We start from the raw sequence: 72,089 nt of genomic DNA on the forward strand, positions 1-72,089 counted from the left end.
GCTGCATCTCCGCTTTTTTAGCTTACAAAGCCAAAAAAGCGGAGATAAAACCAGCGCCCTATTTACAAGGGGGTGCTAACATGCATAATCGCATGTTAGCACCCTTTTTCCCAACGCCTCACTTTGCATCTCCAATGAGATGCAAAGTGGGCATTACTGGGCGTACCCAAGATGGACTACCTTGCAAATATCGCTGATGTTTACATCGCGATATATACAAGGCAGCCCACATGATTTTAGCACACATTAGATTTTGGTGAAAACGGCCGTTTTCGCCAAAACCTAACGTCTGCTAAAATCCTGACTTAGCCATCCCTAACATAGGGGGTGGATTATGCTGATACGACCTTGTGGGTCGTATCAGCAAGGTCATCGCCCTTTTGCAGGGAACATCGCTGGAAAACCAGTGATGTTCCCTGCAAAAGGGCGATAACCTCGCTGGAATTTGTATCGCCCTGAAGTAACGCATTGTTAATAACGCGCTATCAGGGCGATAAATACCAGAGATAGCCTGCGATAAAATAATTATCGCTAAGCACGGCCAGCGATAATTATCGCTGGCCGTTGTTAATATGACCCTCAGTATCTCGGGGTCCAAGCAGGTATTACCCATTTTGGTAGAAAAAAACCTCAAAACAGCTGTAATTTATTGCAAGGATGCTAGCCATAATCGTAGACTCTGCCCTTTCAGTACCACCACACCAAAGCTTTAGCTATCTGTACTGCGGCTCACGCCTTCGGATTGCTCATGTCCTGCCCTGATCTATTTCTTGATCTGCTCTATGTGTAACCAGCACTTTCATTAATGGTTGCTCTCAGTTGCCCGCCTTTGTTGGGGTAGCTTCCTTGGGCTCAGCTAGTGAGGGCGTCTACTAGCTGTTCGCAGTGGTCTTACTATCCCCATCCAGTGATGAACTTCACTTGCTGGTCACAATGGGCTCACTGTCCTCAACGTCAGTGCCTTCGTACCAGTTCTAATGCAGCATTTGTCCCCATTGCCTCAAACATGGCTCATCGGCACGCTGCATCCACCACTTCTGTGGGTCTGTCCTTTCCTCTCAGTTCAGGTCATTCACTGCTGCAGGTTTTTCTAAGGGGATAGGTCTCGAGCACTCTCCATGCTCTCTACATTTTAGGTGGTACCCAGAAGAAAGCCCACCCTCCATCACTCACAACAGAGGCACAGCTACCCCTAGCCACCTCCCTCTCAGACCTACCATGTACAGAAGGGAGGGGCGGAGGGGACACAATAGAGTAATCTACGAGGTTAGCATTGAGTCAGATGTAACTTCTACAACTGAGCCAGAACAAGTTTCATGCAACAGGGGGTAAAAGCCTGAAAGCCTGCATGGGCTGGCCTTGATTCCCTGCTTTTGATGGAAGATTGGCAGCAGTAAGGTGTTGAGGCTGTAGACCTAGACTAGAGGGAGGTTCCCTTGGAGCAGCAACCAACATTTTCTCATGAAGTCTGAGCGAGAAACCATTGTAGGGAACCTGAGAGTGAACCCGAGGAAGTTATAATTTAGGACACTTAGCACTGTACAGATTTGTTGATCTTGTTGCATGTTTTTACTATTAAAGAGAATAGCACACTTACATTGCTGTTACTGCTTTTCATTTCAGAACCGCCGGTAAGTTGCCTGTCACTTTCGTCATGCAGTAAGTAGCGCTCTGAAAATTGGGGGCCTTTGTTAAGTACTGTGTTTTGCAGACGAGCCATTCTCCGGATTGATTTCGCCTCTGATGGCCACTGGGGTACTCTCAGTAACTGGCAGGAGGGCGATGGGACATAGGTGCAGAAAAGCCTACCGCGGTCCATGGGGGGTTGACGGGCACACGGTTTTGATATCTTTAGTTTGTTCCAAACTGATAACTCAAACAGACTAGATACATAATTTTACAAAAGCATGCTGTTACCAATGTCTCGTTATTTCTGGTTGTGAGCCATTCTCCAGATTAGAAAATGTAAATCTGAAGCAAATAACTCAGGGGCAGATTTATAAGCCCTTTGCGCCACTTTTGCGTCACTTTTCCCATGGTAAACGTGACGCAAAAGTGGCGCAGGGGGCTTGAAAATCTGCCACTCAGTATATACATACTTTAAAGGCAACAAAAGCTTTTAAATTGATAGTGGGGGTGGGGACGCGACAAATCTGCATGGGTAGGATACTGATCTGGGAGATGGAACCACAGGTGTATGCAGAAACATTCCTTTAGAATCGATAATGGTCTGCAATCAGAAAGAGGCTTAGTATTGCTAGGGGAGATGAGGGCAAGGGTCAGGTGGGCGGGCCTGCCAGTATCCTGGGAGACATCCTGATTCTAAGTGATTTTACAGAGGGGCCAGAAGGAATTATTTTTTATTTAAACATTATATCGTACAGGTTTAGCTCCAAAACGCAGATAACATATTTAGAGTGAACATTTTAATTGTAGCAGGGGTAGCTCAAATAGGAGGGGCTCTACACAGAACAGTATGGTATGTGGGGGCAGTTTAAAGCCGGATCACAGAAAGCACGGTGTGATGAGAGGGCAAGGGGTGAAAAAGTGTAATTGAAATTGTACTAAACGATGAGATTTTGCTGTCGATTTCCCTATTCACAATACATACTCTCACATGAAATTACGCAGTGATTTGATAATCCTCATGAGTGGGATAAAACTTACAGGAGAAGCGTGTTTGCAAGATGAACAGTATTCCATGCTTTGTCCAATACGATAGCAATATTGTTTCCTCCTTAGTATTCCTTTTATGAGTGCAGATAAATGCAGTTATTTGCTTGTGTAATGTTGCTCATGTCATAAGCAGACCTATTATGTAAGCTGACTGCTTTAAAAACAAGCATTGGCATAGCCAATAGGTCTCGCCTTTGGGACCTTATAAGTGTTTAGCTATGCAATAGTTGCATAACTAAATACTTATAAGGTCCCAAAAGCAAGACCTATTGGCTATGCAAAGCGGCCGTGCGGCCGCGAAAGTGACCGCGATCAAACATCAAAGCGGCCGTGCGGCCGCTAAAGTGAAAGTAATCATTTCGCGGCCGCTTTGATGTTCTCAGTGGCCGCGCGGCTCACTGAGAACATCAAAGCGGCCGCGAAATGATCACGCAGGCTGCCAAATGGTGCGCGCACCCGGCGCACATGCACTGTAGTTGGCGGCCTGAAAACACTAGTTTGCACTTTCAAATACCCCATTTACAAAATCTCTCGCGAGAGTCATCATATTCAGCCTCACTGGGTATATTGATGAAAATATTCTTCGGTTCGTATGGGAAGGAGATTGAAGATCAGAAGATCACCAGATCACCAAGAGTGAAAGAATTTAGGAATATCGTGTAGAAATGCTGCGGGGTGTGTATGTTGGGAGGAAAAAAATGTTCGTTGAGAACCACAACAAAGCTATCTTTCTCCATCAATAGTCCTTTCTCTGAACAATATCTACAGAAAGATCCCGATAGTCGGGATTCATGTTGAACTCATGGAAAGAAGATGGCTTATGGCCATAAAAAGAGGCAAGAATATTTAAATTGGTGTACACTAGTGGAACGAGGGATGAAGGCATATTATTGCAGGTACATGCAAACACCTCCAAAAATAAATCAAGAAAAGGAGGCAAGCCTTTTCCATTGTGAGAATAATTCTACAAGTTAAGGTCATAACATGAGAGTGTTGGTCATGGAGACCCAGATCCCCACTGGCAAAGAAAATAAGTCTCAAGGTTCAACACTCCCCACAGGGATGTTCAAAGGTTTGGAACCAAACATAATGGTTAGATTCAGCAACTGTCACTGACGAATTGCTGCAATGGTGCAGCTGATACAGCTTCTATTCTGCTCCAGCTCGCTTCATTCTCAATGAATGTCTCACACCAGTGGGGCTCCACTGCCTCCCTTCACTCTTCTCCTCTGAGGAGGATGTACACAGGTTGCCCCAGCCTGCATTCCAGAACACACACTTTTAATTTCACTTCTGTTGCTTGAAGTGTTCTTCTCATCCCACTAGTACATCTCTTCCTGTGGGTCTAACTCGCGATACGGAAAAGCAGCTTTGACGATTGCTGGATCTTTGTTCTTTAAATATTTGTTTCAAACCCTTAAATGTACCTCTTGCTCCAGTGATCAGCTTCACACATGTGGCTTCAGCGCATCTCTGTGAGGTCTGACTGTCAAGCTGCAGATGCAGCATTAGGTTATGTAAGATAATTTTTTGCAACCTGTATCCACAGGTGCAATTGCACAGCACTGGTCCTGTATGCTTGACATCACGCCTGATAAATCAAGCTCACTGCCTTGAAGGACAGAGCACTCATAAATTCATGTGACCAAACGCAGAGCTCTGTAGTAGCCAAAATAAATAAAGAGGTAGCTTTTTCAAAACATGTAGTGATTATGTTCTTCCACCTGTAGCTGGACATGGGGTTGCAGTGTTCCTGTCACTTGTTCTTGCCCAAGTTCTTCCTCCAGATTTATCACACACTGTGGTCAACATCTGATGGTGGGATCCAGACCTCAGGGACGGATAGCTTTGGAAGGTGCTCTTCAGGCTTAGCACTGATAGAAATCTCGAAATGACTGCTTGGTTTAAAGCCGGCCAGCCTGAAACAAGGTCTCACCAATGAACCCTTCTTGATAATTTGACCTGGTGACATACCCCAACTTGAGCTATCAAAGCCTTACTATTCCTTCTCTCTTCCCTGTCACACAATGCCCCAGTACCATATTCATTGTTGGTACCGAGAACGCAGGCAGTCAGCTATCGGCCATCATGTGAGACCTTCATACTGTGCAGATGACATTCAGATCTTTCAATGCTGGCGACATGCACCAGGCACAAAACATGGATGCAAAGCTACCGCTGTCACCTCAGTCATATTTAGCACTGGTGCTGGATCTTAGAAGAAGCTCCAACACTAGTCAGGAACCAATTGACTTAGCCTTGAACACCTACCCAGAACACTGTTTAACATTCCTGGTGACACAGTGATGGAATGCATGTCACATTCTATCACTGAAACTACGACACAGCCACACAAGGGATGTTTCTAATTAGAAGGACTAATTAGCAGATCGCTCTAAGCTGTCGCTGGTAAGATGCCATAAAGCTATACACAGCTTAGACAGGCTACACAAACCAATTGGGATATAGAGACTTGAAGTTCACTGTCCCTCAAAAGATCCAATAACTAAAACTCTCAAACACCAACACGTTTCTCACGAACCAAAAGAGGACCCATGCCCCCACCACATTTTCAACAGAGCAGCCGACACCATTGCACCCATGCTCTGCCACACCATCAACCGCTCCCTGGCAACCGCCTTGTTCCCCGACGACTGGAAACACGTCAAGATCAACCCCTCCTGATGAAACCCTCGGCGGACCCCACCGACCTCAAAAACTACAGTCCCTGGTCCCATTCCCAGCGAAAGTCATTGAGAAAGCCATCAACAGCCAACTCGCCACATTCATCGACGAGCACAACATCCTCGACTCCTCCAAATCTGGCTTCAGAAAAAAACACAGTATGGAAACCTGCCTCCTCACCGCAACAGACGGCATCCGCACCCTAGTGGACAAAGGAGAAACAGCAGCCCTCATCCTCCTCGACCTGTCAGGGGCATTCAACACAGTCTCTCACCACACCTAATACACAGATTACACAACGCAGGGATCCAAGACAAGGCCCTCGACTGGATCCGCTCCTTCCTCTCTGGCAGAATGCAACGGGTCAGACTCCCCCCTTGCCTCTTGGACCCCATACCAACCACCTGCGGAGTCCCCCAGGGATCCTCTCTCAGCCCTACGCTCTTCGTCGTCTACATGGATCCGCTCGCTCCCATCGTCAGAACCTACAGACTCAACATTGTGTCATACGCAGACGACACCCATCTCATCCTCCCCCTATCCAACGAACCCAACACCGCCAGACACAACTTTCGAGAAGGCATGGAAGCCGTCACCAAAAGGATGAAAAACAGCTGCCTACAACTAAACACCAACAAAACGGAAGTACTCATCATGGCCCAAATCCCGACGCTTGGAACGACACCTTGTGGCCCCCTGCCCTCGGAAGCCCGCCCACCCCTATGGACTACGCACACAACCTGGGAATCATCCTGGACTCAGAGCTCAAAATGGACCGCCAGATCAACTCCGTCTCGTCCTACTGCTTCCACACACTCCGCCTCCTAAGTAAGACCTACAAATGGATCCCCCTCGAACACAGAAAGACCGTCACTCACGCCCTGGTCACCAGCAGACTCGACTACGGCAACGCACTCTATGCCGGAATAAACAAAAACCTCACCTGCAAGCTACAGAACATCCAAAACGACGTCGCAAGACTGGTCCTCAACCTGCCAAGACACTGCCACATCTCCCAGCACCTGCGCACACTCCAATGGCTCCCCATCGAAGCTAGAATCACCTTCAAGATGCTCGCCCACGCTCACAAGGCCCTCCACAACACCGTATCAGCATACCTGAACAGCCGACTCAAATTCCACGCACCCCAAAGGACCCTACGATCAGCCCAGCTCTCCTACGCCGCAGTCCCCTGCACTAGAAAGACCAGATCGGGAGGCCACTCCTTCTCCTTCCTCGCGGCCAGAGCCTGGAACGACCTTCCGCTCCACCTCAGACAGACAACATCGCTCCCCATCTTTGCAAGAAACCTCAAAACCTGGCTCTTCGACAGATCCCCTCCTTGATGGACTGGAACCTGCGAACCCCCCAGCACCTAGAGACCCTTACGGGTGAGTAGTTGCGCTTAACAAACACCTTGATTGATATATTGAACTGTCATACATGCTCTTTCACAGCATCATACCATTTCTCATGTGCGTGTCGAGAATCGTGTGCCTTGTGCGTATAGGTAGTGTCTCCTGTCAGGCTAGGTGAAACTCCTATTTTTTTCACTCTTGGAATCAAAAGAAGGAGCTGCAGTGCTCATACTTAGGACCTGATTTAGAGTTTCACAGTGTACCATGTCTGCCAAACTGACGGTCCACCGCTTTATTTAGAGTCATGCGGATAATCATGTTTTTACCGATGGAACCCCCGCAGATTCCACCAGCGGAAACCTTATATCGACAGCCACATGGACTCGAAAACACCAGTTTAAGTTCATCAGATCATCTGCTCTAGTTAGAGTGGAAAGTCTGATGTACTTTGTTTTCTGTTTTTGGCCCCTGGATTAAAACTCTGTGTGTCGGGGTCATTTTGTTTTAGAAAAAATATCCCACTTTGGGACTTTTTTTGTAAAGCACAAGAGTTTGCTGAGCAGCCACATGAAACATGGGGGCTCTCAGCAAACTTGCATTGCCATAAGAGGAGCCGCCGTGGCGGCAGCACCTTTGAAGGCACAGATATCTCTGACAGATTGGAGATCCCTAAATATGTGGGGCAATGGTCTGCCATATTGGTGGAGATGCCAAGCCAACTACTTCCCACAATGTAGATTGGTAAACCAAACCTGAAAGTGGGCAAACCGAGCACATTTTTCCAAGGTGATCATTATACATAATCTGAAAAGAGAATGATGTACACTGAAAGTGTCCTACACAGGACATCAGTCGAAACGCAGTAACAGACGTAGGCCAATATGAGTATCTACCACACCACAGATGTGGCCTGGATTCCAGCAAACCTCAGTTTAGCTCACCTAGCCCATTATCCCAGCTGTTTTAACCTCTCGCTATGTCTTCCTAATCCAACTTTCTGGAGATGGACTGATATTTTCAAAGGAGGTACTTATATCACACCTCATAAAGAGCAATCTCTGCACGGATTGTACAAACACTGTGGAAACTGTACCGTATATAACAATCTAAATAGATAATATTCTATGATGTCTTCTCGTTGCTGGCCCAATTGGACTGAGAAGTGCAGTCACAGAAATACACTAACTGAATCCTATTTCCAACACGAAGTTGTCCCCTTGGTACATCAGGTATTTAAAACCATGGTAAAACAGGAGGATGCCTTGCATGGGTGAATGACGACCCTTGCTAGCTGAGGGGCCCTGTAAAGAAACCCCCAAACATGCTAAAGGTTCTGCAGTTTGCTTCTTGATCAAGAGATCAAGGTCTCACTCAGACCTGACAAACAGTCAAAGAGACTGTCCTTCACATATGGCAGCCTGGATCTAGGTAGGGAAGTCTCCAAGGTGTGCTGAGCTCACTGGGTTCTTTTGTGTGACCCCTTTGATTAAGGGCACAGCCCCTATGGTAGGAAAGCATGCCCACCCGGTTAAGAATGCTGCATGATCTATGGACTCCCACTACACACGTCAATCAGAGTAATATTGCAAGCAGCTGTTAGGGGTATGCCCCATAGTGTGATTGAGGCATATGCTATGAATATGAGCTGAAGAGCTGGAGCCCAGCTTCTCATGGTAATTTAACAAATATGTCTTAGAAGGTATCATAACTGTCTCCAATAGAATTTCCTATGCTTTGGAATCTCCACATAAGTCTGAATGAAATGACGGGGACATAAGAGGAAGTACAAATGACAAACCCGAGTAGGTGGTGTATTCTTAGTCCTCGAGCCCCCTCATTCCTACACCCTGCCTGCCATCCTCTCTGCTCCGGGTGTGCATGCACAAGTTCAAGAGCCAGTGGCGGCCCGGGGTGAGTGCGGATGTATCTCCTCGGTGAAGATATGGCCGAAAAGCCCGCCAATCCCTCTTTTGTAATGTTAAGACACCTGTGCAGACCCACTGCTCTTCCTTTGAGGCAGCTACACACAAATCCTGCAGGAGAATCCTGGATAGGATACCACACCTACTCTTCTTTATTAAAAAAAGGTGCAACTTAAAAACGTTAAAAAACACACACACATCCTGCAAGGGGAGAGCGTATTATCAGAATTATACATGACGCCCTCTCCTACGTTTGGTGCTTGCCCGCCAACGAGGATTCAGTTTTAAGAAAAACTAACACTTCATTATGATTGTTTTCAACCAACTTGATATCGGGATTTGGACTGATTCTTAAAGCAGAGGAGATCACAATACAAAGGCTAGTTTGGTGGGAGATAGGGGTTAGCAATTACTTCAGGTAGTAGCTTCCACTCAATACATTTAGACATTTCTAGTTATTGTGATAAAACAAGGAAAGGCCTGTAGACCAGGATGGGTATGCAGTTTCAGAGTAGGCAGCAGACAAGGATAGACTGAGCGGTACCGTGTTCTCCATTTTATATTACTGTTCACACCAAAGCAGATTTAAAGGATACCACCAATCCCATGAGCCGCAGCGGGTGGCAAAAGGGGTATACATCCCAATTCCCATAGTCGTTTCTCCAGACTTGAGTGAGTCAGTCCATGAGTGCCACACAGCTGTATGCTACAGAGCTGTTTCTAGTCAGGGTTGTTTCAAGTGTCAGAGAGTGGCGTTTGAACAGACCCGCTAACCTAAAGGAATATGATAAACGCTGAAATATTGAGAAAGAGTTATACTTTTACTAAAAAGCATATAATCTGGGAATAAAGGCTAACATTGCTAACATAATTTACCAATGTTAACCTAAAGTATTCTATTCTTGACTTTCGTAGTGTTTCAATGTAAAATGTGAAGGCCCTCCGAAATGCAACAAGACGGGTGAAACTGCAGAAGTGAAAGGTTCTAGGCAAGATCACCAATGTTGTGCTGAGTATAACTGTGGTAAGTTGCTGAATGGATCATGGAGTCTGATACCTGATGATTTCTGATGTACAACATATGTAAGGCTTGGGAACAAGATATCAGAAACAGTGAACATTTACTACCAGAACCAAAATGCTGACCTACTAGAAAAAGGGAGATGAAATCTAAGTATCCTCAAAAGGGGATAGAGGTTTAAATACAGCTTATGGACCTCAGTGTCTCAGAGACTATCAAGTCAATCACTTTCTGTCTAAGGTCCTAACGGCCCCACCCAAAGCCCTCCCAGCTAAGAGCCCATTCAGTCCATCTGTCACTATCTCATCTCTCTTGAAATAGTCAGTTCATCTCCCATTATGGCGTCTCTTAGGACAGTCTATACCCACTGATATCCCTCATGCTCTCTCCCCAATAAAGCCATCTAGACCATCCATCGCTTTATCAGCTTTTAGAAGGTATTATGTCAGCATTTAGGAGCTTTCAAATCTGATGGAAAGGGGAGAGTAGCTGGCCTAACAGCTAGGGTGGTCGACCTCAAATCTGGTGAACTGGGTTTGAGTCTCGGCAAGGACGCGCAACATCCTGTGATTCTGGGCAAATCACTTAATCTCCTGTGTCTAACAAAAATGAATATGTGCTCATGTAACGCAACTGGTGCTCATGTAAAGCGCTCTGATAACTGATATCTTCTGGTCAATTTCACGCTATATAAAAAATGAGATTAAAAAAAAATGGAGAAACCATGTATGTGGAGTTTAATGCTACACATAAAGCCACTTAATGAAATCTCTAGCTCCTGCGCTAATAGGTCTCAGATTATTGTGTCATTTAACGCAGCCCATGTCCCAATGTAGGATTTTCTCAGGGACTCCACTCTGTCCATGCTATTTGGCATGTCACCACTCTTCTAAACGTTAGAGTAATTCAGCTCCCTTACCTGCTGGGTCTTCTTTTCTCTTGAAGAACATCATGTAGGCATTATAGCCCACTGCGGAGGGCAATAACAGTTGTTAAAGGCTCCAAACCCGAATTAGAGGCCGAAGCACTAAGGGAGGGCCTAGAAGTAGAGTGAGGGAGGCCACAGGGTTATAAAGCTGTGAGAACATTCCACCCACTGAGGGTCGAAAGTTCTAAATCAGTGGTTCTTAACCCGTGGTTCGGAAATCCCTGGGGTCCACAAAGCTTTCTCAAGCGGTCCATGACAACTTAGAAAATCAGATCACTTTTAACAGATTAATAACATGTATATAAAGAAGCAAAATTTAGTACTGAACATTTTTAGGCATTCTGTAAATGTGAAGGAATGTGAAATTGGAGGTTATAAATCGAATTGGTGTCCTCAGATTAATTTGTTGGAGAAGTGTAAATGCATCTAACAGAATACAGAGAAATGCATCAAACAGAATGAGGTATGGATGATGGGAAACATCAACTGAATTAAAAAATCCCAACTTTCCTATTAAAATTACCATTTTGATTTTTATATTTGGTTTTGAATTAAATAAAATATTTATTCATTTGCATATTTGTTTGATGAATTCTTGTTTCTGTATTTTTGTGCATTGCTTTAAAGTTCAAATAATCGAAATTGCTGAAGCTGGGGTCGCTAGCTTCCAGTAATGACTCAGCAGGTCCCCAGATTCCAATAATGATACAGTGGGGGTCCCTGGATTCCAGTTATGATTAAGTAGGGTCCACAGAAGTTAAAAGGTTAAGAACCATAGTTCTAAATTAAAAAGGGAGAGAAACAGAAAGACAAGCATTGGAATGTCGAAGCCGAAGGCCGACACCAGCCATTAATGGTCCTAAACCCACTCCTTTGTCTTTAGTGGAGCGTTAAACATTCCCAATGTTCCAGCAGACATACACAGTCATGAACCAGGGGCGTAACACAGGCCCCCGCAGCCCCTGCGGTGTGGGGGGGGCCCAAGCTCCAGGGTGCCCCCTCAGCACAGCACTCTGGCTGCAGGGCTCCTGATTGAGCCCGGAGGGGGCCACCCCAGGTGCCTTGCAGGGAGACCCCCTCAAGGTTCGTTACGTCAGTGTCATGAACGTAGGAATTCAGTCACAATCTGACACTAAGGGGCAGATTTGCAAGCCCCTTGCGCCACTTTTGCGTCACATTTAACATGGGAAAAGTGACGCAAAAGTGGCGCAAGGGGCTTGTAAATCTGCCCCTAAGTACGGACTTCCCTTTCTTGTCCCCGTCTTCACATTAATGCAGAACCTGAGCCGTCTTGAAGCCACTAGCCCTGAGCAGCCACCAATCCTGCCAGAGGTTGAGCATAGCCCTACAAGGCCAAACACGAACTACCCTTGATCCCAGGGTGCCGATTACTGATAGGCCATCAGACGTCTGCACCGTGGCAGCACGGCTAGTGTTCTGGGGCAGCCTATTTCTTATCACCACCTGAAGCTATCTCTACTACAGGGTAATGTGCACCTCGCTCCCCTAGGTGTAGACTCATACTAGCAGTATAAACCCTTACTTTTTTCTGTTCTTTTCTCTCATTAGAGTGTCATGATTGTGCTCCAGCACCTGAATGTCCTGCCGGATTCCTCTTGACAAAGTCGTTCAACCCTACAACAGAGTGCTGCCCTCATTTTACCTGCGGTAAGTAGCGCAAGAAGCATCACAACCGCACTGTGGGAAGAGAAGGGGGGGGGGGGTAGTTTGACATGACCTCCTGGCCCTTCAGTTGCCAACAGTTAATGCAGCGCAGGCACGGTCTGATATCAGGCCATCCCTGTCAGAATATCACCTGTCTTAAATATCGTCTACAAAAAATATCATGGAAAGATATTTTTATAAATGATATTCAGAGCACAATATTTGTGTTGGACGCCGCTTGCATTAATGGCATGTTTGAAGTCAAGCGCAGATATAAAGGCCCATTTCCACCAATGGATGGACGAGGATCAGAAACTGAAAGAAGCATTCAGAAAGTTTTACCCAAGGTCAATACGTGTCTACAAGCCCCTCAATAGGGTGAAGGAGACACACTAGCACAGGTGGCAGACCTAAAGCACAGCATTGTTCATGTAGCAGTCACTGCCACAGCTTACAACCTGAAACCCCAGTAAATACCCGGTCTCATTAGCCAACCAGAACCCTGCAACCTTCCTCTGGGATCTTTCAACATGCTGTAGGAGACTGGCCAGATAATGTTCTGCTGATCCATAAAGTTAGCGAACCATAAGCAAAACTCTACGTGTGTGTTTTGTTCATTGTGTGTCTTGTATTTGTATTTCTTTTCTTAGTGTGTGTTGCAACCATTGAGATCATAAAAAATGCCTCAGTGATTCCAGATTGGTAGAGCCTGAACCACGATAGTAGAGATGTTGAGCAAAACTTGAACTGTACGACCTAAGAGTCTTTACATACAGTGCACACGTGATGGCGGTGGTGCTAAGCGCAGCGGGCGCTGCAGCCTATGGGGAGATCCACGTTTTAGGAGGTATTTCTCAAGGGGGGTTTTGTAGGTATGGAGTGAGGCCTGTGACTGCTGGCTTTGGGATGAGTATTCAGGTAGGGGGGGGTTCAGGAGTAGAGGCGAGAATCTAGAGGTGGTGTATGGGAGTTTAGGGGTAGTTGCATAGCATTAGCTTTGCGAGTGAAAGGATTCCTCGGAATGTAGGGAAGATGGATTGAGCTAGATGGAGGGGGCTGAGGTTCTGGGCTGCTTTAGACACCAAGGTTGCACATTTGGGGCGGTTTTTGGTTACTTAGAGCCTTTCAGCCTGTTATCAAAAGGATGACGTGGGGAGATCTAGGGAAGTTAAACAGAGCATGGGTTAAAAGAGAGGCATCAAACCATGGAGGTGGAACGCGTCTATGACCTTACAGTGCACCTCAAGGGTTCTCTGGCCAGGGTGATGTGAGGGAGTTTTCAGCCTAACTTTAGATCCGTGAGAGCACAGCGAAACGTGTCCGGGTTCATGACAAGTAGAAGATTCCTGTTTATGGCAGCATAAGTGTAAGGCAGTGTTCTCACATTCAGTAATACATTAGAACATATATCTAGCACCTGAAAGTGCTTGTGACCCAGAGTCTATTTGTTACCGAGAGTAATGATGACTCCACGGTCACAACGGTGCTATCCACATAATGAAAGATTTAAATCAGTGAACCAGAATGGTAGTACCTGACTCTCATGTTCAACGAAACTCCATCACTGGAATTCACAACCGTGTGAGAGTGACAAGGTCAAATCATACTGGTGCCTGTGTGTTTGTGTAAATAAGAATAGAAAACTAACAGTTCTTTACTTATTTTTCATTTCAGAGCCACCGGTAAGTTGCCTGTCACTATGGCCATGCAGTAAGTAACGCTCTGACAACAGAAACGTTCATGTGTAATACCTATGTCTCAACTCACCCTTTAAACTCCAGTTTGCAGTGCTCTCTTGGCCTCCACCTCAGACTCCTGGTGCGCAGCCCCCGATAATATGGGAATGTTATTTAGATTATTGATGGAAGTATAAAGGGTGAGGGAGGTGTTGAAGTAAACAGGTAAGAAGAGGTTTTGAGTTGTTTTGTGGGAGTGACAGGGTACACATTATACAGCAAGTTTGAATACACAATGCTAAAGCTTTGACAATCTAACAAGCAACATCTGTGGAAGAGGACTTTTTAAAGCACCCTATCTGTTCTGTATTAAGACCACGGCTGGATAGTAGTGGTCCACAAGTGAACCACGGTACACTGGTGATGTAGGAGAAAGGCGAGCCAGGTACTTGTTGGATGTTACCAGGTCCCTATTCTATCCGCCTCCCAGATGTACGAGCCCATCAATCTGAAGGGTATCTCAGAGGGCCTGGGAAGGAAGGAATGACTATTTTCAGAAGGTAAGGTCTCCATGTTGAGGTATGCACAATAACATGAGTGGAAATAACACATGGCTTGAAGAATGGCGGGAAAATAAAGAGAAACGTGTCAAACCATCTATTTTGAACACAATCTGCAGAGGAGAGGATAAGGCTCTGGTAATAAATACATATAAAGGTGTGTAGAGCATCACACAGAAATACGCCTGAGTGAATAGCATGTGATAAAAAGGGAGGTGGGGGGGAGAAAAGCAGAGCATTGGGGAATTACAAACATGAAACATTCATTATTGTCCTACTCTAGAATTCAATGGTTCATGAGAATTCAGTTCTTGTAGCAATATCCAGATACACTAAAACTATTCCAAAGACAGGAGCACAAAAGGCATCTGGCTTAAACCACATGTCCTATGAGGCACAGCTGAAACAAGATGCAAGCAAGAGAACAGTAGAGTGGAGATGGAGAGTGAAGAGACATGCAGACACCTGAAGGTATTACATTAATAAAGGGGGCGCGTAATGCCTAAGTATGAGAGTCGCGTGCACATCATACCTCGTCCAGATCTCATTCCTCACCCATTGAGGGCGGATCAGTGTCCAGGAGAAAAGAAATCATGATCATCCGCGAGGCAATGCATCCCTTCCTCCCTTGGGCTTGGGTCTATGTATGCCACTAACTTATCTTCAACTTCCGGTGTGTGTTTCCTGATAGAATAAGAGCCAAGGTTTTTCAATGTAATAGATTGATATTAATAATACATTTTACATTAAAAGGTACTAAATGAAAGTAACAGCCGTTTGCAGTCAAAGAGGCAAAAACTGTCATGGTGTTCATGTGTGTGCTACAGTCATTGGAAAACTGTTTTACACCTGGAGGCTAAGTAGCATCTGCTGGCTTGTATTCAGCAATGGGTATACATTGACTTGATGGGCTTACGGTCTGCATCTCCCTTAAGATTCACTGTTTCTGCGTCGGACTGTGGAAATCACCCTTTACAACCTCGCTGTTGAAGGGAGTCTGATGTCACCTGACAAGTAAGTGATGGTTGTCCATCGGTCCAAGGGGCATATTATCAAGCATGGAGTTAAAATTATCGCCGCTTTAGCGGCAGAAAACTGCCGCTAAAGCGGCGATAATGTGCTTGATAATATGCCCTGGGGAATTCCAATAGAAGCCCATGTTGGCACCCCCCCACCTCCCTTTTTATCACATGCTATTCACTCAGGCGTATTTCTGTGTGATTGCTCTGTTTCTTGATAATATGCCCCCTAGTCCTTACCAGAAGAGCTGGTGGGTTCAGTTCTATGGAGGATTACAGAACAAGTCAGGAGACATTTATGGACCTCACTCTGAGCAGCTCTCTTAATCTTTTAGCCCCCTAATGGGACCCCACTCATCAGAAATCACAGATGCTGTATTGAGAACCAGAAAATTGATTCCTATTCTTAAGATCATATAAAATAATCAAACGAGTTGCAAACATTCTAAAAATGTCATATCCAACCACAATGAGAATTTGAGCTACAGATTAAAATTGTTGCTCTGTCTAAGTTCGTTTGCTGTAGGTGTATTATAGTGCTATTGAATAGAACAATGTGCAGTACAGTTACACAAGTGTAGCAAAAACATAAAACATACAACTATACACCACATAACTCCTCAGTTTTTTGCAATAGGTGAACAAGGTGTGCTACTTCATAAAAAAGGGGGCCTATTCACAAATTGTATTTTGTAGTATGTGAAGAAGAATTACAGTAGTTTGACTCATGTACTCCAAAATGCTTTTCACAGACCTATGGTAGGGGGCCTTCACTTTCAACCGTCATATCTTTTCTGTGAAGAGGTCTCTGCCATCTTTTCTCTGCAGAGACCTCCACCAGAGTTGCAGAGATCTCTGCATACATAGGCATGCATTTGAGAAGTAAATGTGAGAGGGACAAGGGAGAGTAGCTGAAAAATAGGGAATATTTACTACTAAATGGGAGGAGCTTACAAAAAAGTATTTGGATGTTTAAAAAGGGACGTGCTAATACAAACACACACCCTCAAATCAATAAGATCATTTCTGTGACTACAGTCCTAAAGGTGTCAAAACAGGTGTAAATACATTCCATCCCAGCCTTGGAGTAAGTCAAGCTTTACACATGACCACTCAGAGGTACTGTATCACACTCCCATCGAAAACAGTTGGGGCATGAAAATAAAATAATACCCCACATGACCTAGTGGTAAATTGGTTCAATTATTTTGACTACATTATTTTTCTGAATGTAAAAATGGGATAGTTGATTGTTAATTAATGACTTTAGTATTTAAAAAATAAATAATACACTTTAAAACCTTGTATTAAATGTTACATTCAGTAAAAATAATTCACTTGTTTTAAATATTTTTTAACACAATTAACTACATATCAAATAAAAATAAAAATGTGGAAGTGGAAGTGGGAATGCTTTTAAATGATTGTTCAATTTTTTATATATTAATTAAATTATACATTAAAATTAATTGTTTAATACATATTAAATTTGATGTGTTCAAGCACTGTAACATTTTATTCATATTTTAAATTAAACCATGTGAATGTTATCTATAGAATAATAAACTTAGCATTTCCCCATAGGGAGATCTCCAAACCATGTCAACGATCTGTGCCTAGGTGGGCAAAGTTACTTGTAGTAACTCGACACTTGTAATTTCTGGTGTAGGAGGCTCCACTCCTGATTTTAAAGGCGTGGAGACATGAAAGTCTAATCCTAGATGTGAATTTACACTCAGAAATATTGAATAGCAATAGCAAAAAAGTGCACCTAGGTCGGTGTAGTAGTAAATATACGTGAGTAAATATACAGATGTCTATATTTCTCTGTAAACAGGCTTTGCAGAGAGGTTTTGGCTTTGCAAGAATTTCAAACTTGAACAGCCAAGTATAGCTCTATCACTGGGTTAGGAGTCCCCTCTACAAGACTAAGGCAGCAGTGTCACAATTAATGGTGCAAGGGTTGATGCTACAACCATTTCATGGGATGTGTCTAAACTCTTGGGGTGCTCAGTGCCCTTGGTTTTCCTTCACTTTTTAGGAATGGGTTGTACTTCCTTCGCTTTTTATCTAAAATTGAACTGTATTTTATTGTATGTCCATGTGCTAATGTGCAGGCATGTGACAGAACAATTTTTTTGTCAATTGTATTTAGGACACTATATTTATATCAGACCATATTACTGACAAATATATTCTGACATGCAACAGAACAGGCAGGATTGCCTTACAGGCCACCCACTGTTTGGAAATTGAGAGAGGCTGGCTTGGGAGCAGACTCTAGCCCGACTAAGACCTGATTTGTATCTCGGCGAACAGGTTATTCAGTCACTGCAGTGATGGATATCCCACCTGCCGAAATATAAATCCCACAGGATATAATGAGTATGCTGAGTGGAACCTTGGGGGTTCCAATAAGAAATGGGCAGCTACTGAGTGAATCGTAATTCCAGGTATGTTTCCCTGGTGGTTCCCAAATGCTGCCTGCAGTTTCCCCCAGAATGCTCTGGGGGCAAAAGACTTATGTGGTGTTTATGAAGGCCTCATAATTGAGCTGGGTCTAGTAACTCCAATTAGCAGACACATTACAATTATTAGGATACTCGTAATCATCCCTTAATGTGTTCTTTTCTTCTTCTTAATAGTTTTGAGTATAATATATGTGTCCACAAGCTTTTTAACCCACATTGGTGCATGGCTTTAAGGCCATCATTGCTCTCTGTGCCTACCATAGCAAGAAAGGAGACTAAATAGAAAGCTAACTTGGAAATGACGCCGCTGCACACAGCAGGATGATCATGTAAAGGGTTCTGTCTACAGTTAGCGGCAAGAGAGCAGAAATCCAGAATTATAATGTCAATATTCTTCACCTCTGAGAGAGGTAGGGTACAGCTGTCTTCTGCAGGCCAGGAGGAAGCCATCATGCCACTCCACTGTGAAGGAGGTGGATTCTGGAAGAGGGACCGGCTAAAATCAACCCCTTCTATTACGGGACAAAACATTGACGAGTATGCAGTGGCGGCTGGTAATCCGTGTAGACGGCAGGGTGGGCCAGCCGCACACACACACGCACACACACACACACACACACACACACATACATTAACTCACATATGCACAGCCATTCACAGCGCACGCTCACAAATATAAATATATTCATACATATACACACACACACACACCAAACATTAAAAAACAAAGAACTTACCGGCTGCAGTGGCTCGTTTGGCGGGGGAGAAGCCTCTGAGGTTCCATGAGGGATGGTACTGCTCATCCTCTGAGAGGAGGCAGAAGTCCCTGACTCGTCACAGAGTGGGGCGGGCTCAGTGGCACTTGCAGATCAGTGATAGACACTCGGCCCGTGCCCATCAGTGCGTGAAATTGAACTACCATGGTCCAAGACTAGCAGTGACACTCCCCCTTGTCATGAGTGGGGTGGACCACCAAGCACGTGGCTTGGCTGAGGAGGTCATGCCTACAGGGTTGTGACATCTTCAGCTCAGTTAAATTCAGCTCAGACAGCCGGGCACCTGCACATTTAGCGCATTGTACAGTGCCTCGCTGCCTGACCCGAGCAAGAAGAGTATATGCCAGGCTGAACTCTGCTCAGCCTGACAGGCACTCTTGGGGGAGATGGGGGGGGGGGGGGCAGGGCCGCTCCTTCCTTAAAGACGGGCTGCTGTTATAAGTATGTATTTTAAATCTCCATAAAAACTGTATGCAAGAAGATGGCATAGCTCTGAACCCAATGGTTTTTGTTCTTGACCTTTTTCCTCTTTAGTGTTCGGGTGTCACGTGTGCCGAGCCACCAAACTGCAAGATGGGTGAAACTGCAGAAATTCAGGAAGGTTCCGGGCAGGACCCCTGCTGTCCAGAGTACGAATGCAGTAAGTAGTCGAGTGCATACCAGATAAAGAGTGTTGTGCTTGTAACTGTGTCTAGCTCATGGAGATGTGCATGATTTTATGAGAAACTACCCAAACCCACTATTAAAAACTGTGAGAATTAACTTCCTAACATAAGGAATTCTCCAATTTAAAAGATTTAAAAAGAATGATGTAGACAAAGAAAACAGTTGCCTTTTGAGAGAGTAGAGGAACATGACAAACTTTTCTCCTAAATGCATTATCTCAAACTAGGCTCTACCCAGTTTCACTCACTACTTTCTAACCTGGCAGGGTTCATCGCTACCTCAGACGTCAAACGCCACCTTATTTTTCTCTCACTACCTAAATTCTCAGAGACAATCTCTAAGCATCTCTGCTGTTAGGGTCCCTCCATTCTTCAATTCTTAGGGCCCAAACAGTCCATCTGTGTCTCAGCTCTTATGGTCCACTCAGTTCACCCCTCTCTGTCTATCTTCTCAAAACCCATCCAGTTCACTTCTCACTGTCGTATTTGGGCCCATCCAGTTCACCTCTCGCTATCTTTCTTCTATGGGCCAATCTAGTTCACTTCTTATATTCTTTCTTTTGAGGTCTATCCAGTTCACCCCTCAATTTCTTCTTTCCACCTATCTATCACTTCTGTGTCCATCCAATTTTTCGCTCAATTTTTCTCTTTTTTGGGCCCATTCAGTTCACCTTTCACTGTCTCTCTTCTTTGGGCACATCCACGTCACCTCTCATTGCCATAGCTCTAAGGAACCATTCAGTTCCACTACCTCCGTTCTCAGGGTTTATCCAGCTTATTTCTTACTTCTTAAGTTCTCAGGGTCCACCTAGTCTATCCTTAACAGAGAATGCTCCCCAGGAGTATCCTGTCCATCTTTCTCTCATACTGTTTCAGCATTCTGGACTCACCCAGTCCAGTAGGTATGTCCCACCACTCTGTGCCCAGGCAGTCTACAGATTTTTTGCTGTGTGTCTCCTAAATTCAATTGAGTCCTTCTGGCATTGTCTCGGATCTCGCTGTGCATATCCCTTTTATCTTTCATTCTCTCAGCTCCAAAGGCATATCTCCCTCTGACTGTCTCAGCATTCGGCCCATACAGTCCATCTCTGACTGTCTCAGCTCTCAGGGCCAATTCTATCCATCCCTCTTTGTTTTAGGCCCATACAATCTATCTCTCTTAGCTGCCAGAGTCCAGCTAGTACACCCCTCTTCATCTGAACTCTCATTTGGGCCCATTTTATCCATCTCTCACTTTGTCAGCTCTACTGGCTCAACACTCTAGAAGGCTCCTTCATGTCTACATGGATCATATTCCTCTTGTCCAATTTGTTTAATTTTCCTTATCAGAAAAGCAGCACACTCCATCCATTTCTACCATTTTGTAATACTCATTTGTTTCAGCAAATTTAGTAGAATCACACTTTTCACCCATTGAGACTATAACATATAGTGGGTCCTCTCAAAGTGTTGTCTAGATATAGAGCACATTGTGCGGGGATGGGGAGAACATGTCTTTCCACACCTCAGTCCCTATTTCTCAGGAAGAACAATGCACTTGCCCACATGTAAGCCCTATTGGGGAGTTACATGACTCTCTGCTAAGCAGGCTGTGATGCACAAATGCACTGTCACTTCTCTTCCATTGAACTGAGACATAGACATCCTTTAGAGGGTAACAACAGCCTGTGCCACCCACCAAATGCCTGGTGCCATCTGTTGCCAACACTGCCACATAGGCACCCTGCCGTGCTTAGCTGCGCTGACACCACCACCAATGGCTGAGCCATTTATAGCTCCCCAAACATTAAATTACACTTCATGCACACCATACTCGCTAGCGTTACTCCCACCTCTTATGAGCAAAAACATCCTCGGCCATAGAACCCATTTGCAAAAGGATAAAGGGTAATCCCTATAAAACTGCTTACTGAGGATTATACAATCTGATTTGAGAGACCTATGTTCTTGCAATAGCTGTGATCTCTGCGGTTGATTACTTACTTTTTGTACAGACATATCTGTGCATCTGGGTTCAAAGCCTGTCGAGAAACTGCTATATATCGGAACAGACACCTTTGTCTCCTTTTGACCCGCTCCCTAATTTAGAATCCAATCCCGTTTTCCCGCTCTCGTCCCTGCCTTTCCTGCCCACAGCGGGCACTCTATCCCTCAGCGCCCATCCAGCATTATGATATAGACAAATGTGAAGAGCGCCTCCTCACTGGGAGCTGTACAACTTGTGATGGTTACTCCTCACTAGCATTAATTCCCAGACGGGTTGACATGATTGCCCACCCAAAAAGCACCACTTTTCTTTGTGTACTTCAACCCACCATCCTCCTGTTGACTAAAAACCAACAGGCAATACCTGTTTTAATTTGGCCTTGGTGCCAAACGTGAGAGCCACCACCCTTGCTACTGTCCATGACTTCAGTCACCCTTCTTAGAATCCTATATAAAAATGCTTTCACCAACTTCTCTGACCACTTTGGCTTCTTGTCCCTTGGTTCATGTAGCTTAGGTTTACACCCATTCATGAATTTACCTTTCAATGTGTTGTTCAGCTTCTGACATGTCAGGATCAGTCGCCTGAACACTTCAAGTGATGTGAGCAGCATAACCACCGGAGCTATGAACCAGAAGTTCCTTAGCGGCTCCCCCACAATATACCACATTTCGGAAAAGCCTCCCCGAAGTAAATGTTACTAATAATAAAACGGTACAAAAGGGGGTGGTGATGGACGGAGCATCAGAACCAATCAAACACTCACACCCAGTCAACAGATCTGGGTTTGATCGATCACCGTTCTTTAGCCCACTCTGCCACCCCAGTTCAGACATGGCCATATGCAAATCAGTCTGCCCCTGTGCCTCATGGGAACAGTCCAGCCCGAATGGCCAAGCCATGCCTTCCCTGGACCGGAAACAAGCTTCCTAGGACCGGTTTCTGGCATTTAAGCCGTCTTCAGCCAGGCTTGCTTGAATCCAGTGGCAAAGTGAGCAAGGGACTCACGTCTGAGCATACCCTGCCAACTTATGGCGTACAAAGCGGTACAAAAGGGGGTGGTGATGGACGGAGCATCAGAACCAATCAAACACTCACACCCAGTCAACAGATCTGGGTTTGATCCATCACCGTTCTTTAGCCCACTCTGCCACCCCAGTTCAGACATGGCCATATGCAAATCAGTCTGACCCTGTGCCTCATGGGAACAGTCCAGCCCGAACTGCCAAGCCATGCCTTCCCTGGGCCGGAAACAAGATCTGTTGACTGGGTGTGAGTGTTTGATTGGTTCTGATGCTCCGTCCATCACCACCCCCTTTTGTACCGCTAATAATAAACCTGCACCTCTACCATTGCTGACACTTCCGTGCAGACAATTTTCTGTAAAAACAAACCAAAACTAATGCGACCAGAAGTCTTCTCTTTTGATTTGCCTTCTCCAAGTTCACCAAAAGGGGTCTTTTCCTTGTGTCTTTTTAGGTCTCGCCTTGCGAAAGTAGCGCATGTGCTGCTCTCGCAATTGCGAGTTCCTTTTGTAATCGATTCTGCCAAGGGCTTTTCATGCACGCGCCTGCATGGACAAACATGACTGCTCTTGCCATTTGTCCATAGCAGACAGCATGCACGTGTCCGTAGGGACTGTGGACAGTCCCACACCATTTTGTTGCCATAGCAACAAAATGCCGCTTCGCGTGTTTTCTTTTTATGTCAGTCCCCCCGGGGCACAAGCAGGCATCCACTTCTGTCTTTTTGCTGCGATCAGCTGTCCTGACAGAAGTGGATGCCTGCTTGTGCCCTGGGGGAACTGCAGGACAGCCGAGAATCTGTCCCAAAACGGCGACTTTAAACCGATGCCACCATGCCTTTCAGCAAATGCAGCAGTAGTTTTTCAGAATTCACAAAGGCAGTGTCTCTGTAAACATGCGACAGTCGCAGATTTTGACGTGCGCACTTGAAAACCTTTATAATTCCTATGGATTTACGACTTTAAACCGATGCCACCATGCCTTTCAGCAAATGCAGCAGTAGTTTTTCAGAATTCACAAAGGCTTTCCAGCTGTGCCTCTGTAAACATGCGAGTCGCAGATTTTGACGTGCGCGCTTGAAAACCTTTATAATTCCTATGGATTTTCTGTACCCATGCGGGGTCGTTTACTTGCGGGCGAAAATGTCCTAAATGTTTTGGGAATCAGACCCCATTTCTGTAGCATCTTTATTTGTTTCCCTGTTTCTATGTGAGCGTGAAGTGCGATAAGAAATGTATTGGTTTTAAAGCGTCATGGGGGTTTTAGGGACCACTCGACTGGATGACAATCAGGTGCTTTCAGTCAGAAACCCTACGCCCCCCCCACCCACTTCCCTGTCCGTCTAGGTGCTCTTCTCTCTTGCTCAGCCTGTCCTCAGTATGTAGCTTTCACCGTGCCCCTCCCCCGAATCTTTTTCCTCTGTTTGTTTTCTATCAACACTCTTCATACGTTTTTTTCGTCAACATTCTGCTCCTTCTTTACCCCGCTCGCTTTTCTCCCCACTCGCCTACTACTACCTCTGTTTTCTACTCCCGTAGCTACTGAAAGTTGTTCCTGGTTTCCTTTTTTTCTCCGCCCCGAAAACTTTATGCCCGCCTCGCATGTACTGTCAAGCCTGCGAGACACCCTAGGTGCGCCGGCTGCACACGCCAGGTGTGAATGCCTCACTAGCAGAACGATATCATGTCCGTGCAGGTCAGGGTAACTCACCGCCCATGGGGCAGAAATAGCCGTGTGCACCAAAATAAAAGCGGTCCCCATTAGTGAATCACATAGTTAGAACAAGCATTTGGAATGCAATAGGTGTCGCATTTACACGAGTTTAAGCTATTGGCATTGTAAATGACAATGCCTTCTATTTATGTTTTTAAAACGAAAACAAAAATAAAAGGCATTGTTATTTGCAATGTCAATAGCTCAAACTCGCGTGAAAGCGAGACCTATTGCATTGCAAATGCTTGTTTAACCTCTCATCATACACACACACACACACTGTCATTGCTTCAAAACCTCCTTTCTATGCCTCTCCAAATTGTGCGTTAAATGCTTCTTTTATCTTCCACGAGTTTGAATGCCTTATTTGTTACCTTTTAATGTTTGTGTCACCCCCTGTGATACCTTTCTCTCTCAGTGCCTACCCCCTTCTCTGCAACACTAAACTTTGCCCCTTTTTCATTCTCTGAACTACAGTGCCTGCTATTCCCACCCCTCCTGTTTCATCGGGCCAGATGTATGAAGAAACCGTTTTGCGATTCCCTAATTGCAAATCCTTGTGATTAGCAATTAGGAAATTGCAAAAAGATCTGTATGAAAGTTTGTTGAACACTTTCTGTGATTCCCAGTGGGTCGCAAACGACCTACCCATGAATAGTAATGAGGTAGGTCGCAATTTGCGACCCATTAGGAATCCCAAAAATCACAGGGACAGTGGCCTGCTGAGGTCAGCAGATCACCATGTCCGTGATTGCTTTTAATTATAGCAATCTTTTTTTTAAATGCAGCCTGATTTTCTTAAAGGAAAACAGGTTGCGTTTAGAAAAAAAATGAAAAGTTTTCTTTTCATTCTCTAAGAGTAGCCAGCAGTCCGTAGGACCACTGCCTGCTCTTGAAAAAAAGTTCTTGCATATATTCACAAAGGGGAAGGGGTCCACTGGGGACCCCTTCCTCTTTGAGAATGAGTAACCACCTACTTGAAGTAGGTGGTAAAATGCGAATGTTTTGCGACTGCATTTCGGTCACAAAACATTCCTACATACCGATGCCATTTGGTATTAGAAAAGGATGCCCTAGGCATGCCCATTCCTAATAGCAAATGGCTAACCCATTTTGCGATTCGGTAAAAGGTTACCGAATCGCAAAATAGGGTTTGGTACCTTCGGAACTTTTTTTCTCGTTGCAAACGGCCTTATTCACAGAATCGGGCCTTTTGCGACTGGAAAAAAGATACATGCATGTGGCCCTTGGTTTCCTCGACACTTCAGTACTAGGTTTCCAGAGTTCCTTAATTGCTGTGTCCACTGTGTCCTGCCAAAATCTGAGATGCATCTTTCACTGCCTCTTCTACTTCATCCCTTGCTTGACCCTCTCATCTTCACTTCCCTTTCTTGGTACCACCTTTATGTAATTCACTGAAAACTGACCCTTGCTTCGTGGCCTTGTAGCCTATGATATCTCCTAAGTTCCATTACCTCCTAAGAAAAAAACCTAAGCATTCTTCCCTGTCCCTTTGACACTGTGCTTCACCCTTGTTCAGTGCATGGCTGACAGCTTGTGCCACCTACACTTCGTTGGTGGTCTAGTGGTGAGCTAACCATGCTCAGGGTCTAGCTGGCCACCTGTTCCCTACCATGCGGCTATTATGTTTTTTTGGAGCTGTGTCACATTGGTTGGTGGCTCTACACTAGCCCAACTTACTGCAAAAAAAACCTGGAGGTCTAAACCATGTTTCCAAATCTTCAATATCTTCTGTAGTTCTCTTGTGGACCACTACTCTGAAGCCAAACCCTTAGCCAACTCACCATATGACAAGACCCTAGGGTCGAGCTGCCCTTCCATTTCTTGATTCTTGTTCTATGCACTGGTGGTCCAGTGTCACAAACAGATGGTCAAAATGTGTATGCTTATAGAATCTACTGGACCCTAGCACTCATCTGGTCGAACTTTCCTGATTTAAGAGTCTTGTGATGGTGTTCCCAGGTCTTTAGCAGCCTGTGGTCTTCCAAATATCAATTGCGTACTGCCTGTAAGCCCGTTCCAGGCCCAGGTGCCCAGGAAGGTTCTCACAGCTCCACCATGCCCTGCACACCCCAAAAATGATGCGTAAAATAGTATTAAAAATGAAAGCACAAATCTGATGCCAAGAGACATCTTGTGAAGTAAAACTCTTCCGTTGTGAGCCCCTTGGCTGACAAAGGCAGTCCAAAACTCCACCGCACATCCCTGCATAGTTAGGAATTCTCTGCTCTAGCAGATATGTTCAAAGAAGCTCACACTGTAGGAGTCACAACCTGAATGAGGCTATGGGGGCAAGGTTGGGTTGGGTCAACAGCCCAACCTATTCTGAAAACATCCCCTTTATTCAGCCCCCTATTCTGAAAGCAGCTTAGTGGGGAAATGCCAGAGTGACACAATTAAAAGTCCAGTCCTGTTGCCTATCTGGTCACCACCATGGCTTCTCTGCCCACCTGTTACTGGGTCCTCTCCTGTGCTTGGTCCTCTCCACAATAGCTCATCTTACTCATTCCTGCTCTGTGAAACAGGCTGGGTTGTGGGTGCCAGGCACAGAAATACTATTAGAGGTGGTGACTGACATCATGCAGGCAGGCATCCTGGCACAGACACTCTGCATCAGTATCCCAATGTCAGAAGAATATGGAGCAGGTATTATCCAAACAGAGAATTGCCCATACACCGCCCAACTGCCCCCTGGCATATAATGCCTTAATAACCAGGACACGCACACATACCCAGAAAACACCATGATTAAATATAGACCACAAAGACAACGAAATACATATTCATATACAAAAGAGGTATGCTGCTTTTAAACTTCAAATGTGAGTTACAAGGAGAAATTGTTGTGAGTTTTGGCTCCTGGCCTGAAAAGATGGCGGTTTTCTACAACCGTGGCATGAAGAGAGGGTCGCTGTGATGCTGTTCAATGATTGATGTCCCCCTGCCCTGCCCACCTCGAGTTATTCAGCGCAGGCTCAGCCCTGCTGTGTAAGTAGTGCTACCTAAAACGGATTTCTGTCCCTTCTGGAGACCACACCCTTCGCCTCTGACACTAGGAGATCCCCCGTCCTACCCAGGTGTCTACAACAGTTCGCAGCTCAGTACTACAAAGGTCTCTCCAATGGCTGGGGGATAGAGGCAGGTGCAGGTGTACCCAGGACGGGGAATGAAGAAAAGCCTTCATCCGAGTTTACCCTGTCCCTGTGATGGGCAGCATTGGCCGCTGAATGCTGAAGACATACCAGATGGCATGCCTGGGTCCCCAACTAGTGCCAGAGCCCCGAGGCTTTAAAGACCCTCATGCTTTCCTGTTCTTCTCCCACCAGAGTGTTTGCCGTGTGTTTCGATCCCTAATTGTGGAGCTGGATTTGTTGCTGAACCCGTTACCGACTCCCCGGAAGCTCGGTGCTGTCCTCAGTACAACTGCAGTAAGTACAAGCCAAGCTTTGCACAATCTCACAGGTGTGCACCTGGGGCAGGTTCTGTTATGCTATATAATTTCATAAAGCGCTCGAATACCAATAAGGTGTCTTGGTGCTAGCGAAGGGTGTGAGACAGTGCAGGTGGAAGTGCATCGCTGTAAGGGGACAATACACTGGGCAGCTTGCATGCTTGGTTACAGTGAGACAGTGCAGGTGTAAGGGTGGCGCCTGCGGGTGGACCGCTCTAAGGGGGCATTACACTGGGGCAGCTTGCATGGTTGGTTACAGTGAAACAGTGCAGGTGTAAGGGCTGTGCCTGCGGGTGCACCGCTCTAAGGGGGCATCACACTGGGCCAGCTTGCATGCTTGGTTACAGTGAGACAGTGCAGGTGTAAGGGTGGCGCCTGCGGATGAACCGCTCTAAGGAAGCATTACACTTGGGCAGCTTGCATGCTTGGTTACAGTGAGACAGTGCAGGTGTAAGGGTGGCGCCTGCGGATGCTCCGCTCTAAGGGGGCATCACACTGGGGCAGCTTGCATGGTTGGTTACAGTGAGACAGTGCAGGTGTAAGGGTGGTGCCTGCGGGTGCACCTCTCTAAGGGAGCATTACACTGGGGCAGCTTGCATGCTTGGTTACAGTGAGACAGTGCAGGTGTAAGGGTGGTGCCTGCGGGTGCACCGCTCTAAGGGAGCATTACACTGGGCCAGCTTGCTTGGTTTCAGTGAGACAGTGCAGGTGTAAGGGTGGCGTCTGCGGGTGCACCGCTCTAAGGGAGCATTACACTGGGCCAGCTTGCATGCTTGGTTACAGTGAGACAGTGCAGGTGTAAGGGTGGTGCCTGAGGAAGCACCGCTCTATGGGAGCAGTACTGGGAGACAGTGTAGGTGTAAGGGTGGCGCCTGTGGGTGCACCGCTCTAAGGGAGCATTACACTGGGCCAGCTTGCTTGGTTTCAATGAGACAGTGCAGGTGTAAGGGTGGTGCCTGCGGAAGCACCGCTCTAAGAGAGCAGTACTGGGAGACAGTGTAGGTGTAAGGGTGGCGCCTGTGGGTGCACCGCTCTAAGGGAGCATTACAGTGAGACAGTGTAGGTGTAAGGGTGGTGCCTGTGGGTGCATCGCTCTAAGGGAGCATTACACTGGGCCAGCTTGCTTGGTTTCAGTGAGACAGTGCATGTGTAAGGGTGGTGCCTGCGGGTGAACCGCTCTAAGGAAGCATTACAGTGAGACAGTGCAGGTGTAAGGGTGGTGCCTGCGGGTGCACTGCTCTAAGGGAGCATTATACTGGGACATCTTGCTTGGTTTCAGTGAGACAGTGCATGTGTAAGGGTGGTGCCTGCGGGTGCACCGCTCTAAGGGAGCATTACAGTGAGACAGTGCAGGTATAAGGGTGGTGCCTGTGGGTGCTCCGCTCTAAGGGAGCATTACACCGGGCCAGCTTGCTTGGTTTCATTGAGACAGTGCAGGTGTAAGGGTGGTGCCTGTGGGTGCACCACTCTAAGGGAGCATTACTGGGAGACAGTGCAGGTGTAAGCGTGGCGCCTGCGGGTGCACCGCTCTAAGGGAGCATTACACTGGGACATCTTGCTTGGTTTCAGTGAGACAGTGCATGTGTAAGGGTGGTGCCTGCGGGTGCACCGCTCTAAGGGAGCATTACTGGGAGACAGTGCAGGTGTAAGGCTGGCGCCTGCGGGTGCACTGCTCTAAGGGAGAATTATACTGGAACATCTTGCTTGGTTTCAGTGAGACAGTGCATGTGTAAGGGTGGCGCCTGCGGGTGCACCGCTTTAGGGACGCATTACATTGAGACAGTGCAGGTGTAAGGGTGTCGCCTGCGGGTGCACCGCTCTAAGGGAGCATTACACTGGGACATCTTGCTTGGTTTCTGTGAGACAGTGCATGTGTAAGTGTGGTGCCTGCGGGTGCACCGCTCTAAGGGAGCATTACTTGGAGACAGTGCAGGTGTAAGGGTGGTGCCTGCGGGTGCACCGCTCTAAGGGAGCATTACACCGGGCCAGCTTGCTTGGTTTCAGTGAGACAGTGCAGGTGTAAGGGTGACGCCTGCGGGTGCACCGCTCTAAGGGAGCATTACTGGGAGACAGTGCAGGTGTAAGGGTGGTGCCTGCGGGTGCACCGCTCTAAGGGAGCATTACACCGGGCCAGCTTGCTTGGTTTCAGTGAGACAGTGCAGATGTAAGGGTGACGCCTGTGGGTGCACCGCTCTAAGGGAGCATTACTGGGAGACAGTGCAGGTGTAAGGGTGGTGCCTGCGGGTGCACCGCTCTAAGGGAGCATTACACCGGGCCAGCTTGCTTGGTTTCAGTGAGACAGTGCAGATGTAAGGGTGACGCCTGTGGGTGCACCGCTCTAAGGGAGCATTACTGGGAGACAGTGCAGGTGTAAGGGTGGTGCCTGCGGGTGCACCGCTCTAAGGGAGCATTACACAGGGCCAGCTTGCTTGGTTTCAGTGAGACAGCGGCCGGGCAGCCAGAGGAGTCGGATGATCCAGCAGCAGCAGGGCAGATCCATGAGTTGGAAAGGTGAAAGCCAGTGCTCTCTAGAGAATGAAGTGAGGAGAATCTACAAACAGAAACTAGAATCTGAGAACAGATGTGCAAAGTAAGATACTAGGGAAAGCTGAGCACGCGTACAGAGAGGAAAGCAAGGTTAACAAGGGGCTGAGAGAGGAAATACGGAGAAGAATTAAAAATATTCTTGAGACATAGAGCAGAAGTGCAAAGGAAGAGCAAGAAGAAGTTAAAAAATTCTGAGAGCAGAAGTGCAGAGGGTAGTGCGGTGACCTGATGGGGCTAAGAGCAGAAGTACAGAGAAGAGAGAGAAATGTTCAGGAGACTGAAACAGAGGTGCAGTTAAAGAAGCAACAAGCACGGAAGCTAAAAAAGGCCTCGGCAGATGGGAGCAAGGCGATATGTGGGGGAGGGAGCTGAGAGCAGCGGTGCATACATTAAAGGTAAAGGAAGAGGACGCTGAGTAACAAACCAAGACGAAAGCTGACGAGCAGCTGGAGGAATCTGAATATGGAGAGCAGAACTGTCATATTCTCTGGTTGTTATGTTACTTAACATAAACCAAAGGGTTGAAAGGGGAAAGTGGGTTAGAAAGATAACATACTAAAATAATCCTCTCTGTGTTTGCTTTCAGAACCTATTCCACCGGTAAGTTATCCTTTTTTTTCTTGATCTAACATTCATTAAGTTGAGAGAGTACATTGCTAGAGAAGCATGTAAGGTGTGCGTCTCTTTCGTTGTGTGCCTCTGTTCAACATTAAGGCCCTGATTACGTCATGCACAATTTGTGGATGCCACGACTAATTACCATTAGCAAGGAGTGCGGTAATTAGCAGGTGCACAGTTTGCCTCAGAATGAGGAATTACCTAGAAATTCTTGCTGTGTGTGTAGTCATTCGCATTATTTCCACCAGTGAGCGCACGCCACGTGTGCGTGCCGTACATCACGTGGCACACTCCTGCGTTATGCGTAATTTGAATCTGATTTGTGCACTCCAATTCTTGGATTCTGATTGCAGATACGAGGGGAGGAGAGGAGAGGCGCAGGGGGCAGTTACACTGATACAGCTGCACTGCATGTGTTACAGACCAGAATATTTTGGTGTCATGCAGCCTCCGCAGTACAGGACAGATCTGACCTTGGCATGAGGAATAACGTGCACTGCACTTTTATTTAAGTCGCACTGCCCATTTCTCCCTTGCAGCGCCTAGCCTTTTGCCCCCAGCGCATTCTGGGCGGGGACTTGTGGTAGGGGCTGCTACGAATTACAATCCTCTACTGTTTGCAATGAAAATGCCTTTATAAATCTCACTACAGACTACAATGGCTGGGAGCAACAGACACAGAGTCAGCCAACTATTAACAAAGACTTCCTCTAACAAACAGCCAGGCCTATTGGCTTGTCCACTGCATGTTTAAAAAAGTGAAATCTATTGGCTTTGCCAATGCTTGTTTTAAAAATGGTCCATTAGGCACCAACTGCTCATATTCGCTTGGGTGAAAAAGATAAATAAAATAAATGGTGTTTCATTAGGGCACCTCCTGCAGCTTCAGCAGTAATGGAGGTCCCATACTTGTACAGCACTAGCTTTGCTTTGTGTCTTCCAGCCGGGCACTGATATAACAAGCACACATCACTACATGGCATCAGTACCCAGGATCTGTTTGTTACCAGGGTAGAGGACTACATGAACGACTCCTCCTCCAATACACATTCCAAGGGCTGCTATTCGCACCCATTGCAACTAAGCGAGGCCATCTCTCGGGCACAGTCTCGAATTTGCACCCAAAACGGTATTATCCCGGTAGCGGTGACGAGGCAGTAGGACTATAAGTCACAAGGCACTGTATCAGTCACATTTAATAAAATGCTTCATAATGTGCCAGCTCATTTATCTTTTCTTTTTTCCCACTTTTGATAGACTCCTTCACCTATCCCGCCTACCACTACGGTACGTGCCATGCAATTGCAGCCAAGTATGCCCTGGCAAGGAATTAATTGCTATCATATTTTATACCTTCAACACTTGCTCATGCTATGTTATGTTGTGTTGTATTATGTTATGTCACAGACATTTGTATAGCATGCATTACGCCACTGATATGATGTTACAGCGCTAGTTGCAAAATGTGAAGTATCACTTATTTGGTGCTAAAACCTGTACAATTGATGAGGAATTGAAGGGATGGATGTCTGTAAGGTATGGATTTAGCATTAATAAAACAGCAGTTCAGAATCCTATGCTTTGAGTTTTGTGGAGCCAGACTGAGCACAGGAGTTCCACACTTTAAGGTAATGTCAGGTCAGTTCAAGTGGATCCATCATCTCCCATCTTGCTTCTCATCTCCAACCAGACTTACCTTGCAAAAAGCGAAAGATTCAATCAATAACATATTTTTTGAGCCTCAATCCTGCAGTTCCTTGAGAACACAAGGTAGAATAATACTGAAACCAGTGACCTTCTGAGATGGCTTTGAATCCACCACTATTTCCAATCTGGACGCATCGTAGGAGGTGCCCCTTACATTAATCTGATATGCAGCGAGTCCCCTTTAGTCCATGGATATGCTCTGTTTAGGCAACATGGACATGCTTTCAGAATATGGGGAGACTGCTCTGTTATCCTAAACATGTATCCCTTAATAAAATATAGTCAACATCTTCAAAAATGTAATCTGAAATCTGTGGACATTTGTGCAAAAGTGTGAAGATAAATTCAGAAAATCTGCAGACTCGAGGGTATAGATTCCGATTTATTTATTTTATACGCAGAAATAAAACAGGATATGGTGTGTACTGGAGATATATTTTCTGCATGCCTGCTTATTAGACGTTGCTGCAAAACGGCCCCATCTAATGAGGCACAACTTCAGCAAGCGTCTGTAGTTTCAGTTTCCCATTATAAATTACAATTTTAATTACTGGTAGGGACAACATAGCCTTTTAACCTTCTGATTTCAAAAAAATGTGTCACACTGAGTTGAATGAGAGCACCTTTTATCTAAGGGTCATTAGATATTTGAATTTGTGCTACTGCACAGCTTTGTGTGTGATATTAATTGATTATAGTTCTTACTATTTGTAAACAAAATTAGATTTATTTAAGTTATGTCTAATTGCAGGCTGATGAGCATGGTGTCGGATTTAATATAATGTGGCAATTATTTTAGAGCTCTTGTTTTCCAAGATCTTGCCCCCAACCCAGCCATCTCTCACTTCACGCCTTCTTTTCCCCACTGAAAGCCTTTTAATGTCTAACTTAAAAAGACCTCCGTCTGGACGACCCATTATTACCAAATCGTTTTAATATACATAAGGAGCGCTTTGGCTCCAACCATTGGACCCTTATGTATTCACCTCTGGCTATTGGTTGTTTGATGTATCATTCTGCCTCCTATGGAGAGAAGTATGACGTTACATCGCATTCCGTTGTAACACATGCATTCACCACGCATGTGCTACAATGCGAATACCATTACAACGCAAACCTTTACCACGCATTTTATTTCAGCGAATAAGCCTTTAGCACGCATGCCTTTACAACGGATTTCGTCATACAAGCATGTATGTTAAAGGCATATGCATGGCAAGGGTTTCCCTGACCCCTACACTAAACCCTAATCCTGGTCCCTGGCGTACCCCACCACGGCCCTCAATTGTTAAAAAAAAATACCCTGCCCCTACCCTAAAATCTAAAAACGTACACCTGCGCAACCCCCCGGCCCCCAGCCCTTCCTCTGCCCTAAACCCTAAAAACACTATCACTACACGACGCCTCCTGGCCCCAAGCCCCTCCCCTACCCTAAACGCTAAAGCACTACCCCTGCGCTCCCCCCTGCCCCCACCCTTCCTCTATCCTAAACCCTGAAACGCTACCCCTACACTCCCCTGCTGGCCCCAGCCCTTCTTTAACCCAAACCCCTAAAAAAGTAGCCCCTGCCCCAGGGCACAGCCCCCTTACCAATCTTCTCATGCAGTCTGAGGGGCGTTGCACGTTATTTTGAGGAAGCAGTAGAGTCTCTCCATTTCCTCTAACGATGTGGATTGCTTACCAACATGGCTGTTTCCACACATATGCCCTTATTACTACACATATGCCTTCACCATAAATACCTTTACAACGAAATTCATTGCAAAGGACTCCATGGTGAAAGCATATGCGTAGTAAAAAGATACGTGGAAAAAGCTACGCGTTGTAACGGAGAATGCATTTATAATGGCATGCGTGGAAACAGACGCTTTGTAAGGACTGTTTCCCCTATGGAGTACTTGCACTGTAATCCATGAAGGACTATGTGACATCTCAAAGGGACACTGAATCATGACATTACATTTGTAAGGTCATAAATACATTGCATATAGAAAATAATTGTTTTGTTTATTTTTTTCACTACCGCAGGCAGGTTTTAAAAAAAATTATTTCATTCAGGATTCAAAATGCAAGCCGGACCTAGTGGCTTTGCCAATGCGTGTTGTTCTCCTTTAAACCTAGAACCTTAACTACTACTTCTCTATATTTTGCCTGTGATTGCAAAATGTCAATAAAAAAATAAAATATCTCAAGGAAACCTATTCAATCCATAAGGAACTAAGGGGAAGACGTACTATTTACTGGGTGCAAAACACTGGTCGCAATTTGTGACCATTATTTTTGTGACCATTAAAGAATTTTACAAACTGGCCTAATAATAAGGCCATTTGTAAAATTCTGATTTGAAGTGAGTTGTAATCCAGCCAACCTCATAATATTAATGAGGTAGGTTGCAAATTGCAACTCACTCTGATGGGAGCCCATCACAGGGATTGTCAGTAGACCACAATCCGTCAATTGTTTTTCAATAAAATAGCCTTTTTTGTTTTAATGCAGCCCATTTTTCTTAAAGAAAACTTTTCTTTGTTAATAAAGATAATTTACTTTGTTTAAAGTTTGTTTGAGAGTTGGCAGTGATCCCCGGACTGCTGCCTATCCTAACACAATTTTTTTTTAACATTCACAAATCGAATGGGTTACCACTCCAATTCGGTAACTATTCAATGGTTTGCAACCTGAATTTAGTTGAAAACGTTGCTCTGTCGCACACTGAATCAGTATTTGGAAGAAATACCTACAACAAGCCCCTTCCAAATACCAAATCAGTATGATGTTACAATCCCATTCTAGGAGTTGGTAAAAGTTTACAGATGCCTAAAATTGGATTACAACATTTAAAAAAACAATGTTTGCAGTTGCAAAATTGAATTTGCGACTATAAAAATGTTTTGTACATCTGGCCTAAGTTATTCATGCTCTGCTCACCATCGCAATGGCTGAGGGCATCAGCATTCTTCCAAGTGAAAGCGGTTTGTCACACGCGGTCCGAATCAATGGTTGGATAAATAGTCCAAAATCTGATACCTTTTGACTTATTTTACATTTTGAGCACTGTTAATGACTTCTTAGGGAATTACAAAGACGTCCATCAATACTTAAACGCTCTGACAAGCATAGATTTTCTGGAGCACTCCAGTGCACAAAATATATACCTTCAACATTTCTACTTGGTGGCTATGTCTAATGAAGGTCAAATGCGCATTAGCAATTGTACATTTACTTCCCTGGGGATAAGATTTCTCCCCATGGTAAAGCACTTACCCCTCCCTCTCCATTCTTCATGACGTATCCCTTCCCATCTCCCACCTCGGAGGGAGAGGCCCTCTTGCCATCGACAGAATCAATGTTAGCCATCTTTTCTGCTTGGTGTACTACCTGCAAGCGATATGTGCACATCTAGGGGCATATCAACAACAACCGGCGATAATTATCGCTGAGCGCACTTAGCGCTCGGATAATTATCGCTGATTTTTATCGCTGAGATAGCGTGCTATTAGCAACGCTTATCTCAATAGCGATAAAAATCCTGGTGCTAAGTAGCTAACGTGAGATTATCGCTGGAAACCCAGCGATAATCTCACGTTAGATTGTTGATAGGGACAGACAAACTTAGCCATGATATCCTCCTTCCATAGGATAACATGGCTAAGTCCGAAAAATACCAGACGTAAAAAAGCAGCGTTAACCGCGGTTAGCGCTGCTTTTTTTGTCTCTAACAGGGTTAGCGATATTCTTGATAATAGGAGAAATGTCGCTTAGCGACATTTATCCTATTATTTTACTCTGGAATGCCCCCTTTGCATCTCATTAGAGATGCAAGGGGAAGCGTAGAGTAAAAGGGTGCTAACATGCGAACTTGCATGTTAGCACCCTGTTGTTGATAGGGGGCTAGTTTTATCTCTGCTTTTTTGGCTTTTAAAGCCAAAAAAGCAGAGATAAAGCCCTTGTTGATATGCCCCCTAGAAACCTATGAGTTTGAGAATGCTACCTACTCTTCCAAAGTTGCCTACCCACAAAGAGCGACCATACTGTCTCTACCACGAAAACTACAAATGCTGCCTTTGCTGCCAAATTGGGGAATGTTTTCTCTTTTGTATTTGCACCTGATGAATGTTATTTAACACCAAGCCTGATTTTGTGAGTGAGGATGTAGAATTTATGTTTGTAGGCACGGTTTCCGCACACATTAATCCCAACCAGATGTGCTAAAACACCAGTGGATCAATGCCATAGTTTGCTGTTTCTTTATTCTCTGGGGACATCTTTGGAATTGAAAAATAGTTGTATTATAATTTTATTTTTCTTCTGTCTGCTGCCTTTCAACCTCATCCTGATAGAAACAACCTCTGCTCATCTCAGTGACGTGGCTAGTGACTGTTCATCCTCTGAGGGGATACTGGAAGTAAAAGTACATTTAGAAGTGACTGCTTTCAAGGGTCCTAAAGGAAATCATTTCATTGCTAAGTTCTCCCAACTAAAAGGGTCCAAACTAAAAACCTCTAGTAAGTTCCTTGTGATGTTGAACATACTGGAACATGTCCCTATAGGAGAATGTCTTCTGTCTAGTACTCCCACATGCGCTACACTATTCTTAAGACATACAACTAAATAATGGCCAGCGACCAAGAATAGTGTCAGAAACATATGTGCACAGCAGCGGCGACTGCTGCCAATCCGACATCGGGGGCAGCAAAGGGGTAAAAATAAAGAAATGTACACTTTCCTTTCACTGCACTGGGCCGATCTTCTGCTCCCACGCCGCACTGCTCCTCTCCTCTCCTCTCCTCTCCTCTCCTCTCCTTTCCTCTCCTCTCCTCCCGGCATTGTAATTCCCATGAGCACAGGCTCCCAGACTCCCCACGCAATCCAAGCGCTGCTCTCATGCTATTACTGCCAGCATGAGAGAAGCGCTGGGATTGAGCGGATCAGGCCGGTTTCACGCTCCCCAGCTGGGACTGGGAGCCTGTGCCCCTGAGTACTGCCGGTGTCTCCAAGGTACAGCCGGAGATATCAAAGTGCGCATGTTGGTTTGGCCATCCTAAAATGGCCGGCAAAATCAACATGTGCACTTTCAGTGCCTGCCACTCCTTCTCCCCCCTACTCCCCCAGACTCCGCGACTGGAAGTGAAATATAAAATGACAATAAAATACTTTTATTGTCATTTTATTTTTCTTGTGTCTGCTGCTTTTAGCAGTGGGGCAACATTACTCCGCTATAGCAGAGGAGACACCCCTGGTGCACAGCCTAGCAAAAGGAAACCAATTTTGTTCACGAAGTTAAGCATGGAATTTTGAGATCCTAGTTGTGATGTGTTCTGCTTGATACAGCGCCTCAACATTGGGGTGGAAGACTGAAGGAAAGCTGTGTTTTGAATCAACTTTTAATCTCTCCTCAACAGCCATTTTGCGCGCATGTGACGTGCAGTGATATCACCTGCAAGTCCAACGAGAGGCTGGTGGAGAGGCCCAAACCTCCTCAGGCATGCTGCCCAGTACTAGAGTGCGGTGAGTAAAGAGAGACTCCCAGAGCGTCATACCTGTGAAGGTGGTTAGTGAGTGCACACTCACGTGATATCAAAAGACAGCAGGCGGGCTCACCTTTTAGCATTCCCAAAGCTCCAAATGACCAGGCGCATGTGCTTAGCGTGCACCAACATCACCCAACAGAGATCGTGTTTATTTTGCTTTCTATTGATCAGTCACGTATCTGTCTACCAGTTACATGCTTTCATGACCAATCCATGCCACTTTCCGCTGCCAATCAGTCATGTAATTATGGATTTCTGCACCCGCACAATGAGCAACTATGATTAAATGGGAAACACAGCATGGACTCTTCCTGCTGTGTTGCCAGTCAGCAGCCTAGTCTGAGGTTGTGCTTAGTATGCAGCTGCCACACAACATTTGTTACAAATGATGTGAATGCAAGATGGGCAGTGCCTAGCCACAAGCCTGATGACAACCCAAAAATTGTTGTGTGTCAATGGCCAGTTTATGGGGTTACTCATCGCTGGCCTCCATGATCCTGCAGCTGGGTCTGACTTTAAGCAGCTGAAGTCTGCAGTGCTTAGTCGCACCAATTTCCCGGCCAAAAAACTTTAAGTCAATGTCCTTTAATAAGAAAGTTATCTACAAAGAAAAAAAGACAACATGTCTAGGCAAGAGATTGATTCCACTCAGCAAACACCGACCGACGTGATCCAATATACAGAAAATGCCGGTTGCTGTTTTTTTCATATGATAAAACCCCAGCATGCTGAGTAATGTTCATGGTATGTATGAGTGGAGCACTAACATGGTTCTCTTTGCTTTTCTTTGCAGAACCAATACCAGTGGTAAGTTTCTTTTCTTCAAGATATCATTAAAGAAGTGAAGAGGATGGTCACCCCCTAGGGTTTCGGGGTGTCTCTGACCTGTATGGGGTCTTTTAGAGCCTTCGATCAAGCCCTACCTGTAATGTCACCTGTACACGTGTTTTGTTTATGATTGATCAGTTTTAAAATAAGATAACAGAAAAAAAGTTTGAGTCGCAATTTCACTGTTCCATAAGGCCCTAGTCAGGCCCTATTTAGAATGTTGTGTTAAATTTTGGCTACCAGCTATGAAAAAGGGCATATTGAAATTGGAAAAGTTCAAAGGCAATCAGAAATGACTTAAAAGAATGGAAGATGAGTTGGATGAAAGGGTCAATCTCTTGAGGTTGTTTTCAGTTTTCATACTGAGATGAGACCATGCGAGGGGGTGACATGCAGGACCCGCCGGTAGCCTGTTCAGTCACACCGAAATTTAGGGTAGAAGGAGAGATTGTTCATCTTTGCCAAAGAAAATTGAAGTGTGAGTTGTTACAAGGTAGAATAGTCTTCATTCAGTGGTAAACATTCCAATTTCGGTCAATGGTTTGAGCATAGGTTGATTGAGCTCACGGAGTCATGACATTTGTGGGTTCCAAGTTATGTAGAGTGTTGGGAATAGCTGATAAATGATGCTTCTTATTTTGGTGTTTGGCAATAGGAAGCAATGCGTGTTTTCCTGTTTTTTTAGAACTAGCTTGTTATAATGCTGGATCGAGTTTAATATTTATTCACAACTTCTCTTCTACTAACCCTCTTACACATGCTCTGTTTTTACCCTCCCACAGACTACTGGACCTACTACACTCACTCCGGTATGTTTCATGTGACTTGTTTGGATGATGATGCCCTAGTTCTAAACGTGTTATAGAAGACACACTTTATTGCAGAATTTGAAGTCCAGAATCAAGTAGTCTGCAGCCATTCTCAACCCATGACCTAATCCCTTGATTTACTTCGCCTTTGCTGCTACTTACTCACTCCAATATCTGCCCTGAGGCTGTTTTGTTTTTTCTTAATCCCTTGAATTACTTCGCCTTTGCTCCTACCTACTGCCATCTCTGCTTGTTTTTTTTTTCTTAATCCCTAAATATGCTTCGCCTTTGCAGCTACCTATTGACATAACTGCCCTCAGGCTGCTTGTTTTTTTTCTTAATTCCTTGATTTACTTCTCCTTTGCTGCTACCTACTGCCATATGGGCTTGGGGTTTTTCCTTAATCCCTTGATTTACTTCGCCTTTGCTGCTACTTACTCACTCCAATATCTGCCCTTCGCCTTTGCTCCTACCTACTGCCATCTCTGCTTGTTTTTTTTTTCTTCATCCCTAAATATGCTTCGCCTTTGCAGCTACCTATTGACATAACTGCCCTCAGGCTGCTTGTTTTTTTTCTTAATTCCTTGATTTACCTCCCCTTTGCTGCTACCTACTGCCATATGGGCTTGGGGTTTTTCCTTAATCCCTTGATTTACTTCGCCTTTGCTGTTACCTACTGCTATATCTGCCCTGAAGTTGCTTGTGTATTTTCTTAATCCCTTGATTTATTTCGCCTTTGCTGCTACCTACTGTCATATCTATCATGGGGCTGCTTGTTTTTTTCTTAATCCCTTGATTTACACCCCCTTTGCTGCTACCTACTACCTTATCTGCCCTGAGGCAGCTTGGGGGTGTCGGGGATTCATGTAATTGGTAGCCTCCTCACATGTGCAAATAGGTAGATGAGCATCTTGACTGATAACAACTTCCTCGTTTTACTACCCCACTCCCACCTCTGACCCTGCTATTGTAAAGTTGTCAACAATAAACCTCTGCCTTCCAAAAGGAAGTAAAAACTATGCGCCCAGACGTTCATAGGACACTTTGCAACACTTTCTGATTTTCTTGGGAGGCTGACTCAGCTGCAGCTTCCCAACAGAACTCAATTGTAAGAACATGCATAGGTATCCATGAATAAAGCAAATCTCCATTTCGGCGTGTTTGAATGAAACCTATGCATGCATTTGCACTGTTTCATTTTTTTTAAATTTCTCTATGGAGATTTTTTCCCCCCGTGAATTACTCAGCCTATACCCCCGCCAATGTCAGGGGCACTTTGGGGTAAAAGTCCATACATTACCCCTGACAGCAGATGAACTCATACTTAAAACTAAACGATACTGTCAGAATTGTAAGCATAAATTGTAACTATTTCTGATTCTGTGATCCAGGAGCAGTAATTTGACCTCATAAATGCTAATATTGATGCACCTAAATTATACACAGATGTGGAAATAACTTTGTGAATTGGGTCCGCTGTGCAGTTTTACTTGAGGGAAAGGAAAATCGCTGTGGTATGCTTCTGTTCATGGGCATGCCTCGGAGGTGGACTTCGAAGCCAAGCATGCCGTGTATGGGGTCGCACACCCCTGATGATTGGCCGCAGTATCTTCGGAGCATATGATCACCAGGAAACTTTCTCTTCCAACTGCGCATCTAAGTGGATTTAGTTATTTTGTTACTTGACATTCCAATGTTTTTTTGTTCTAGCCAAACTTTTTGCTTTCTTATTTTTTAAAGAAAGTCAACTAGGTGGCACTAGCTAGCACAGACAGGAAAGAACACGCCTTTGAGAGAAGAGAGTCATGCTTAAAGTGATGAAGAGGATAACACTCACTGATCTGGCTTCCATTTATGGAAGATTAAAAAAAAGTGGGTGTGTCTAGTGTTAGCTAACCTGCAGCTTCTCGGTGTACCTTGATTCTTGTATAAAATCCTTTTCATGAACAGCAACCAAGTGTTGTTTGGTTTTAAAATTATTTTCTACTACATGATCCAAGGGTATTTTCCAATAGGATGTGCAAAGTAGGGAGACCACATGCAGTAGGAAGAGGATGGAAAGAGAAGGATTTGAGTACACTTTATGAGACCAATTCAGTTTGAGACAGACCAACAAACGTACAAAGGTACTCTGAATAAGCTTTGGAGTGTAAGTGCCTCCAAAGTGACCTCTCCTTTCCTTGCCTTCCAGTCGATCTGCGACCATGTCACGTGCACAGTTAAAGCTTGCAAGCCCCATGAAAAGCTGGTTGAGAGGCCAACACCCCCACAGGCATGCTGCCCAGTCTATGATTGTGGTGAGTATAGCTTTACTGTACTGCTAAAACACACTACGTGTAACTCAGGTGCTTGATTGCAATAGGGATTAGCTATGTCACAGAAGACAAACAATGCCCTGATATTTTAAATCTTTTTGACAACAAGCGTAACGTTTTCTTAGATTAATTCATGTAATAATATCTGTTTTGCTATATGAGACTTATCTGATTATGCTTTGTTTGTCTATAAGATGGCATGGTAGTGTCTTTTCTGGCAGTATTGGAAAGAACTGTTTGATGCTCATCCTGGACTATCACCAATATTTCAAATTCTTCAAATCTTATGTTTTCTGAACCTTACAAATTGTAGTGTGGGTTTATTTTCTTTATGCGACTTTGGGTTTCCATCTATCAACTCACATATCTGGGTTTGGGTGTGCATGTATCTATTCACATGGGAACCTTTGTAAAAACCCAGGACTCCATCAACTGTGGCTTTACTCCATTACAGACTCCCTTTATCCAACATTCAGTAATGCATGTACTGATCCAGCTAGGTATATATGTGTGTGTTCACCTGTTATTCACTTTTTAAAACAATTCAGTGAAACCCCTCCTCCACAAATGAGTTTTACTGTAAACTAATAGCTTTATCTCTATGTGTGCACTTTTCGGCCATAAACTTTCAGTCACCATCTTTGACCATTCAGAAATGTGTGCCTCCTGCCTTCTTCAACTATAACTACGTTTATAGAGGACCAAAACGGTGATCATTTAGTTTCTATTTTCATTTTGCAGAATGCCAGTGCGATTCGGTGCCGACTTGTGGAAGTGACGAGAGATTGGTCCCAGTTCACCAAGTCAACCAGTGCTGTCCAAGACTGAAATGTGGTATGTATTTTATAGTATGTCTTGTCATTCACCCCACTGCAATTCCCACCTTCTCTAGCAATATTCGTAAAATACCTTCTGATGGAATAGTATTCTTCTCCATGCAATCTATGCAGGCAAAGTAGATTTCCTTATTGCCATTTAAAGCATAATAAACATGCTATTTTATAAAACAGAATGACATGGGTAAAAATCATTAGATTAGAGACTGAGCTGGAGTTGTTTGTAAATGTCACCAGAAAACTCAGTTGTAATATTAGACTGCAATCCACATTAACCATGAATTATTCCTGTACCATATGTAATGCTACTTGTAAGAAATTAGTTTATTATTTGTGGCGGGTGACTACCCACCTCCAGAAATGTTCATCACTTGTGTGGGTGAACATTTAAAGTCACTAAATTAACCTGAGCACAACTCTCTAGTAGCTATGGCACAGAACAGACAGGCTTACCTCAGGGCATTGTGTAAAGTATTTATGTAGTACCAAACAGGAATGAAGTCAAAATGCAATAAAATTAAAATCCAAGCCAAACTTGAAAAATAGAGGAAAAAATATTAAACAAAATGACAGAAAATCTAAACTGGGGAATGGATCTACTATCATAATTAACTCCGCACCTGAGCACAATTTTAGGCTGACCTAAATGGATTGCATGCCAGAAACAGGCAACTAGGTTCTTCCTCTTCAGAGATTTTATCTTCTGACTTCCAGTTTTAAATCTCAATCCATCACCGGAGTACACTTCTAAAGCTCCCCAGGACCTCTAGACAGGAACATAGAGACCAGGTATCAAGTCAGGGTCAACAGCAGGGTCCAGTTCAGGTCTAGTTTCCTCTTGTCATATGGATACATCCAGGAAAAGGCCTCTTGCATCTTGTTGTCTCCATGTAGCCAAACAAGACGTCAGCCAACTGACCCTTGGAGTCAATTTCATTGTCCTGGGTACAAAAGGGAGCAGGTCCAGCCCTCTCAAGTCACACACAGCAGGTCCAGTCCTCTTCTGATCTTCTGCGGGATGAGAGAGATTTCCAAAGTGGGTGTTTGGATTTGCCATATTTAATCTTGACACTTGCTAGTGGGTGGGAATGACTCCTGAGCACACCACAACCAATGAGGTAAAAGTTCCCAGAGGATACTCTACCTATTTTTCAGCAGTTCCTGTTTGTATTACTTGAAACAGGCCCAAAATTCCATGTGTTAGGGCATTTTCAAGACAATGTAAATCTTCACCCATATGAAGCTAGGGCCGTTATGTTTGGGGTGTGTGTGGGGAGTGTACTATGGTAATCTTAGTCTCATTTAAGATCTAACACTAAAATCCAGTTTGTGATGGGCACTGTGCCCATAACAAACCCAGAGACTGAAGTCTGGAAGGACAAAAGCAGAGTCTTCCATCAGGCAGACAGTAGATACACAACACTGTTCCTAGCATCCTGATCTCTAACTTTCAAGTATGTCCAAGAGTTACATGTGGATCAATAGAGCTGTCAATCAAGATTTGACACTGTGATTTCATAAGGAGGCCCACCGCACCCATCCTCATATTTTGCTGAACTCAGAGGAGTCATCTCTGTCCATTCAGGCCAGCTGATTGTTTTTTTCTGGGAGGTGTTTCACACCTTTTGCAAAACTATTCAAGGTTAATCACTAACTGAGAGAAGCTGGAGAGCCAATACAAATTAACTTCAAGGAGCTTCAGCAGGGAAAAGGTAACTTTCTAAAACGTTTCCTTAATATTTATTTTAAAAAACAGCTTCATCATTGAATTGGATTTTTAATAACTATTAAAAATAGTTGTTTAATTGTTTTTCTAGTTGGTCCCATTCCACAGATACAGTATTAGTATTTTAATCTGTAATCTGGTTTTCTACATAGGACAGCTAGACCTGCCACAGTGAAAATAACTTCTAGTGCCTTGTCATTTTAGGGACATGATAATATTATTTTATACATGTCCCACTTTTAAATATAATGCACCCTAACTTGTGGGCTATAAGACTCACATACGTGTGGCTTATTCATATTTTAAGAGGAGGTTTTTACCTGCCACAAGAGTTTATTTTTCCAAGTTGCAGTGCATGTTCACACTCACTCAATCAATCCATCAGGGAATTGTGAAGCGCGCTACTAATCCGTCCAAGTCTCAAGGTGCAGGGGGAGTTTGCTGCAGCTCCGGGTCAGTCGAAGAGCCATGTCTTGAGGTTCTTCCTGAAGGTGTGCAGAGTGGGGGCGCGTCTGATGTTGATAGGGAGCTCATTCCACGTCTTAACCGCGATGTAGGAGAAGGCTCTTCCACCTGTTCTTGCTCTGCAGGTGTGCGGGATTTCAGCGAGGACGAGATTGGCGGATCTGAGGTTTCTCTTGGGTAAATGGAAGGAGATTCTTTTGTTGAGATATTGGGGTCCAGTGTTATGGAGGCATTTGTAGGCGTGGGTGAGTATCTTGAAGGTTACTCTCTTCTCGACGGGGAGCCAGTGGAGGTGTTGCAGGTGTTGGGTGATGTGTTCAGGTCGAGGGATGCCGAGGACGCGTCTGGCTGTGGTGTTCTGCATGGTATGGAGCTTGCGGAGCAGGGATTTGTTGATTCCGGCATAGAGGGCATTTCCATAGTCCAGTCTGCTGGTAATGAGTGTGTGGGTGACGGTCTTTCTGGATTCCTGGGGGATCCATTTGAAGGTCTTGCGAAGGATGCGGAGGGTGTTGAAGCAGGTGGAGGCAACAACATTGATCTGTCAGTTCATAGTGAGGGCGTAGTCGAGTATGATGCTGAGGTTCCGGGCGTGGTCCGTGGGGTTGGGGGGCTGCTGAGGGTGGTGGGCCACCAGGTGAAGTCCCATGCGAGAGGGAGGGTTCGAGGACGAGATCTTCTGTTTTCTCTGAGTTGAGCTTCAGTCAGCTGCTGCTCACCCGGGATGCAACGTCCTTAATTCCTTCCTGTAAGCTGAGTCTGGTGGTCCTTAGTGAGGGAGAGGATGAGCTGGGTGTCATCGGCGTAGGATACTATGCTGAGTCCATGCTGTCCGACGATGTTGTCGAGGGGTGCCATGTAGATGTTGAAGAGCATGGGGGGGAGCGACGATACCTGGGGCACTCCACAGTTGATCTCTGTGGGTTAGGAGAGGAAGGGCGTGAGTCTGATTCTTTGGGTTCTGCCGGTGAGGAAGGAGCTCGCCAGTCAAGGGCGGCTCCCTGTATGCCAGTGTCATGGAGTCTGGCAGTGAGAGTGCGGTGGGAGACAGTGTCGAAGGCTGCAGAGAGGTCAAGCAGGATAAGGGCTGCGGTGTGGCCTTGGTCGAGGAGGGTGGGATGTCGTCTGTGGCGGCGAGTAGGGAGGTCTTGGTGCTGTGGTTGCTGCGGAATCCAAATTGAGAGGATGGAGGATGGAGTTCTCTTTGATGAAGTTCGTTAGTTGGGTGTTGATGATCTTCTCGGTGACTTTGACCGTGAAGGGGAGGAGAGACATGGGTCGGCAGTTCTTGAGGTCCGTCGGATCTGCTGTGGGCTTCTTGAGGAGGGGCTTGACTTCTGCACGTTTCCAGTCGTCGGGGAATGTGCCTGCTTCGAAAGTGGCGTTCATGGTGCGTCATAGATCAGGTGCTATGGTGGCGGCAGCTCTGTGGATAATGTGCGGAGGGCAGGGGTCCGTGGAGGCTCCTGAGTGAATAACCTTCATAGTTGATGCGGTGTCTTTGGTGGTGACTGGGGTCCAGGAGGAGATGGTAGGCTGGCTGTCATTGCTGGGGGGAGGAAGGGGTTCGGTGTACGGAGTCTGTTCGTTGAAGTTGTTGTAGAGGGATCTTATCTTCAGGTGGAAGTAGGAGTCGAGTTTGTTGCAGAGGTCCGGGGAGGGTGTGACGTCCGTCTCTTCACTGGGGGACTTGGTGAATTTCTGAATGATGCTGAAGAGTTCCATGGAGTTGCTTGCGTCGCCATGGATTTTGTTTTTGATGAAGGTCCTTTTGGTGGATCCGATGAGTTGGTGGTATTCTGTTATGACGGTGGTACGGTCTTCTGAGATTTTGCTGTTTCTCCATAGCTTCTAGAGACGTCTGTAGGTGCGTCTGTATTCTTGGAGGTCGGCGGAGCCAAAAAAGCGGAGATAAAGCCCTTGTTAATATGCCCCCAAATAACCTAAAGAAGGGGTCCTTATTCTTATTTATGAATCGCTTCTTCTTAAAGAAACCCTCATGTATAGCGGTTACACACAAAGGTGGACATAACATTTATACATTCTCCAATACGTTGTCCACGGTTTACATGTTTTTATACATTATTTTCATTTAATCTGCAGAGAAGAAAAAAGACGAATGCCACACTGTGCCCAAAGCAGTCCAGCTGGTTCAAGGAGAATGCCAAGCTACGGTGAGTGGATGCTTCTGACAGAGGCAACAACACATGAATATAGGATTGCTCCACAACCTGGACTGAGCGTATGGGAAATTTAAGAAATTGGTAGCAAACCGTTCCAGCTTACTAAGGATTGACAACTTTGGTAGGATTTCCCAGGGGCGTGGAGGACTCTTTTCCACTTTCAGTTTATTTATTTATTTGCCACACACTTTTGTGGTCGTTAGGCCATTTATTCATGTACTTGCCGCACACTGCAACGTACATTAAGGGGCATTAGCTTCTACAGATGTACCAATATGAAATACAGAGTTTGAAAATGAACAGTAACTCAGCTTACCCGAATGGCCTTACTTTTAAGTTTTTTGGGAAGAGAATAACCTGTCTGTGGCTGCAGGACATCAAACCTGCACGCCCTCTTTTCCGAAAATGTGGTCCTTAGGATGTTCTGAGGGATCTGGCTGCCTGCTATGAACAACCATGATAGCCGATGCAATGACAATTCCTCCACATATAGATTGGGGATCTTACTGTATATATTAAACACTAAACAGGCCAATCTGAATGTGACTAAACCTGGGCGAAGTTAAAGGTAAACTGACAAAATCTTGTGAAATTCTCAAATTTAGCATTATATGAATTTTGCACATTTTTACACGATTTTATAGGTGTAAAATGTCACGTGACTTTGCCAACAGGACACTGGTTTGAGCTGAAAAGATCTTGCAGGAGCAGTAAAACGGTGACAACATGATATTTTATCCTCAAATCAGTCTCTCACCAGTATCTCGTGTGATGTTTGACTCGATATGCTCTCGTAATTTTGCAAAAACTCACCAGTAGAACTGATATGCATGTCTAATGGTACTAATGAAAGTCACAGTAACCAGAACTAATGATATCAAACTTGCCCTGTCATAGAACTAGCCTGGCTGAAAAATACTTCAATCTGTCCTGTGGGTAGATAGCCCAGTATGGCATCAAGTGTAGTCTAGTTTTGAGTTTATAACTGAGCCTGCAATTGATATGCAATGCTTATTGTCAGTTTCTCAGGCAAAATAAGGATGAGTCGACGGCTGTCAGTATATGTGATTCAAAACATAATCTGGCAACCCTCACTCCTTCAGATTCTTTGCTGTTTTTGAGTTGGTGGTGGAAAGATCAAATAGTTCAGGAAATTGGGCAGTGTTACTTATTACCTACCTGCATCTTGTGAATGGAGCCCACGGGAAGAACCTCTGTTTTTGACTCATTATTTTTCGACCCACTGTTTTTCAACCTGAGGGCTGCACCCAGGGCTGGACTGGAAACCAAAACTGGCCCTGGCAAAGAGCTCGGCCGGCGCCCCTGGGAGTGGCCGATTTTGTTACAGGGGACGATTTTGCAGTTATGCCGCAAAAACGGCCTTGTAACAAAATCGCCCCCAGGGACACAAAATCGCCCCCTACCCCACCCGAGCGGCCCACCGGGTAAACGCCCGGTGCCCGCTACGGTCAGTCCGGCCCTGGCTGCACCCTCCTGTCCCTTTCTTACTGAAGCAAAACAGCTGTGCCATTGACAAGCAGATAGCAGCCCACCCTCCACTATCACTCAGATGACTGAAAAAGGCAAAGTTTGGCCCTTGTGTGCGGCCAAACAAGAATGATTTAGACCACCTAATATTCGTGTCTGGCATGGCAACCTCAGAGCAAGTCTCTGGGGCACTAGGTCAAAGTCCACCTTGTAGAACACCATGGACAGATCCAACAAACACAGCTTGGACATAACATCCTCACCTGCAGTTGTAGTAAATCATCAAGCAATGCCACCAAAGCCTGCCACTGTGGCAGGAACCTACTAATTCGCCTACATGAGGTTTTCTAAGAGGTGGCTCCCCTGCGAGGCTGCTACCTATAAGCATAATCGCTGTTCATCTGACAAACTCAATCAGTGAGTGGTGAAATACGGGAGTATGCATGGAATAATTCACCCATATTAAAAAGGCTAAATATTTCCTTTCCCCCAGTGACCAAGCAATCGTGCCGAAGTTTTCATCAGGAGACATGAGTGCCTCACATCTTCTGAACTGTACAGAGAATGGTGCGTTGTAATCGTTCCTCGGACATTTGTGGACCTCTGCAGAGATACACCCGAACAGAATGAGAAACAGATCACAAGTACATCCTATGACTTTAAAACAGGCTGCCATTCCATGGCAAAAAGTAAAGTGATTCACTCATTCCTTTCTTTTAGCCAGAAAAGTTGAAAAACAGGAGTTTGGTGGCTAGCAACCTAACTCTTGGTAGCACTCACCTTTTCACTCAAAAAAGAACTGAGTATAACATAAATAAAAAAGTACTGATAGATAAGAGACTATTGATAAATGATGTTATGGAAACAGACAACACCCAAGGCCCTATTACAATACAGTGCACTTTTCCTGTTTGCGTCATGACGATGCAAGTAGGGAAAGAGCGCCCTATTCGGAAGAATGTGCTGCCCTCGGGGCAGCGTATTCATGAGAAATACAGAGCGGCTGTTTAAAATATGCCCCGTGTTTCTCTGTGCAGACTGCAACCCATCTGCACTTTCAAAAGGTCAGAGAGAGCTCCACCACGCAGGCGGGTGCAGTGAGTGACTGCACCCACCGGCAAGGGGAAGTTTGTTGGGTCATGGTGCCCCCTTTCTCTCCTCCAGAAGGCGGCCTTCAGGAGGCATGCTGAAAGTGTGCCACATTTTTGTGAGTAACTTTCAGTGCACCTCCTAAAGACATGTTTGCCTCTGTTCCCACGTCGGTAATACAGTGTAGGCGGAAAAGCAAAGAGATTCCCTCATTTGCAGGGGGCCACACCACCATGCAAATGAGGGAATGCCCTCTCTCAACAGCGCTGATGCTATATGTGCGCCAGCGCTATCTGTATTACAGAAGGGCAGTAAAAGCATCTCGGCCCCTTCTCTAATATCAAAGTGCTCCGGGGGCGCACAAAGCAAGCGCAAATGCCCACTGCGGTCCCAGGGTACTTCTGTAATATGGGGCCTTAGTGCTCATCTCTGTGTACAGAACACCTCACATATGTCATACCTGGCTGGGGGCCTGACCATGCATATGGCTAATCTCTGCTTTCTGTCTTTCATTTGAAGGTGCAACTACAAACCTGCAGTGGGTACTGCCATTCTTCAACTAAATACAGCCACCGGTGGGAGCCGGTGCCGCACTGCCAGTGCTGTTCCGTGAAGCATACCCAAACCAAGAAGTTTGAGATTCCCTGCCCCAATGGCCAGAAGAGAACACTATTGGTAACGGAAGCTGTGGCATGCAGCTGTCAGAGTTGCTCTGGTGACGAGGACGGCAGTGGAGAGGGAAGCAGTAGCAGCAGTGAAGAGGAAACCAACGAAAGCAGTGAAGAGCAAAGGAGCAAAAGTAGAGGCGGTAGTGGTAAAAGCCATCCTCTTGTCTGGAAGTACATGAAAAAGATAAACAACTAGTAGATGGGTGCCATTTACCTCACTGGCATCAGCACTCATCATTCCACCTTCCAGTGAGTCTGTGCTGCCAGTTAATGATGCCCCACTGGCCTTGTGTATACTAAATGTACCCCCTTATCGCTGCTTTCTCCTATCTCCTTCCAACTCTTGTTTAACATTAGCGAATCCGATCTGCTTTACAGTGTGCCATACCATGGAGTCCCAGATCCTGCCTGGAGGTTGGCAGCTGTTCACGTATGATTTAGGTCTCCAGATGTTTGGGCCCTGCTTTGCATGTACAACAAATCTGAACCGGTGCTGTATGCTCTACTTTTAGCAAACCTTGCACTACCCACGTGTTCTAACTTCAGGCAACTTATTAAAGAGCTTGGTGTTTGTATCAGGAGACTATTTGAATGTTAAGCCATTCTCAGTATTTCCTAGGGAGCATGCTAGTCATAGATTCACTGCAGAGTCAGTGCTGGATGCACAGGTACACTTGGAGACTCAACAATATGACACTGGCCACAGGAGGCCCTTGAGAGAGGTCGCCACCTTCAAATGGACCTTCACCAAAGCTGCCCACGATTTCTCTGCTCGTCTCCAACTGCGAATGAGAATTTCTTCAAGCAATCACGAGTTATGTTGAACAGAAGCATCCTTTCAAAACCTTAACATATGACTCTTAAGGCCTGCACTTCAAAGTTTTCACGTACCTGCTCTGGCCCCTTTTTACACGTTGTATTTCCGATTTCGCCTTTCTTATTTTGTTTGTATGGTTTGTGTCATTATGTACAGTGGTTTTTCAACAAATTTTTAAAAAGATTAATGCTACAGGTGGAGTTGATTGGGTAGGGCATATGTCCTTTAATAAAAAAAATGCTGATCAATGCAACTGACAGAAGTCAAGTGTTATGTTGTGTTATTACATTTTACAGAGTGCACAATCATCATAGGTTTCTTGGTGCTAGACCGTCAGGAGCAAGAAACGGGTAAGAAAATTCAGAAAAAAAAAAAGGCAAAATAGCCAGGTTTTGAGCGAACATATGAAGGCCAAAAGAGAACCCGTTTGATAGGCGTCATTCAGCAGAGAATTCCATAATTTGGCCAAGAATACTGAGAAGCTGCGGCTACCTGCCCTGCTTTTTTGGGATTTTGTAATTACTAATACATTAACAGTAAACGAGCATGGTGTTCACCAAGGGTTCTAACTCTTGAGAGGATTCCTGATGAAAGTGGAGGCTTGTCCTTGAATACAACATATAAACTAACAGTCTCTTCATCTAGTGGAAACCAGTATAGGCAGAAGGATTGAGAACATCTAGGGGTCATCAGAATCATACAGGTAGCCATACTCTGACTGTTTGAAGTTTGTGCAGTAAGAAAATGGCGACAAATAGATAGAGAGAATTGGCATATTCAAGGCATGGCCCAATGAAGGCAGAGACAACTATTTTTTTTTGCCATTGACTATTTTGCCTGTATTGCATGTCTTTCTGAATGTATGCCTCTTTTAATTTCTAACTAATAAATACCACTTGAACAAAAAAGGAAGCATTTTTCTAAGCATCTTCAGATGAAAATTACAGGAGGAAATTACAGAAGAGATTTGGTTCGACATAGTTCATTGTCTATTTTCACTTCAAGGCTTTCTACAGATTTTGTTGGTGAGAAAGGATAACGTTTTCAGCGAGTAGGTTTGTAGCCCAAAAATATATTTACAACTTACAATCAGAATTTCAGGTTCCTTCGCATTCATTTTAAACCAGTTACTGCCCATCAAGTTCCATTTGAATGTCATGCCTTGCTGGAAGACCAGGGTCATTGTAGGATCGCCATCAAGAAGTATCAGAACTCACAGTCTGAATGCATATAAGTTCCAGTATCGGCTCATACAGGTAAGAGCGGTGAGACAGGGCAGGGGCGGGGCGCGGTGAAAGCCGACAGATGACTAAGTAATATTAAATAAATAAAACCACTTACCTTGCGCTCGCCACACTGCCAATTCGGGAATGCGGCGATCGGAAGGTAAGTGGTTTTATTTATTTAATGTTAGTCATCTCATCGTCTGTCGATTTCCACCACTCCCTACCTAGTCCCTTCCCCACCACTCTGACCTTAGCGAGCCGCTACTGATAAGTATTGATTCCTCTATTTAGATGGGCTTTAGTTAATTGACTCAAATAGATGTTGTCTATTCTGCACATTGTGGTAGCCAACTGATTGTGTACGTTAAGTAAGAAAAGGACTTAAACCACTTCAGTAACGGTATTAACAATACCTGCAGCTTTAAGGTGATCAAGTAGAATAGAGTGAGCTACAGTATTGAATGCTGTAGACAAGTCCAGTAGGATCAGGGCAGATATGTCCCTGATCCAACTCAAGTCTCATCTCATCCATAATACCAAAAAGGGTGATTTCTAAAGTACGTGCAGAATGGAAGCCAGCTTGACAGTTACCTAGATAATATGGGGCAGATTTTCAAAAGGGGCTGTACTGTGTTGCGTGTCAGGGAAGGAGCAGGAGAAAGCCATATCTTTAGACATATGGCTCTCTCCTGCCCTCTCCCTAGCGATCGCCTTATTTCAGCTGCCGAGCGTCACGCACACACCTTAGCGCCGTAGCGCTAGGTTATGTGGGTGAGTCTAGCATAGGTTTTGTACAGGAAGGATACCTTTCCTGTACGAAATACCATGTCTAGACAAGTTTTAAAGTTTGTCCCTCTTTGTATGTGTGCTGAACAGTGCAGCACGCATGCAAAGTAAAATAAAAAAGAGAAATGAAAACTTTCTCCTGTTAGCGCCTCCATTAAAGTGGCGTTAACTTTGGGCACTAAACCCAGTCTATAATTGTTTGTAGATAGGGTTTTGTGTCAAAAGGCATGGCTGGTTGCATGGGAACACCCATGTACCATCCATGTAACGCCCCTTGGCGCTATGTAACGCAAAGCAGTGCTTTGCGCTACTTTTAGGGTACTTCCCAGCACAAAACAAGTTTTGCCTTGGAAAGTATATTCCCAAAAAATCATTTTGTGCTGGTTATTGTGCTAACCCAACACAAAATGTTTGAAAATCTACCCCTTAGTGTTTTGCAGATGGGGACATAATTGCTTGCCAATGTGATCTTACTGATGATTTTCAAAATGGAGGAATAATCGTCTTAACCCTGTCTTCAGAATTGAGGTAATTATAGCACTACTTCTTGTTCTAGCAAGGGAAAATGTAAGTGGTTTTAAAGTTATGTTATGAAATGGTTTAAGGTTCTGGGGTGGATAGGGACCCGTAGGCGAGCATATTGTATCTGAGATAAGGCTAAGGAGAGCTCTTCCTGTTAAAAAGCATAAAAGGCGTGAGGCTCAAGGTGTTAGGAACACAGTAGAAACTAATGAAAATTAGTAACCAATTGAAATCAGTAACTAAAGAAAATCAGTAATAACTATTGGCTATTCTTTGGTGAGAAAATGTCTGTGCTATCAAAATGTAAACATTTTGCATTCTGAAGATGCTCCGCAAATTTCTATCTTTACTCTCTGAGGAGCACAGGCGGGTCACTGTTCAGGCTCTAATAGGCTCGAGACTGGACTACGCCAACGCCCTTTTTCTGGGGCTCCCGGACTACTTGGTTCAGCGCCTGCAGGTGGCGCAGAATGCTGCGGCTCGCGCTATTTTTGGGCTCCATAGGCGAGTGGGGGCTTCTGGGTTGTTGCAGGCGCTGCATTGGTTGCCCATCCGGAAACGGATCATGTTTAAAACCTTGACCCTTATGCATAAAGCTCTGTTTGGTACGGGGGCAAAGTACCTGCAGCGGAGGTTGACTTTTTATCGCCCAGCCCGCTCTCTACGATCAGAAGCTTTATACCTGGCCTTGGTGCCACGTGTAAGGAAAGCCCGTATTGGGGGGCGTTCTTTCAGTTTGAATGCCCCCCAGCTTTGGAACTCGCTGCCTCTGGCCCTACGCAGCACATCTAATTTGCTTCTGTTTAGGAAGAGCCTTAAGACCTGGCTTTTTAATCTTTTCTTCTGACTTTTTCTGTTTTGTTTCTATGTTGTTATGTTATTCTCGCTGAGCTGCAAGTGAAGAGCGCCGGGACACTCTGTCGGAGTAGCCGTGCGCTATAGAAATGCTATATAACATAACATAACATAACATAAACTTCGTATCACGTTGTATGTGATCCCCATGGAGAAGGGCTGAAGAGAGACTCGCCATAGGCAATAGCCCTTGAAAGTAAATCCTACTGAAGACTATTATTCCGGTACTGCCAGGTCTAAAATACATGAAACCTCCAGATTTAATGATATTTTCGTATATACTAAGGTTCCCTAAAGCAATTTATAAAATGAGCTACCCGTTTACAATTAGGATCTATTTCATTGACCTTCGGAGAAGGATGAACCAATAGACAACCGCAGAGCTGTGTAATGGAATGTTGACTCCTGTGACGCTCTCAATACAAACCTACCTCTAGTATGTAACTCAAACATTTTGGAACAGATAAGCTGATATTTTGCTAAATCAAGAAATGGGAAATCTGAGAGAGTGCACTTTGTGTATTTCTTCTAACAAGCAAGCGACCCAGCCCCTCTCCTTGTGTTTCCATTACTATACGATTCTGGAACAGTACCTGTTTTTGCCAAAACAGTTGGGTCACCACACTTGTTATCTAATAGACTACAATGCACTAATTGTAGGGCACACCCGTAACGACAATAGGTGGTGAATTAATACACACAAGGTAGTTTCCGATTCCCCTAATGGTTTGGCAGAGTGTTCACGCGCAATCGATCAGGTTGACAGTTCTGATCATCCCTTATCGGAAGTTTGCGAGAAGCACAATGGGGAAATTAGTATTTTGTTATTAAAACACCCCAATGTTGTAGCTGGTGGGGGAGAGGTAGATATACCCACTCAAAATGTACACGTCCTAACAGTGGCCTCATGGAACATCGTGGGCATTAGAACGAGAATTTCATTTGAGGGCTGGCTATCATATGTTAAGATGTTCGACATTATGTGCCTCCAAGAAACCTGGAGCAGGGATCAGGTGGTCATTGATAGTTTTTGTTCATCTAATGCCCTGGCAATTCCATCTGCTGCAGGGAGGGCAAAGGCTGGTTTAGCAACCCTAATCTCTGTAAAATATGGAATGATAAAGATCGTGAATATTATGGACTTCCCTTGGTTTCAGCTTATCTTGATTTTAAACTTAATTGATGTCCCAATTTTACTAATCAATTGGTATTATACCATCTTTGATTATAATGACTGTGGTGTCATTATTAATTTAAAAAGGAGATAAATAAGGCCGTAGTTAAATATTTTCCTGTTTGCATAATCTGGTTGGGGGATTTTAATTGTACCTTATGTCAGCATAGCTCGCATATGAATGAATTAATTCCGATTTATATCGTGCTACTAAGCCCAGATGGGCGTCAAGGCGCCTAACCAAACAGAGCTAACTGGATGAGAGATGAGGGAACTTATTGGTAGGCCTTTGTAAAACACCAAGTCTTAAGTGCCTTCCTAAAAAGCGCCATAGAAGGTTGGGACTTAATCTCCAAAGGGAGAGTGTTCCATAAGAGTGGAGCAGCGATGGAAAAAGCTCTGCTGCCCCATCTAACCTTCCTGGAGCGAGGGACCACCAGCTGATTAGAGTCTGAGGAACGAAGACGTCTACTGGGAATGTAGCGGGTCAGAAAAGACCCCAGAGCGTCAACGGGGCCAGCCAAAAGGGCTCTGTAAGTCAGGCATAGCAGTTTAAATGAGATCCTATGGTGGATAGGGAGCCAGTGCAGGTTCTTCCTGGCCGTAGTTGCAGAGGAGTCCTTTGGAAGTGCCAGGACAAATTTGGCGGCCGCATTCTGCACAACCTGAAGGCGCTGGATAAGGCATTTATTGATCCCCACATATAATGCGTTACAATAATCCAGCCTAGAACCTACAAGGGCAATCACGGTTTGCTTACGTGCCTGAGGGGACATATAATGGAGGATTCTTTTAAGAATCTTGATGACTCCCCAGCAAGTGGCTACCGTCCTATTGACCTGGAGGTTCATGGACAATGAAGTATCAAAGATAACGCAGAGATTTCTAGCCGATGGGGACGGAGTGGGGCAAGTTCCTAAAGATATAGGCCACCACTCGTTAGACCAAATGTCCTGGTCTTTACCAAAGACCAGGACCTCAGTTTTGTCGGCATTCAATTTTAGGGAGTTAAGAATCATCCACTCCGCCACTAACTGCATGCATGACCTAAAGCCCGACGCCGAAACACTAACAGAGTGGGTTAGGGACACCATAATTTGCGTGTCATCGGCGTAAAACACTACCTCCATCCCCTGAGATCTTACTAATCTTGCAAGGGGGGCCACATAGATGTTGAATAGAGTCGGGCTTAAGGCCGACCCCTGGGGCACCCCACATTGCAAAGATTTAGCAGGGGAGAGGAACTCTCCAAGCAGAACTCTTTGCTCTCTAAAGTGTAAAAAAGAGTCAAGAAGACTTAAAGCCGATCCAGCTACCCCTGCCTCCCGTAACCGAGATGTTAAAGTAGCGGGAGACAGGGTATCAAACGCTGCAGTAAGATCCAATAGGACCAGAATGGTCGTCTGACCAAGATCAACCTTGCGGCGAATGTTATTGACCACCATAGTTAGAGCAGATTCTGTGCTGTGAGCCTTCCTGAATCCATGCTGAGAGCTATCAAGGAACTCAGAGGAGTCAAGAAAGGTGGAAAGATGAAGGTTGAGGTGGGCTTCAAGTATCTTTGCAGGAGCAGGTAACAGGGAGATCGGTCTGAAATTCTTCAACACTCCAGGATCGAGGGAAGATTTTTTAAGAAGAGGCTTCACTATGGCCTTTTTCCAGGCAGAAGGGAATATACCCTGGGCCAAAGCCCCGTTCATTACTTCCAACAATGGAGGCAAAATGATGTCCCTACAGTCCTTTAACACTTTCAAGGGACAAGGGTCCATAGGAGAGGCAGACTTAGTCCTGTCTAACAGGAGATTGAGCCCCTCGAGGGAGAGCAGAGAAAAAAGGGTGAGAGTCTTATTTGGATCTCTCATCCAAGACTCTGAGACCTTAATGTTAAGAAGAGAGTGATCATCTAGCAAATTCCTCTGACTCTCTAAGGCGAGGTGAATATCCGAAATTTTCTTATAAAAGAACTCTGAGATGTTATTACATAGCTCCTGTGAGCTCACAACTGGATCAGGTGTCTGAAAGGAGCATAAAGAGTCCACGATCTTAAATAACTCATTGGACGAAGAAAGAGAGATCGTCAGATTCGAAAAGAACTCCTGCTTTTCTTTGATCACTCTGGTTTTATAATGACGTAACATCCGTTTATGATCCTCTCTATCAGAGGGATCCCATGACTTACGCCATTTTCTCTCCTTAGATCTACAAGTTTGTCTTAGGAGTCTTAAAGACTCTGTGAACCACGGCGCTGAAGGTTTCCGCCGAGCCACATACCGCAGGGAGGCAGGGGCTAGCACATCAACCGCTATAGTAATGGACTTGGCAAGCTCTTGGGCCGCCTCATCCACGTCTCGCTGAGTAGAAGTCACAGAGCCTCTTACAAAAGGAGCAATGGTTTCATTAGTGATATTCCTATAGCTTCTTTTCAAACCACTATTACTAGTGGCAGAATTACGGGGCTCTTCGACCTGAGATAGAAATTCAAGAGGAACTGCCAGGTGGTCCGACCAGGCCAAAGGTATGGGAGAGCCAACTGAGAGTCTAACATCGTTGGTGAACACTCCATCCAATATATGACCAGCCTGATGAGTTGAACTTTTTACCAGCTGAATGAACTCACAAGCTTCCAGTGAGTCCATCAGCTGAGAGGTGTCCTTGGCTCCCCGATCGTCCAAGTGGAAATTGAAATCCCCAAGAATGGTAAAATGTGATTTACCAAAGTAGGGCTCCAGGATTCGGAATAGTTCGGGGCAGAAGCTGGCTCTAGACCCAGGCGGTCTGTAAACAAGAATGCCAGTAAAAGAGACTGTAGGAGAAGATGAAATGCAAAAATACAGAGCCTCAAAGGGGTCCGAGGTCTCCGACAGAGATTTTATAGTACAAGGAAGTGAGGCTCTACAAAGAATTGCCAACCCTCCCCCCCTGCGTCCCACTCTATCCTGTCTGTAAATCGTAAAGCCCTCAGGTACCGCCAGTATGAGATCATGACCAGAAGAATCGGACGCCCAAGTTTCTGTCACAAATACCCAATCAGGTTGCCTATCGAACACAAACTCATGAAACGCTATATTATTCTTAATAAGCGACCTAGCATTGATCAGGAAGCCCTTTTTAGTTTGAGTAATAGTCCGCAAGGCTAAAGAAGTTCGAGGTCTCGTCCTACCTATGGGAGAGAAACGAAGCCCCACCTCACACGTGCGACAGGTAGAGGAGCGTCTCAAATCCTCCGGCGACAGACAAAGGTTACAGGCTAGAGGCAGTGGTCTCAGAGCTAGCAACTCACGTAAGGAATATTCCCTCACTACCCGATGAGAAAGGTGAGGGACCTCCGAGTCCAACCTGCCCAGCAGCCCGGCCTCAGCGCGGATGGACGCAGACGGGCTGAACTCAGGCGTAACTCCGGCGGAGATCCGGTGATCCCGCTGCGCGTCTGCATGACTCCCTTTTAAAGCGTCTATCGTCCTTCGGACAGCTAGAGCGTCCGAGTTACACGCTGGCGCCGGCAGGCTTCACGTAGCACTCCCAAGATGGCCGCCTAACGTCCTAAATCAGACCGGGAGAGGGGCCCGCCCAACAGCGGTGAGTAAAACAATTATAGTGCAAGCAGGGGACCTAATAATTAATAGGAGGGTATAATAGTGAACAAAATATTTAATTAAATACAAAACGAGGAGATTTTAAAAAGCCTATAGCCAGCAGTTCCCAGCATCAGACAAGCTGAATACGCAAAGCGCTAAGCTCACATTACACTAGAAATAGAATTAGCAATGTGGAGCAGACAGTTTACCTCCCTTTTAAAGCGTCTATCGTCCTTCGGACAGCTAGAGCGTCCGAGCTACACACTGGCGCCGGCAGGCTTCACGTAGCACTCCCAAGATGGCCGCCTAACGTCCTAAATCAGACCGGGAGAGGGGCCCGCCCAACAGCGGTGAGTAACACAATTATAGTGCAAGCAGGGGACCTAATAATTAAAAGCGGGGTATAATAGTGAACAAAATATTTAATTAAATACAAAACGAGGAGATTTTAAAAAGCCTATAGCCAGCAGTTCCCAGCATCAGACAAGCTGAATACGCAAAGCGCTAAGCTCACATTACACTAGAAATAGAATTAGCAATGGTCTGTGGGGTGCTAGATATTGAAAATCAACCACTCCCACATTTTAAACATACTGTGCACGGTGAAGCCTTAAATGACATCATCGTAACTAACAACTTATGTTTTGCCGATATTCTGGTCTGTACTCCACTCAAACAGTATCCAACATTCCAGGGTGGGGGTAGGGTAAGTATTATAGACTTTATATTGATTTCTAGGAAATTTGCCCACCTGGTGAATAACTTTGCGGTGGAACCCAACCCACCAGTGATCATAACCCCCTGGTTGTCAGTTTGCAAATAAAGGTATTAAAGGGTAACAGTGATGATCTCCCCCTAAACTCTAACTCTAACCAGGGGGTAAGATTAAAATGGAGTAAAATAAACCCTGTCGAATTTGAAGAGAATATTGTATGATCTAATATTAATAAGGTTATGATATGTCTATCCGACGTTCCCAATCCGGAGGAGGTCATATAGAGCTTTGAAGATATTTGTAAAGACGTGGCTAGTAATCTGACTAGTTCTATGACGAGAAAAGAACCACAAGATGTAAAATGATTTAATGCTGCATGCTCTAAGGCTCAAAAAGATCTCCAAAAACCTCTGCATATGGTCCCCCGGGCTGGGGATTTAATTAGGAAAGCAAGACAAACCTATAAACTAGTAATTGGAAAAAGAAAAGATGAACTAAGAAGCCTTGCATGGAATGACCTGGAGAGAGCTAGTGCCCTCAAGGATCCTAGAGGCTTCTGGGAAGTTATAAATCGCCCCCTCTTTTCCAATGAGGTTAGGAACATGGAATCGTTAATAACTGAAGACGCATGGGTAGTCCATTTTTCAAAAATATTTAATCCCAAGGGTGTGTCATTGCAAGATCCAAAAGAAGACATAGCCGTTAATTTTGCAACTGCGACCCGAACTCTCCTCTATAAGCTCAAGCAAACAGACTCTCCCCTCCGTCTTCGGCGGTGCGGGCAGGAGGGGACCCTCTTTCATACCCTATGGACATGCCCCATAATCAGTCAATACTGATGCGTACACTTTCGCAGGCAACACACATTACAACGCTTCCGGAGCCCAGGAGGTGTCTCCTCAATATTTGGGACTCCACTGATCTAAACCGCGCGCTGCAAACATGGGTGACAATAGGCATGATGGTTGCAAAACGAAACATAGCGCAGAAGTGGGGGTCCAGCCAGTCCCCTACCCTCCCCCAGTGGTGTAAAGACATGGATTCCATCATGGTTGCTGAAAAGGCAGTGTATATCCATAGGGGATGCCCCAAGAAATGGGCACAGATATGGGGGCGTGGAATAGCTACCGAGGAGACATTTGCGAGCCCCCGAGGGACAACTCGGATTCAGAACTTAGTGAATAGGCATGTGAGGGGATGGACCGGAGGATGGAGGGCTGCCGCGGTGGTCCTGATTGGGGTGCTTATACTTCCAGTAGAGATACCGTACCTGACACTGATGGTTGTGCTGTTTTGATGTGGACTGATATTATGTATACTGATATAAAGATTCTCACGCTATGCTATGTCACAGATTGTTCTTTATGCTCTCAGAAAACCAATAAAAAGTTTATTAAAAATTTTTTTGCAACTGCGACTCAACTGAGTATGTCCATTACAATTGGTGAGGTTGAAGATGCATTGCTGAAGGGCATTTCTGCAAAAGCCCCAGGGCCTGACGGTGTCCCTTTAGATATGTTCAAAGGTAATCCCCTAATATGGGCACCGCTGTTGGCAAATGTTTTTAAATCAGTAATAGTGGGCCGCATCCCTGACTCATGTAAATAAGCTGCGGTGGTCCCAATTTATAAGAAGGGCAGTAGGAATGATCCCATTTGCTATGGGCCTATTTCCCTAATTGACGCAAACATTCCAAGTCTTGGGGAGGGTAATTCTGGCCCGTCTTGAGCTTTGGGCTAATGAGTCCGGCCTGATATCCCACTCTCAATACGGCTTCAGAAATGGTATGGGTATGAACGAACAATGCCTCAATTTGTCCTTAGTCATGGGTAAGTACATGAAGCCCAAGAGAGGATCGATCCACTTGGCCTTCATGGACTTAGCCAGCATATTTGACACAGTTAATAGGGGGAAGCTGTGGCTACTCATGGAAAAGATGGGCTTTGAGGAGGCACTTATTACCCTTCTACGTAGGATGCACTCATCTACCTCTGTTTCTATACGCTATGGACCAAGAGGAGAAAAATCTAGGTCTAGGCATACGACAGGGATGCATTTTGGCCACCTTTTTATTTCTTGTATATACAAATGGGGTGGAGAAATTCCTAATAGAGCAGCACTTGGACTATCCGACTGTAGGTTCCCTTGTTATCATACGCTGATGACACCGTATTGCTGACCTTAACGGCCAATAGTCTTCAAAAATCCCTGATCGCTTTTACTGATTTTATGACGGACTTGGATCTTAAGGACAATTTTAATAAGTCTTTTATCATCGTCTGTGGCCCTAAAAACACAAAAACGAGAAAATTTGAGGTAAACGGTAGACTCATTGAAAAGGTCCCTTCTTTTACATATTTAGGGAATGTTTTTAACAACAAATTGAACTGGGACAACTCGATTGCGACCAGGGCCCAACAGACCAGTAGAATTATAGAGGGCCTGTTTCGCTTTGCGTGCAAATTGGGACATCAGCCAGTGGCAGAAATTCTTACCGTATATAAATCAAAATGCCGGTCAGTTGCAACTTATGGGGCAGGAGTATGGGGAAGTCAAAAATAGAGTCAATTACAAATTTTGGAAAACAAATTTATAAAAAGATTGCTGATGGTTCCCATTAGCTCTCCTACAAAATGTTGTCATTCTGAGCTGGGTTTGGATTTTGTTGAAGATAGTGTTTAAATCGCGCCCCTGACTCTATGGGGGAAAGTGTGGTCATCGGAAGAACTATCATTTACCAGAGCGATTATAAGGGATTGTTTAAATTTAGAAAACGTATCGTCCATTCCCTGGCTCTGTTATGTTAAAAATGCTTTAAGCAAGATTGGCCTAGGAAATTTTTCAAAAATCCTGATGGCATACCCTCTAATATAAAATCAATGATTAAAAATGCCTATTATAACAAGTTAGTCACATCTAACCTGGATGATGAGACCCCATCCCATGGGTCGATAAATCTTTTACAATTTTACCTATCTTTTAGAACTCATACACATTCCCGCTTCCTTCTGACGAGGTTTCGTCTCTGCACCTTCCACTTTCTTGTGGCTTTTCCCAATCAGGTGAGTTGGTGTGAGAGACTGACTGTCCTTGTAATAACTTAGCTGAACAAAGTACATTGCACCTTATGCTGTTTTGCACTTTATTATCTACTGGCGGTCGCCAGTAGATAGTTATAGTTAGGACCTATTTTCCATAGGAAATCCGCAACATTCTATTCCCAATAAGTCTGGCGCCGGTTGATGAATCCTCGCAAAATTGACCAAACTTTTGGCCAGCTCCGCTCCTACCCTGAAAGTTTTGTGGTGATTCATCAAGCGGGGGCCGAGAAAAAAGGGGGGTCCCAAAACGCGTTTTCCCCATGCAATTTCCCATAGGTTCTGTTGTCGCAGCTACAGCCCGAACCGCTGTACGGAATGACACCAAATTTGGCAAAGAGATAGTCCTCAGTTCAGACTCGTGCCTTTTGTTTAAATGGTGTAAATCCGTTCAGGAGAAAATTAGAGTTAAAAGTACGTATATATCTATGGCCTCGGAGGATCCGCGCACCCTATGCGCTCCCCGAACCAAACTCACACCCTCCCGATCGCGCGTTGAATGCTAATTGGCTGTCGAGTGTCTGTCTACATTCGAAACCAGGAACTGTTGGCGGCCATTTTCTGCCTCGATAGAAGCGAGGCTGAAGAAGCAAGGGGAATAAGTGTGTAAAACATATAAAGGGGGCAGAGTGGAAATACTCTGACCCTCTAGAGGTGCTTAGGGGGTCCCAGAAGGGCCCCCTGGGGCCCCCTTTTAAAAAAAAACAAAACGGCGAATGCGCGCATCCTATCGCGTTGGGTGCACGGATTCTCTCGCGTTGGGTGCGCGGATCCACGGAAAAAAATTTTGAAAAAAGACAAGAAATCATTGGTTGTATGACTACAGCGCAAGCCAAGGGGGAGTCGGTGTAATTGCCACGAGCTGCAGGAAGACTACAGGCTCCAGGAGGCTTAGGGGCAGAGTGACCACCAGCAGCCCCTCCCTCCCACACCGGACCTTAAATAAACCTTGCGCCTCCCGCTTCGCTGGACGCGCAGCGCAAGCCAAGGGGGAGTCGGTGTAATTGCCACGAGCTGCAGGAAGACTACAGGCTCCAGGAGGCTTCGGGGCAGAGTGACCACCAGCGGCCCCTCCCTCCCTCCCGCACCGGACCTTAAATAAACATCGCACCTCCCGCTTCGCGGGACGCGCAGCGCAAGCCAAGGGGGAGTCGGTGTAATTGCCCCGAGCTGCAGGAAGACTACAGGCTCCAGGAGGCTCAGGGGCAGAGTGACCACCAGCGGCCCCTCCCTCCCGCACCGGACCTTAAATAAACCTCGCGATCCCCGCGTCGCGAGATCGCGCGCGGGGCTCGCCGGGCGAAGCCCGGGCCAAGGGCGGGCCCGTCTGAGCCCGTCAGAGACAGTGGAGACTGGACTGGGGCCCCCCCCTGTTCGTTTCTATTTGCAGTAAGACTTTTAGGCTTTGTCCATATATGTGATTTTGCTATTTGTATATTTTAATTCTTTGTTAGTGATTATATATTTACCTATTGGATCTTGGCACATAAGACAGGCATCTCAAATATGGCATTGAAAACCAAACCGCACTTTACGGGTGCTGGAGCCGGATTAGTTGGTACTATAGATGCTTTCTTTACAAAGGCAGTTACTGCTTTGGAGAAAGAGATAGCATTAACTGAACGGCGATTATCTCTTGATCCTGTGTTTATGAGGAAATCATCACTGGGGAAAATTGCTACTGTATCATCCCCTGAATCAACATTGACTCAGAATGCCCAAATATCATGTCAACAACATGAACTTTCAACTGTACCTGACATAAGTGGCATTGACGCAAGTTTAGATTCCTTTATAGCCTACCCAATTGTGGAACCGGGCCGGCGGCAAAGCCTCCTGCCAACTAATAGTGAGTCACTATTAGATCGTATTCACTCAGACCCAGCAAAGGGCAATGTCCCTAATTTAAAATGTAAACGTGGTGGAAAGCAGCATAAAGGCGCGCGTAATAAGAAGAGTAAAAGTGACCTACCTATGCGCCAAGATAAGGGGGTCACGTATAGGAATAAACACAGGCAGAAGATACAGATTTAACACACAGTAGTCCCATTGTTGACATAACGAAAAGCCCGCCTACAAATGGTAGAAACACCGTATGCTCATTGGATAACATTGAGCATTTAGTTAGGTCCTTAATTTTCCCATTGCTGGAACGTACAAGAAGGATAGGCATACAGCTAGAAACCTTGGAGAAAATTACGCGAGATAACTCAGCTTTGTTGAAAAAATTGGGGGATACAAAACCTATAATAAATAACACTTTTGCATCACCCAAAAATATACAAAAGTCATCAGCGAGTGCTAAACCGGGTCAAGGTAGTAATAACCCGCCACACCAAGGAGGTGGAAAGATGGAAGTTAAGAATTACAAGCTGAACGAAAAGACCAGTAAAGAAACTAAAACAGATAGCCTTAAAACATGTACAACCAAGGCCCCAGATAATAATAATATGGCATTCCAATCCGATAAAATAGTGGATACTAAAAGTAAAGGACAAAGAAAGAGAGTTGATCTCCCCCCGGATTCCTATCCTTATGTAATTGTACTCGCAGGGGTTCCAGAGTGGAAAAACAACAGGGATGAAACCCCGCATGAACTAAAGAATAAGGTCATGTATTGGCTAGGAAAAAATAGACCTCTTAGACCTGACTTGTGTGGGGAAATCATTAACGTCCGTAGAGTGAATTGGCTGGGACCTACAGTTAAAGAAATTAGTGGTGACTGTATTATTGTAAGAGTTGTGCAATTTATTAGTGGATTTCCAATTCATGAAACCTCTAGTGGAATTTTTTCTTTGGACTTAAGTTATTTCTATCCACCGGCCCCTTTCGTTGCTGCTGCTAGTCAGAGACCACATAAAAAACGATATGAAGAAAGGCACCCATATATTGGAAACCAATATAATGGTGGCCCCATGCCGTATAACCCCCATTATTATCGACAGATAGGGAATCTATTTAATGTTCCAAACCAAAACAGATTTGATTCTTTATCAAGCTTGGGGGGGGGGGGGGTGGACTAACCAGCGCGGGAACAAGTATTTGATATTCGTGTAAAGGACAGTCGGGGAAAGGTTTTTTTTCCAGATGGAGTAGTACAGACCCCGGCCGAAAATGAACTTATACTTATTGAAAGGTCGGACGTTGCACAAATGGGGGCCCAACATGAGAGAAAGGGAAAAATAGATAATAACATAGCTAAGATCACCAACTTAAGACATGCCACACGTGATAGGACTAAGGGAAATTGGAGTATCACTTTTTGGAATATTGCCGGACTTAGGGCCAAGTTGGATAATCCACTCTGGCTCAAATTAATTGAAGGTCACGATGTCATATGCCTACAAGAAACGTGGGCGAAAGATGTGTTTCACTTGAATGGTTTTAGAACAGTTTTTACACCGGCAATAGGTTCATTACATGGCAGTGCCAAGGGTGGGCTCTGCACATATGTTTCAAATTGTTTTATATGTAAAAGTATTGAGGTTTTTTATAATACCACCTATTACCATATCGTCGGTCTACATATGAACAAAAATCTTTGCATCTTGGTTATTAACCTATACAATAACGTTCCCTCGGCTGACTTAGCCCTAGTATTTAAAAAGCTAAGTTCCGAAATTAACTCTATACTCTGTAACGAAGGAAAGGAGTTTGTTGCCATATGGGGTGGTGATTTTAACTGTGCAATTTGTAATAGAGCTGGTAAAGGAAATTGGGGCTTGACCTTGGATAGGGAGTCCATTTCTACACACTTTGAACACAATGGAAAGGGCGACGCCTTGAATGAGATCCTTTTTGTGAATGATTTAGGGTTTGCAAATACATTATGTCAACCAGAGGTTCCATTCTCTGCTACCTTTTGTGGTAGGGGACTCTCTTCTGTAATTGATTATGTTTTGATTTCCTCGTGTTTTAGGGGAAGTGTTGGAAAATATAATGTACTAGAATTATCCCTCAGTGACCATTTCCCCTTTAGGGTGGAAATTATTGACCCTCGTGCCATCTCCGATAGCATTCCCAGGTTGCAATCAAGAGATATTACTATCTCTAGACAGAATGGATATGCCCTAAAGTGGTCTAAGATTGTACCTGCCGACTTTCTTTGTAATCTAATTAAGGCCTGCAATACATGTTTTAAAACTTGCCTGGACATGGCGTCCAAGGACTCTGAAGTATTTAATAATTTTAGTATTATTATAACATGTATTAAGGAAAGTTTGTGGGTCAATTCGAAAAAACACAATAAAAGTAATAAGAAGGGATGGTTTGATCAAGAGTGTACTAAGGCACACTCTAAACTTAAACTGGCATTGAATGGGCATGTTAAAGACAAGAAACAGATCAGGGAGCTTTGGAAATCTTATAAATTGGCAATTAAGAATAGGAGGGCTAAAATAAAGAAGGAAGCGTAGGAGCATTTATTAGGAGCTTCTGAGCGAAGCGATATGACAGCTTTTTGGAGGGCAGTTAACGCACCATACTTTAAGGATGACACAAGGGCGCGGGTTGAGATTGCAATTGCTGAGGATGAATAGGTGAGCTGTTTTGAGTCCCTTTATAGTCCTGCTGACCCTTTGTGGGAACTGACTAAGCAGGATATGCCCAAAGCATCTACTAATTCTAAGAGCTTGAACCTCTCTTTTACATTGAGCGAGGTGTTGAAGGCCATCAGTTCGAGCCAGGGGGGCAAGTCACCGGGCCCAGACGGTGTACCGGTAGATGTTTTCAAAAACAACTTAAAATTATGGGCTTCTCTACTAACTAGATTCCTGAATGCTGCTTGCATGCTTGGCCTCCCTAATACTTGGTACGAATCAATTATAGTACCTATTTTTAAAAAGGGCGACAGGGCAAGCTGCAAGTGCTATCGCCCTATATCCCTACTCGACTCAACTATTAAAATTGTGGGTAGGGTCATCCTAGATAGGTTGCAGTCATGGGCAGATGAGCATAAGATCATTAGTGACCTGCAATATGGTTTCAGAGGAGGGGTAGGGACAGTAGATCAAGGTCTCAACCTATTTATTTTATTGGAAAAGTATACCAAGGCTAAGGGTGGGAGATTATTTTTAACCTTTGTGGACTTAACTTCCGCCTTTGACTGTGTTAATCACAGCAAATTATGGTTAATTTTAACACGATTGGGAGTAAAGGATAATATTATCTGTTTCTTAATGGAGCTGTATAATGGGGCTAGGGCAACAATCAGATATGGTTTAAATGGAGAGTGCACCAGAATGTTTAACATTGCGAGGGGAGTAAGACAAGGTTGTGTCCTTGCCCCGTTTCTATTTTTAATTTACATTAATGAGTTAGAAGATATTCTGCTGAGGGATTGTGTAGATATGCCCACGGCATCAAAACGTCATATTCCGGCACTAATTTACGCCGATGATGCCGTTTTGATGGCAAGGACCCCCGTTGCAATGCAAACCATGATCACTTCCTTTTCTACCTTCATGACCGGTGAATTGCACTAAAACCTTTGCTATGAATTGTGGCACCAAAACAAAACAGAGGAAAAAAGTCATGTTCATAGATTCTAAGCCATTAGATTACATCCTTACCTTCCATTATTTAGGAATTCTGTTTGACTGCACAGGCCAGTGGAATTCTGCAGTCAAGGGGAGAAATATGTTGTTCACCAAGTCCATAATGGCCCTCAAACTTTTTAGTAAAAAGATGGGTAAGAAACCAGTCAATGAGCTATTGCGCATTTACAAATCTAGGGGCATATCAACAAGGGCTTTATCTCTGCTTTTTTGGCTTTAAAAGCCAAAAAAGCAGAGATAAAACTAGCGCCCCTATCAACAACAGGGTGCTAACACGCAAATTTGCATGTTAGCACCCTTTTACTCTACGCTTCCCCTTGCATCTCTAATGAGATGCAAAGGGGGCGTTCCAGAGTAAAATAATAGGAGAAATGTCGCTAAGCGACATTTCTCCTATTATCAAGAATGTCGCTAACCCTGTTAGAGACAAAAAAAGCAGCGCTAACCGCGGTTAACGCTGCTTTTTTACGTCTGCTAATTTTCAGACTTAGCCATGATATCCTATGGAAGGAGGATATCATGGCTAAGTTTGCCTGTCCCTATCAACAAGGTAACGTGTGATTATCGCTGGGTTTCCAGCGATAATCTCACGTTAGCCTGTTAGCGTGTAGATTTTTATCGCTATTGAGATAAGCGTTGCTAATAGCACGCTATCTCAGCGATAAAAATTCACGCTAGCCGGCGATAATTATCCTCACGCTAAGAGCGCTGAGCGATAATTATCGCCGGTTGTTGTTGATATGCTCCCTAGTTGTGTGGCAGTTGCAACTTATGGCGCGGGAATTTGGGGCATCTCAAATGTAACTAGTTTACAGTTGATAGAGAATAGCTTTCTGAGATTTCTCCTAACTACGCCAGTGAGCACATCCATCTATAACATCCACGCTGAACTTGGTATGTTATACATTGAGGACATTATTAGAATCCAGCCGGTTCTTTTGTGGCACAGGGTATAGATTACAAACGAGTGCCATTTGAATCGTCTCATTCTGAGGGACGCTTTAAAATTGGATGGTGCTCATCGAATGAAATGGCTGAGTTATATCAAAAGTTTCTGTGACTATATTAATCATCCCGAATTTTATGATGATCCCGAGTCTATGGCGAAGATTTCGAGAAAGGAACTGAAAAGGTTATGTATCATGCACTTTGTGAATTTAAGAGATCACACTGAGTTGATTAAAAAAACAGTGATGTCCCATCAACTGATTTTAACCATGCTGGCTATTCAACCTTACTTAACCTTGCGGTTGACGGAACATGAAAGGTTTCTGCTGATACGTTTTAGACTGGGGTTTCTTTTTAGGACAGTGAGTTTCCCTGTCAATAATGATTGGACAGCTGGAATTAGTAAATGCCCTTGTGACAATATATCCACCCAATCGGATATTCATATTTTATTCTTTTGTAAATATTATTCAATACCAAGGGAAAGGTGGATTAAGCCAATTTTAAAGTATATGAATCTTAGACATTGCCGCCCTGCATTTCTGATAATTCGGAAACTTGAAGATATATTCACGGTAGCATCTGTCTCTGTATTTCTTAGAAATGTTTTTCATTTAAGGAAATCGATAACGTTTTAATGATTATTGAGCCTATGTACTTTTAAAAATTTACATTTACCTCACTTGTTTTTAAATTGTCTGAACTGTGTCCATTATGTCTCATGTACTTTTATGGTTATCAATGTTTTATAACCGAATAAAGTTTTTGAATTAAATTGACTACTTTCTACACTGAAAGGTAGGGTGTATATCTCTGTTTTTTTAAAGGTATGAGTCTTATTGGTTAACAAAAACAGAATGTAAGGAACATTATATATGATAAGCTGATATGTTGAAAAGTCAAGCACACTTGCTGTCTTGTTTAGCAACTTTGTGTGCTGAACTTGTGACCTGTGTGCTCAGTGCAGTGTTCCATGACCTATTTCTATGGTAACAGGCAGAAGGCAGATTGGGGGAAGGGTTGGAATGTATTTCAGTTGGAAAGGGTTGAAATGTTTAACCAATAGAAATGTGTGTTTGCTTTTGAATTTATGTGTGAAGGATTGTGATTTGATGTTTACATGTATATGTGTGGAAAATGAAAGGGAAACTTTTCCATTCTTTGTTTTTGGTGAGAGGTGCACAGTGCAGAGATTCTGTATAAGAAAATCTGGTGTGTGACTGATATACTTCTTAATCTACAAAACAACTTGAAAGGTGAGTTATTTAATTGTGAGGGGATGTATGTAGACTAATTTGATTTTAATCAGACTAATGTATTCCTCCTGCTGAAGTGTAGGGAGTACTTTTTTTCTCTACGATCTTATTGACAGTGTGTGTGCATGTAGAAACCATTCTGTGATAAGCATTTGTGTTTTTCATGTGTTTGCAGACAGATAACTGTGCTGTTTTTATATTTTGGTAGACTTAGAAACCAGTCATTGTTTATGAATTTGTGAAATGAGTTATGTTTCTATATTAAAATGTAGTACTCCTTCTAGATGAAGGAATGTGTTTTGGTATAGTGCAAGGGATAGTGTTGTTTGTTTAGAATCACACAGTGAGTATGTGTGCATTTGGGAACCACTGTGAGAGAAGCATTTGGTAACATTGTGTATTTGCTGACAGATAACTCTTTTAAAACCTGTCATGTTGTCAAGTTTTAGTAGCATTGACTGGCTTTAGTAGAAGCCAGTCTTTGGTTATGCATTGATAAAATGATTAATTCTTTGACAGTAAAGTGCAGTACTGAAATATGTAGATTGTGTGCAGTCCCCTTACCCCTTCCACAGTAGTGAATGAGTTTTGGTAAGCTGCTAGGGATAGTGTTGCTTGTCTAGAATCACACTGTGAGTCTGTGTGCATTTGGGAACCACTGTGAGAGAAGCATTTGGTAACGTCGTGTTTTTGCTGACGGATAATTGTTTTGAAACCTGTCATGTTGTCAAGTTTTAGTAGAATTAGAAGCCAGTTTTTGCTTATGCTTTGAATAAATGAGTCAGGCTTTGACACAATAGTGCAGTCCTGAAATATGTAGATTGAGTGCAGTTCCCTTATCAGTTCCACAGTAGTGAATGATTTTTGGTAAACTCCTAGGTATAGTGGTTGTTGTCTAGAATCACACTGTGAGTCTGTGTGCATTTGGGAACCACTGTGAGAGAAGCATTTGGTAACATCGTGTATTTTTTGGCAGATAACTCTTTTAAAACCTGTCATGTTGTCAAGTTTTAGTAGCATTAGAAGCAAGTCTTTGCCTATGCGTTGATTAAATGAGTCTTGCTTTGACACTAATGTGCTGTACTTAAATATGTAGATTGTGTGCAGTACCATTACCTCTTGTAGACTAGTGAATG

At 44.6% G+C, this 72,089-nt stretch overlaps 1 protein-coding gene across 1 annotated transcript; it reads left to right on the forward strand.

The window, feature by feature from the left end:
* Positions 1-19,241: 19,241 nt before the first annotated feature.
* LOC146809467 (integumentary mucin B.1-like) lies at positions 19,242-51,505 on the forward strand. The gene is made up of 11 exons (XM_085616309.1): positions 19,242-19,397; positions 27,495-27,596; positions 30,753-30,766; positions 32,042-32,071; positions 37,891-37,996; positions 38,629-38,641; positions 39,620-39,656; positions 41,848-41,953; positions 42,713-42,805; positions 47,102-47,172; positions 50,278-51,505. The coding sequence occupies exons 1-11, from the start codon at positions 19,331-19,333 to the stop codon at positions 50,620-50,622; spliced, it is 984 nt and encodes a 327-aa protein (XP_085472435.1). The 5' UTR covers positions 19,242-19,330; the 3' UTR covers positions 50,623-51,505.
* Positions 51,506-72,089: the final 20,584 nt, after the last annotated feature.

Source organism: Triturus cristatus, chromosome 7 (assembly GCF_964204655.1).
Source record: "Triturus cristatus chromosome 7, aTriCri1.1, whole genome shotgun sequence".
NCBI classification, from domain to species: Eukaryota; Metazoa; Chordata; class Amphibia; order Caudata; family Salamandridae; genus Triturus; species Triturus cristatus.

Bases quoted from the DNA above. Each gene is read 5' to 3' on its own strand.
- LOC146809467 (XM_085616309.1), top strand. From the start codon at position 19,331: ATGGGTGAAACTGCAGAAATTCAGGAAGGTTCCGGGCAGGACCCCTGC. The intron at 19,398-27,494 runs GTAAGTAGTCGA...TTCTCCCACCAG, and splicing joins CTGTCCAGAGTACGAATGCA to AGTGTTTGCCGTGTGTTTCG. The intron at 42,806-47,101 runs GTATGTATTTTA...TTTAATCTGCAG, and splicing joins CTGTCCAAGACTGAAATGTG to AGAAGAAAAAAGACGAATGC.